The sequence below is a fragment of the Ranitomeya imitator genome, chromosome 8, assembly GCF_032444005.1.
Source record: "Ranitomeya imitator isolate aRanImi1 chromosome 8, aRanImi1.pri, whole genome shotgun sequence".
In the NCBI taxonomy this organism is placed as follows: domain Eukaryota; kingdom Metazoa; phylum Chordata; class Amphibia; order Anura; family Dendrobatidae; genus Ranitomeya; species Ranitomeya imitator.
Genome location: NC_091289.1, coordinates 138,522,644 through 138,594,732, shown reverse-complemented (window position 1 = coordinate 138,594,732; position 72,089 = coordinate 138,522,644). Strand labels below are relative to the sequence as shown.

Genomic DNA, 72,089 nt, shown 5'->3' with positions numbered 1-72,089 from the left:
TTTTCTAGAAAGTTTTCGCCTGCTGAGCGTAACTATGATGTTGGTAATCGTGAATTGTTGGCCATGAAGTGGGCATTCGAGGAGTGGCGTCATTGGCTGGAAGGAGCCAAGCATCGCGTGGTTGTCTTGACAGATCACAAGAATTTGACTTATCTTGAGTCTGCCAAACGGTTGAATCCGAGACAGGCTCGATGGTCGTTATTTTTCTCCCGTTTTGATTTTGTGGTTTCGTACCTACCGGGCTCTAAGAATGTGAAGGCTGATGCCCTGTCAAGGAGTTTTGTGCCTGACTCTCCGGGTGTTCCTGAGCCGGCGGGTATTCTCAAAGAGGGGGTAATTTTGTCTGCCATCTCCCCTGATTTGCGGCGGGTGCTGCAAAAATTTCAGGCTGATAGACCTGACCGTTGCCCAGCGGAGAAACTGTTTGTCCCTGATAGATGGACTAGTAGAGTTATCTCTGAGATTCATTGTTCAGTGTTGGCTGGGCATCCTGGAATCTTTGGTACCAGAGATTTGGTGGCTAGATCCTTCTGGTGGCCGTCTTTGTCGCGGGATGTGCGTTCTTTTGTGCAGTCCTGTGGGACTTGTGCTCGGGCTAAGCCCTGCTGTTCTCGTGCCAGTGGGTTGCTCTTGCCCTTGCCGGTCCCGAAGAGGCCCTGGACGCATATTTCTATGGATTTTATTTCGGATCTCCCCGTCTCTCAAAAGATGTCGGTCATTTGGGTGGTTTGTGATCGCTTTTCTAAGATGGTCCATTTCGTACCTTTGTCTAAATTGCCTTCCTCCTCTGATTTGGTGCCATTGTTTTTCCAGCATGTGGTTCGTTTACATGGTATCCCGGAGAACATCGTTTCTGACTGAGGTTCCCAGTTTGTTTCAAGGTTTTGGCGATCCTTTTGTGCTAGGATGGGCATTGATTTGTCTTTTTCCTCGGCTTTCCATCCTCAGACAAATGGCCAAACTGAACGAACTAATCAAACTTTGGAAACATATCTGAGATGCTTTGTTTCTGCTGATCAGGATGATTGGGTGTCCTTTTTGCCGTTGGCTGAGTTCGCCCTTAATAATCGGGCCAGCTCGGCTACTTTGGTTTCGCCGTTTTTCTGCAATTCTGGTTTCCATCCTCGTTTCTCTTCAGGGCAGGTTGAGTCTTCAGACTGTCCTGGTGTAGATACTGTGGTGGATAGGTTGCAGCAGATTTGGACTCATGTGGTGGACAATTTGACATTGTCCCAGGAGAAGGCTCAATGTTTCGCTAACCGCCGGCGCTGTGTGGGTCCCCGACTTCGTGTTGGGGATTTGGTTTGGTTGTCGTCTCGTTATGTTCCTATGAAGGTTTCCTCTCCTAAGTTTAAGCCTCGTTTCATTGGTCCGTATAAGATTTCTGAGGTTATCAATCCTGTGTCATTTCGTTTGGCCCTTCCTGCTTCTTTTGCCATCCATAATGTGTTCCATAGGTCGTTATTGCGGAGATACGTGGCGCCTGTGGTTCCATCCGTTGATCCTCCTGCCCCGGTGTTGGTTGAGGGGGAGTTGGAGTATGTGGTGGAGAAGATTTTGGATTCTCGTGTTTCAAGACGGAAACTCCAGTACCTGGTCAAGTGGAAGGGTTATGGTCAGGAAGATAATTCCTGGGTTTTTGCCTCTGATGTTCATGCTGCCGATCTGGTTCGTGCCTTTCATTTGGCTCATCCTGGTCGGCCTGGGGGCTCTGGTGAGGGTTCGGTGACCCCTCCTCAAGGGGGGGGTACTGTTGTGAATTCTGTTGTCGGGCTCCCTCCTGTGGTCATGAATGGTACTTCGGCTGGTTCTGTCCATGGACTTCCTCTGGTGGGTGTTTCTGAGTTTCACAGGTGACTAGGTTAATTCGTTAGCTGCTGCTCTATTTAACTCCACTTAGATCTTTGCTCTATGCCACCTGTCAATGTTCCAGTATTGGTCTAGTTCACTCCTGGATCGTTCTTGTGACCTGTCTTCCCATCAGAAGCTAAGTTCCAGCTTGTATTTCTTTGGTTTTCTATTTTTCTGTCCAGCTTGCTATTTAATTTGTTGTCTTGCTTGCTGGAAGCTCTGGGACGCAGAGGGAGCGCCTCCGCACCGTGAGTCGGTGCGGAGGGTCTTTTTGCACCCTCTGCGTGGTCTTTTTATAGGTTTTTGTGCTGACCGCAAAGTAACCTTTCCTATCCTCGGTCTGTTCAGTAAGTCGGGCCTCACTTTGCTAAATCTATTTCATCTCTGTGTTTGTATTTTCATCTTTACTCACAGTCATTATATGTGGGGGGCTGCCTTTTCCTTTGGGGAATTTCTCTGAGGCAAGGTAGGCTTTATTTTTCTATCTTCAGGGCTAGCTAGTTTCTTAGGCTGTGCCGAGTTGCATAGGGAGCGTTAAGGTACCGTCACACATAGCGACGCTGCAGCGATACCGACAACGATCCCGATCGCTGCAGCGTCGCTGTTTGGTCGCTGGAGAGCTGTCACACAGACAGCTCTCCAGCGACCAACGATCCCGAGGTCCCCGGTAACCAGGGTAAACATCGGGTAACTAAGCGCAGGGCCGCGCTTAGTAACCCAATGTTTACCCTGGTTACCATCCTAAAAAGTAAAAAAACAAACGCTACATACTTACCTTCCGCTGTCTGTCCTCGGCGCTCTGCTTCTCTGGTCTGGCTGTGAGCGCCGGGCAGCCAGAAAGCAGAGCGGTGACGTCACCGCTCTGCTTTCCGGCTGACCGACGCTCACAGGCAGAGCAGGAGGAGAGCAGAGCACAGCGCTGGAGGACAGACAGCGGTAGGTAAGTATGTAGTGTTTGTTTTTTTACTTTTAGGATGGAAACCAGGGTAAACATCGGGTTACTAAGCACGGCCCTGCGCTTAGTTACCCGATGTTTACCCTGATTACCAGCGAAGACATCGCTGAATCGGTGTCACACACGCCGATTCAGCGATGTCTACGGGGAGTCCAGCGACGAAATAAAGTTCTGGACTTTCTTCCCCGACCAGCGATCTCCCAGCAGGGGCCTGATCGCTGCTGCCTGTCACACTGGACAATATCGCTAGCCAGGACGCTGCAACGTCACGGATCGCTAGCGATATCGTCTAGTATGACGGTACCTTTAGGCGCAATCCACGGCTATTTCTAGTGTGTTTGATAGGTTTAGGGATTGCGGTCAGCAGAGTTCCCACGCCCCAGAGCTCGTCCTTATTATCAGTAACTATCAGGTCATTCCGTGTGCTCTTAACCACCAGGTCCATTATTGTCCTGACCACCAGGTCATAACAGTATATTGGACAGTCACGTTGTATATTGCACAGTCACGTTGTATATTGCCCAGCTACATCGTATACAGCACAGAGATGTAGTATATAACAGAGCCCACACAGTATGTAACACAGCCCACATCGAATATAGCAATGTGGGCACTATATGCATGGTTAAAAAAGACTTAAAATAAAAAATAAACATATAGTCACCTTCCGAAGACCCCTTGAAGTCCTGTCGCCTGTGTGCGGTGCACATGGCAGCTTCTGGTCCCAGGGCTGGTATGAGCGCAGGACCTGTGATGACGTCGCGGTCACATGACCGTGACGTCATGGCAGGTCCTTTTCGCATAGCATCCTTGGCACCGGAACCTGCGACGTCGGAGAGTGAGAATAACCTTTTTTTATCATTATTATTTGTTACATTAGATCGTTTTACTATTGATGCTGCATACGCAGCATCAATAGTACAAAGTTGGTCACACAGGGTTAATAGCAGCGTTAACGGAGTGCATTACACCGCGGTCCGTTAACTCTGGCATTAACCCTGTGTGAGCGCTCAGCGCTGACTGCAGGGCAGTAATGCAGCGGCCATTTCGCTGCCAGACTATGGCCGTCGCTGATTGGTCATGGCAATGGTCGTGGGCGTTTTGCCACGACCAATCAGCGACTTGAATTTCCATGACAGACAGAGGCCACGACCAATGAATATCTGTGACAGACAGACAGAAAGACAGACAGAAAGACAGACAGACAGACGGAAGTGACCCTTAGACAATTATATAGTAGACATGGTCAGATACATCTACCACACATACTCATTTATGTATATTTGGATAGTGATGTATCATTCCTATGTGACGGAGCATCTATAAAAGAAAAGGAACCTCAAAGACAACATTACAATGGAACCACCTTTATGGTGCACACGTTTGCCACCAAAGACCAAAGAACCCGGTGTCACCTGTCACGGTTCACGGGGAGGATACCTTTATCATCCCCGCCACTCACACTAATATGTCATGAACCAGGGTTGTTTGGTTGCCCAGTTCTTTTCTGAAGGGGATTTATCTATATCCCACTTCCCAGTTCCGGTTTGGAACTTGCAGCTCTCTCGTGCCCCCTTACCCTCAGGTCAGACAGGGTACTGCACCTAGGATAATTAGTTGCCAGAAAGGCTGCCTTACTTTGTACTGGCTAATGGGCACACTGCAGCGAGGGCGATATAACTACTCCTACTCAGGCGGGAACAATAATTATCAACACCATGCATCGCTACAAAGTCTTCCAAACACAGAGGACAAATCCACTGCCACCAGCTCCAATTTCTTTATTAATAATGGGTCCGGAGCCAACTCAAATTAGTAGCGTAATTCACTTCAGAGGAGGTGAAAGTACGTTATAGAGCAAGGAGCAACAAAGCTAGTAATTTTATATACTTTACTCCAAAAAGATAGGCAGTATTTACAAAAGGGTAAAAGGATATTATAAAATGAGACAAGTATTATATGTACAGTACAATTACAAATAAACAGGGATTAACAGAAGAAAACTCAACTTACTGTTCATTCATATCATGGCTGATCATGTGCTGTGGGGGGATGGGCATACATCCAGATGCATTAGAGATCTGTCTCGGAGCTAGACACAGGACAAAAGACTAGTGAAGACTGGTGTCTCACTCACTTATCTCCGTGCCCAAAACCAAGGCACTCCCCCTGTGGATACCTCATTCCGAGGCTGAATACTCCCCTTTCTTAGAGTTATGACAAGCCATTTCTACACATAACTCGCTGTATGAACCTTGGAGAAGAATGACACAATGATCAGGATGTTCACCATGTCAGGGTGGTTTTCTTAAGTATAAGCATGGCGTAGATATATGCCCCGCTTACGGAGAAATCCGTTACTTGCATTCCGTTGGGTTTAGATCCTAGCGATTTCAGTGAGTTATAGATCTTTCGGTGGACATCCGGAATATATGACTTTTATAGCTCTATCCCTGATCAGTGCCATTATCTATAACTTTTCAAGAACAAAAGAGTCCCATGTGGTTGGAAAGTTGCTGTACCAGTTATAGCTGGTATCAGGCGGGAAGGGGGATGAGGGGTTTAGACAGGAGACTGGCTTTTGCAGTGAAAAGCCATAAAAATTCCTCAGTGAGTGTTGCTGGCTGGCCTCACATTACAGCGATTTAGCAGGGGGAGGGAGTAAGAGTGGCTTAGAATTCCAGCCTGTGTTGGCAGGCAGAGGTCACTGCATCTGAGAGCTCAGTATGTGTAATTGAAGTAATCAGAACTTCTTCCTATTTCCTGACACCCCCGTCAACTTTTTACATTATGCTTGGGCTACCCGACAGTTTTGTAATAAGAGAGGGGTCCTGCAAAGGTGATCCATACTAAAGGGCATGGGGTGAAGCAATCAGAGCTGGGCCCCTCATTCCTACATCCCCTTGGCCATCATATTTGATGCTTACATATGCCATTGCCTAAAAGGAAACAACTTCTATTTCAAAATGTGTGAAATCAAATGAAGTGCTATAAAAATAATCAATCCATGTAGCCAAAGTAAATCAATGAGTAAATGTATCCAACTTCCTAAATGACCATTAACATTAAAGGGGATGTCCACAACTTTTATTTTTTTCATTTTAATTATACCAGAATGGTGGTTAGATAAAAAAAAAAGTTACTTACTGTTAAAAATCATTATTGCGCAAAAATATCTAATCAAGACTTAACCAGGTGCGTTATTCTTAAAAGAAAAATGTCATGATATTCTGACGAAAGTATAGTGGTTTATTGAATTATCCACCATCGCAGCAAAAACATAAAAGGTAGATGAAACAATTACAAACAGAGTGTCCATGTGTAAATATCAGCGCTTCTCCTGTTACTCATCTTTCCAGGGTCCTGAATGGTAGAAGTCATCTGTCTGTGTGAAAGTCTGAAGTCATCATGGCATGGAGTAGCTAACAGCTGTTGTTCCTCGTGTCTTGACTCATGTCCATGGAGAATGATGGTAAAGGAAGGGAGGTGACCATCCCACGTGACAAAAAGCCCCCCACCCTCCTTAGAGACGTTATTTATATGGTTTCTACAGATCACATGTCTTCTGTATATGGAGTTAACTTATACTCTGAGCTACATACACAGAAATAGCTTTTCATAGTGTCAGCAAGAAGCAATGTGCTCAGTACAGAATAAAAATAAGGATAATTAATATTTAACAATTCCCCCTTTTGAGGGTGACAGACATTGATTGGAACCCTCAAATTAAAATATTAATAAAATCTACTTTCTTCTTTGGCAAAATGATGTAATAAATAATATTATCTGGTCTTCATCTTGGTTCTTCTTCTTGGTTCTTTCAAACAATCTTTAATATGTCTTTTGTAATAGATGATAGCATGTAGATATGTAGAGACCGTGTGTCATGTGTCAATCAAAGTCCATAAATTCAAATGTTGATAAGAAAACAAAGTTCATAGATGAAATGAAGCTTTAATATCTGTGCAGTGTCACCTTTAGAAACCTGGACTTACATTGGCTCGCCTTGGAAATCATCTGGAATCCTCATATCGTCCGCACTGGTCTTGGAACAGGTGTGACATCTTTGGTCAGCACAGCAAGGGTTACATTGACTCTTCCTTGCCAAACATAGCACCATAACCAGTCCTTAGTGCACAGGACACATGTCAGGGTTGTAGCGTCCTGACAATTACCTGAGTGTTCACCAGCTTTCATGGAAGTCTTATAGGTGATAGGAAACCACTGGAACGTAATAACACCGTTCATCTTTGATACTGTACTCAGTTGTCAGTGATGGATGCTGTAGTTGTGAGTGGTGACATGAATTGCATTTGACACAGTCTATTACTCAGAAATCATAGCATTGTTACCTTGTGGAACTTCTGGATAACTGCTTTTCTTCCTGCAACTTTTTAGAATCAATTGAAAATATGAAAAGTCTTTATTAACGTATCTCCGGTATCTTGATTGAAGTCTTCATTCCCTATTCTATACCAAATCTGGTAATTTTCCTAACTTATAATATCACAGCGTACCATAGCAATCAATAATATCCATATAATTATTAAATTATATTAAAATGGAGTTTATATTTGGAAAAATAAAATAATAATAATAATAATAAATGATAGTATATTATTAACCATATTCTTCATGTGATTGGACATTTTTATGTCATAGGTGTAATTTCTTTTTGAACCCATAGATGTCAGTGTGTCTTTTATGTAACAAGTGCTGATATTTAGTATTAAAACTTTATTAAATTATGTTCAGTAGACCAATAATATGTAAGCATGTATAGCCATGAACCAAAATAAGTATATATATGAATAAATGAATGAATGAGTGAAAGAATTGTTGTATTTAACTCAGAATTGAAATTTTCTTATATAATGAAACCATATGATCACTATATTTGATAAAGCAATATGCTTGTAGACATTACTCTATTAAATATTGATTTTTCCTTGATGAAAAATAAGAATGAAAAATAAAAATTGAAAGAAAAGTGGAAAAAAAAATGAAAAATAAAAATGAGAATAAAAAATAAAAATAAGGCCTTTATATGTTGATGACAAATGCTGAGATTATGTCTCAGTAACACATTCCCTTAATATTTTTGTAGATGTTGTCATAACCTTGGATTACCAAAATATTGAAATTATGCAACTTTGCATAGAATACCCTTCATAAGAGAAAAAATGATATTTATAATATTTATTGTTATTATACCCAATAATACCTTATTAATATTTCTTCTTTATTAAAATGTGTGAAGAAGAGGTATTGATGAAATGTGATGATGTGATTAGGATCAAAAACACATTTCCCCCTTAATATCAAAAAATATTATTTTATGAAAAAATTAATTTGTAAAAAACCCAAGTGAAAAATAATTATTTTTTATAACTGTCATATCAACTTGTGCCATATATTTGTTTGAAGATGTATACTCATCTATGTAAATATAAAAAACACTGAAATATGAAAAAATTATCATTTGGAAAAATTATTCTAAATGTAGGTTTTCTTGATAAACCATATTGATGTGTTATTGTACTTATTAAATAATAATAACTAAAGAAATATATGTTGAATAATAATATTTAAATATATCTTAATATTCTAATAATTTAACTGAATCCTATTATTATTATTTTTTTTTTTAAACACACAGTTGTTGTTTTTTTTTTCTGACATACCATAAATCATGAGGCCTCAGTCAAACTGTGCATACACGTTCCACATTCCACATACCACGCTCTGGTCACTCTTACATCACATCTCATGTCAAATTCACTCAGCAGCTGCTCATATGTTCTCTCACCTGTCACATGTGACTCACATAGACGTTCACAATACATTTCACATACAAAGAATAAAAAACATGTATATTAACCCAAAATATTGTATCCTAATTATCAATCAATGCGCATTGTAATCTATTAAATTTAGTATTCTAATATTCCTTTGAATATTCCCCAAATATTATTTAACAGTATCAGTATGTTTTAAACTATAGAAAGGACTGGACTCATTTACAAGAAACTTGAGTTGAATGTTCTAACGCTATTTCGGTACAGGAATCCATTTGCATGTATAGGCTGAGGGAAATTCCTAAAGTAAAAAAACAAGGCTATATGATATTCCTTAACTCACAGCTGTCACGTCATGCACCATGCAGTGGGAGGAGAAAAAAAAAAAACACGTTTTAGATTATTACAGAAAGAAAATTTACATGTAGTACACACATTTTTAGGTTGTTAGATATATTATTTATTTTGTTAGTGTTAAATATATATATAAAAATCATGCAGTTAATATAGCTTCCTGTGTGAATAAGACATAAATTCATGAAACAGGTATTTTTTGTTCAATCCTCGCTTTGAAAGTAAAATTCTAAAGGAAAATGAAAGATAAAGGTTATTTTCATATTTATTTCAAAACAAAATAATTTAGATATCTTATACATATGTATATACTTAATAAATGTATTTAATTGTAATTCTAAATATTTTTTACTGGAGTATATTTTAATTATTTCGCTATATATATAAAAATACAGTTAATATAATCTCTACTTATACAAATATGCTACAGTATTTACTGTATATTATATTAATATATGTAACTGCAGAATTATATTGAATAAAATAATTACATATTAATAAATAATACATTGTATAACTCATCATATAATATAATTACATATTTAGCCAATTCCTATCCCAAAATGTAACTCTCTGTCGATTATCTGAAATGCTGTATTTAGTAAGGTCAGTTTTAACCCTATGGACTCTTTGAAGAGCTGCTGTGATAATGGAGTGTTCAGCTGAGCTCCCCCTGAGATACTCACCTGCTTCCGTCTGTCAGTTTCCGCCATCTTTAGAGACAGATCTGAGCCTTCAGATTTTAACCCTTTCAAAGGAATTTCTTTAATAGATTCCTGAATCGTTTCATAGGGTTTGTAGCAAATATGTAATTTTCTTCGTACTTCATAGATTTGATTTTGGATCAGATTTGAAGATTTTGATTTTGGCTTTTGATAAGATTGAATTCTGACTGGTTTCAAAAACTTAGTAAAATGTGTTTTCCTTTCAAGATTCTCGTGTTTTCTAGAAAAATCAAGGGATTGGGCACATTCGTATAAAGAATTTTTCTGTGAAGCAATTGCACGAGATACAGGATTTAAGAATTTAAACTTGTTTACAAAACAATTTATCATGGATTGTTGATTCAAATTCGTACAGACCAATTTATAAATCCTTTCAAAAATGGCCATAAAAGTAAACGTACATTCTTCCCGGCCAATCTTCAATTTTAGAAGAATATCAAGATCTGGATAATTTTCTTTTAATCCACAGAAAATCAAAATTCTTAATCTTTCTACATCAGTCATATTTTCATACTCCTCATTCTGCATTTCTAATGAATATCTTCTGATAAAAGTTACTGGCAGCCAAATTTTAAACAAATTATTTTTCTCCTGATTAGTCAAATCAAACTTATCAGCAAAACTTTCAAATATCTCTGAATTTCTGCACACATGGATTTTGTCATCATATGCAGGAATGATTTTGCATAATTTTAGCAGGATTTTCCTAGATTTAAGTTGGAGTTGGGCCTCTGAGTCGTCTATTTTTAGTGGCCCTTGTACATCTGTCCCTCGTAGATCATCTTTGTCAATTGTCATGTCTCCTTCACTTCCTCCATCTTGTTTTTCATCTTGTGTCACAAAGTCAATGTCACTTTGGGTGGTCATCGTCATTACAGATACGTGCGTCACATCTTTCTCACTCTTCTCATTACAGTCAATCTTGGGAACATCATTCGTTTCCTTAGAAATTCTTTCTACACTGTCTTTTTTGGACTTCTCTGTCACAAACTCGTTAAATACATAAACCATATGTAAGATATTTTTCAATTGCTCTTTTTCTTTTTTCCTAAACATTAGCTTAGAATCTAAATTCAAATTCGCGGTTCTGCATTCTGAAAATAAATTAGACCAAAATATTTCTAAGCTAGATCCGTACAAACTTACAAATTCTATCTGACTTGATTTAGCATATGAATTTATCAAATCCATTTGTCTTACCTTGAAATCTCAGCTTGTAATCCCTTTGCTTTTACAACGCTGGGCTCCGGACTTCAGCACGGCTATTTTTAGCACGTCTGTTCTTCAGCACTACCAGTGCTTGCTGTCAATCCGTACGACACCTGTTAGTCTCCGTCATTCGTAGGTTCTTGTGAGATCTTTGTGACTTGAAATTTTGAAGTGGAATTCCTGAATACTTGCACAATCTAGCGGAACTCTTCTGTCTTCCCCCGTGTGCAAGAAGAAGGAAATTCACGCAAAAATAGCACAAAAAATCAAAACTGGCTGGCTTGGCCAAATGTTAAAAATCATTATTGCGCAAAAATATCTAATCAAGACTTAACCAGGTGCGTTATTCTTAAAAGAAAAATGTCATGATATTCTGACGAAAGTATAGTGGTTTATTGAATTATCCACCATCGCAGCAAAAACATAAAAGGTAGATGAAACAATTACAAACAGAGTGTCCATGTGTAAATATCAGCGCTTCTCCTGTTACTCATCTTTCCAGGGTCCTGAATGGTAGAAGTCATCTGTCTGTGTGAAAGTCTGAAGTCATCATGGCATGGAGTAGCTAACAGCTGTTGTTCCTCGTGTCTTGACTCATGTCCATGGAGAATGATGGTAAAGGAAGGGAGGTGACCATCCCACGTGACAAAAAGCCCCCCACCCTCCTTAGAGACGTTATTTATATGGTTTCTACAGATCACATGTCTTCTGTATATGGAGTTAACTTATACTCTGAGCTACATACACAGAAATAGCTTTTCATAGTGTCAGCAAGAAGCAATGTGCTCAGTACAGAATAAAAATAAGGATAATTAATATTTAACACTTACATAGTCAGACTCTTTTTTAGTGGTAGAGACATGTGACAGCTTCGGCCAGTAAGTTATGCTTTGAATATGCTAGTGTTGTAAATTCCCTATCAGTATGTCTTTGGAGTGTGGGAGAAAACAGAAGTAAACATGGGGTTAATATACAAATTCCTGGCAGATGTCCCTGGTGGGATTTGAATCCAGGACCCCAACGCGGTAAGACTACAGTGATAACTGATAACCACTGTGGTATATTTTGATGGTCATCGATATGAAGGAGATGCGACACCTGGCACTATCTTGAAGTTCACAGCTCCGTCAAAACTGTAGTGGCTGAGGCCAAGTCTTACAGATCCATCCTCTATATATGAATAGTGGTGTAGTTGTAGTACCCAGTCATGGCCGCTATGGAATTGATGGAACAGTTGAACTTCCGGTAGCCGTAGGCACTGTTAACACTCCATCAGAAATTGATGGTCTATATCAAGGATGGGTAATCAATAAAACAGTAGTGGCCAACCCTTTTAATATGTATCAATCAGATTTTTAAGCAGAAGTAACAGTTTAGATTAATAGTACACAAGCAGTAACAGGAATCTCAGATGAGTTCCTAACAATTAAGTTACATTTATTCTTTGTACTATTACTGCCAGGGCTGGGTTACCGTACATCAGCAGTTCGATAACGTATAGAATATGGACCCATACTGGTGATGGTGGCCAGGGGTGGATTAAGGGTAGCCAGGGCCCCGGGCTGTTCAGACTCTGTGGGCCACCCGGTCATGTGACGGGGTCATCATATACCTGAACCAGATTATTCCAGAAAAATAGTTGCTGAGTGAAACTCCACTTCTCACCTATCACACATTAACAGTTCCCATCACCAGATCACACATATAGCCGGCAGCTTATGTTTTCGCCAAAAGATTTTTGAAGCCGCCACCATAACACAGTAGACACTTTTGGCCGGGCCCTACGCTACTGTAACCTATTAAATATTTGTTAAAATATGAAATACAATTTAGGTATATTTTTATTTATTTTTCAATTTTTAAAATGACCAATAATATCACATACAAGGAACAAATACAACATCATGACCAGACACCATATTACTACCAGTGACCGAATAATATCACATACAAAGATAAAATACCACCGCACCGTTACCAGACCACATATTACCACCACAAAGTGACCAAATAGCACATACAAGGGACACATACCGCAACACCATGACCAGACCACATATTACCACCACATAGTGACTGAATACTACTATACTGATCAGTAATAAAAAAAACACAATACTATCACCATAAATGCCATTATACACAGGAGATCTGTACTTAGTATGCAGTGTCTGTGTAGAGGTAATACAGTGATCACCAGTGACACTATACACAGGACCTCTGTATATAGTATACAGTGTATAGTGTCAGTGTATAGGTAACACACTGACTCACCAGTGACGTCTCTAGGTGAAGTCCTTCATCTTTCGCCCAGCACAGACCGCCATCACTTCATCCAGCCAGGACTCGTCTCTGCAGGAAATAACACAGTTATCTCGAGCTCCGCTTGCAGAACACATTACTTAATTTTTCCCAACTTCTACATTACACCACATGAAGAAAAAAAGGCGACATAGTGTCACTCGGCACAGTAACAGGACCGCCCCCATTTAAAACAGTATACTCAAAAAATAAAATAAATACATCACTGCAGTAACAAGATCCCTTAATTAGCCCCTATGGTAATAATATCCCCCATCCTGGCCCTCGTGTGTCTCATTGCTGGCCCCAGCCATATGTTCTTGCATCCTGCCCTCATGAGTATCCATCCTGCCCCATATGATCTCTCCATCCTGCCCCATCGGTCTCCATCTCCATCATATCCATCCTGCCCCATTATCCTGCATGAACTGTCTCCAATCCTGCCCCTTGTCTTTCATTCTGCCCCGTGTCTCCAATCATGCCCCGTATCTACATTCTGCCCATGTCTCCAATGCTGCCCCATCTGTTTCCAGTCCTGCTCCCAGTGTGTCCAGCATCTCTGCCCCCAATGTGTCCAGCATCTCTGCCCCCAATGTGTCCAGCATCTCTGCCCCCAATGTGTCCAGCATCTCTGCCCCAATGTGTCCAGCATCTCTGCCCCCAGTGTCCAGCATCTCTGCCCCCAGTGTCCAGCATCTCTGCCCCCAATGTGTCCAGCATCTCTGCCCCCAATGTGTCCAGCATCTCTGCCCCCAATGTGTCCAGCATCTCTGCCCCCAATGTCCAGCATCTCTGCCCCAATGTGTTCAGCATCTCTGCCTCCAATGTGTCCAGCATCTCTGCCCCCAATGTGTCCAGCATCTCTGCCCCCAATGTCCAGCATCTCTAACCCAATGTGTCCAGCATCTCTGCCCCCAATGTCCAGCATCTCTGCCCCCAATGTGTCCAGCATCTCTGCCCCCACTGAGTCCAGCATCTCTGCTCCCAATGTGTCCAACATCTCTGCCCCCAATGTGTCCAGCATCTCTGCCCCAATGTACAGCATCTCTGTTTTTTCGCTATAAAAAACGCTATTAAACCGCGAAAATAACGCTCACATTAAGCATCCTATTTAAAAGAATGCAATCCGCATTTTTTGTGCACATGCTGTGTTGTTTTCCTGAGTGGAATCACATTCCAGAAAAAAATGCAGCATGTTCACTAAATTTGCGGAATGGGGCTATGCCCACCATGTGGGAAGTAAGCAGATCATGTGCGGTTGGTACCCAGGGTGGAGGAGAGGAGACTTTCCTCCACAGACTGGGCACCATATAATTGTTAAAAAAAAAAAGAATTAAAATTAAAAATAGTGATATACTCACCTTCTGATGGCCCCCGGAGTCTTCCCACCTCTCAGCGGTGCACGCGGCGGCTTCCGTTCCCATGGATGCTTTGTGTGAAGGACCTGCGATGATGTCACAGTCACGTGACGTCATCGCAGGTCCTGTACACAAAGCATCCATGGGAACGGAAGCCGCCGCGTGCACCGCTGAGGAGATCGTCTGCCTTCAGAAGGTGAGAATAACCATTTGTTTATTTTTTAATTATTTTTAACATTATATCGTTTTACTATTGATGCTGCATACGCAGTATCAATAGTAAAAAGTTGGTCACACTTGTCAAACACTATGCTTGACAAGTGTGACCAACCTGTCAATCAGTTTTCCAAGCGATGATACAGATCGCTTTGAAAACGTTAGCATTCTGCAAGCTAATTATGCTTGTAAAACGCTAGTGTTTAGCGGAAAATGCATGTCAATTCCGCATGCGATATACCCGCGGCAGGAGTTGCAGAATTGCCGCGGAAATTTCCGCGGCAATTCTGCGACGTGTGCACTTAGCCTAAATATTGCGTTTCATTTTTTTGATATTCTGTATGTGGCACCATGTCCATAATTTCTAGGGACTGGACAACCCATCTTATACATGTATTTCTACCTTCAGCTTTTATGTCAACCTAATATTTTCTTCTAATTCTTCTTCCCTTTTTCATCAACTCCAGTGTTGGGCATATAATTTGTCTTCTGTGTTTCATCTTTCCTCCTCCTGCTCACCAGGTGGTCCTTGAGATGGATTTATCTTTACACAGATCACAATAAGGCTGCCGTCACACTAGCAGTATTTGGTCAGTATTTTACATCAGTATCTGTAAGCCAAAACCAGGAGTGGAACAATTAAAGGAAAAGTATAATAGAAACATCTGCACCACTTCTGCATTTATCACCACTCCTGGTTTCGGCTTACAAATACTGATGTAAAATACTGACCAAATACTGCTAGTGTGACGGCAGCCTTATACTTACAAAGTTTCATTACATAGCACATACATCTAGACATTGTAGACAGGTGACCACTCCCCGAGCTCCATACCTGCATCATTTATAAGACTGTCTCTGTGTTAACGAATAGCAGTGAGAACCTGACCTTGGATATTTGTGAACAGACCAACTCTGTAAAGACAAGGTAAGAATATATATCATCCTTCTCTGACTTTCTTCCTTAATTGAATCTTTCAATGGTATATTCATTACAGAACATTCTATATTCCATGTATATGATATGAGCTAAAAACAATTGACTGACCTAGATATATAGCTGCCACAGGGAACGGATATTTTTTGGGCAGAAACTTGTTGCATTGTACAGACAGTAAACAAATGTTTATTTTTGCTCTGTTATGGCCCCCTAATTCTACTCAGGCTACCTAAGTGTGCCGAGAGCCCATATTAACCTCATTTATTGTTTTCCCATCGCATTTTAATAAATATATCTAAAGTTTTTCATAATAATGTTATCCTCTTCATGCCGCAGTTTTTTTATTTTGTTTTTTATTCCTGCCTTCCAGTAGCTCTACCTTTCTCATTTTTCGGTTAACGTAGGCAATCTTGTTTTTTGTTGGATGAGTTGTAGTTTTTAATGGCACCATTTCATTTACCTTATATGATGTATTGGAAAGCAGAAATATAAATCTAGATAGAGTGGGATTGAGAAAATAAAGCAGTGCATTCTCAACAATTTATGCCAATGATTTCACGATCCTCTCTTACTTATCTTCATGACTGAGTTCTTTCATGGATTACATGTCCTCCCAGATATGCCACATTATTGAAAGTACTGGCTTGAAGTTTATAGTGACTTTGACTTGTTCTTTGTGTCTGGGGTGTTGGAATCAGATATTTCTTTCCTCTTGGCTTGAGGTACAGTTGCAATTAAAGTTATTCAACTCCAATAAAAAAGTTCAAGGAGGGTCTGGCTGACATTTTTTAATAGTATATTACATGCTATGGGTAGTAGACTCTGATAGTACATTGATTCAGAGGACTAATCTGATTGTCATATTTGGGGTCTGGAATGCATTTTTCCCCTGGTATGGGAAAATTAGTACCTGCCAAATGGAGATTTTGCTTTACTATGTATCAACATGTGGTTTAATTCCATGGACTTTTTTTCAACTTTAAAACTATAAAATTAGATGTATTACCAAAATGTAATTTTTTTCTGATGTTTTCAATAAACCAGTGAATCAAGCATAATTTAATAACTTAACAACTAATATAAGTGGTTTCTCCAAATTCTACACAAAATGACACTTTTATTACTGCAGTTTCATAATTACGCAATCCTTTCCTGAAGAGCTTTAGTACTTACTGTAGTAGAGCATCTCTTGTTGATATGACTTGCTGCAAATGTGATGCATAGCCAGACATCACCTTCTCGAGGTAGTCCTGAGAAATCTCTTATTGGCAATGGTGTCCAGTTCAATAATATTTTTGGGTTTGGATGCTGCAGCCACCTTCTGCAACTGCCATCAAAGATTTTCTATGGGATACAAGACATGAGACTGTGATGGCCACTCCAGAATCTTCTACGACTTCTTCTGAAACCACGTCTTAGTGGACTTTGACGTATGCTTTGGATTATTGTCCTGTAGGAAGATTCAATAATGTCCAAACTTCAGCTTCCTCATGTAATGGATTTATTTTCACCTATGATATCCCTATACTTCATTGAACCAATCTTGACCTCCTCATGCTGCCGATTTCTATTTTCCAAGGTTAGGAAAGCAGCCCCAGATTATTACTGAGCCATCGGCAAAACCCCACCTGTAGGCAAGGTGCTCTTTTCATGGTTCACTGATCCATAGACCATAAAATTTCAGTTTTGTCTCATCGCTCCACTGAATAGAATACCAGAACTTTTGTGGCTTATTAATATTGTTTTGAGCATACTAAAACTGTTTTTGGATCTGTAGAAGTGTACATCTTGCTGTTCAGGCAAATACACCTTCAGAGTCTAGAATTCTCATTATTGTGAAAACTAAAATTTCAGTGCCTACTGTCACCAAATCTTCCTGCAGTTCTTTTGCAGATATTTAAGGGTTTGTAACCACCTGACTCCTGGGGAATTTGGTGATAGTTGGTGGTAGCTTCGGCTTTCTGCCATGTCCTATTAGTGTAGCCAGTCCTCCAGTTCTCCTTCTCCGTTAACTTGGAACTTGCAGACTATGCTTCCAACTATATCTCTACAAACATTCAATTCCTTTACCCTGTTATTGTATCGTTTTCCTTGGTGTGCAAGGCAATATTCTCTTCTTTTAACTTTTTGAACCAATCTCTCAACATATTTTAGGCTACTTTCACACTAGCGTCGGAATCTGCCCGTCGCATTGCGTCAGGCCGAGATTCCGACGCTAGCGTTTGATGCGCCGCACAATGGGTGCAGCGGATGCATTTCTCCAGCGCATCCGCTGCCCCATTGTGAGGTGCGGGGAGGTGGGGGCGGAGTTCCGGCCGCGCATGCGCGGTCGGAAAAAGCGGTCCGTCTGCAGCAAAAAATGTTACATTTAACGTTTTTTGCTCCCGGCGGTCCGCCACAACACGGCGCAACCGTCGCACTACGGTTGCTACATGTGGCAATGCTTCGCAATGCGTCGTTAATGTTAATCTATGGGGCAAAAACGCATCCTGCAAACAACTTTGCAGAATGCGTTTTTTGCCATAAACGACGCATTGCGACGTATTGCAAAAAACGCCAGTGTGAAAGTAGCCTAACATGCAAATGTCACAATCAATAAAGCCCTAGCCAGTCTGGGTATTTGATATGTTTTATCTCAAGCATACCTGATACAAGTGATAATAAATTGTTCTTGCTTGATTTTTTTTTCTTTGAATAAACCTAATTTACAATGAAGGTTAAATAATTTTGATTGCAGCTCTATCTTTAGATGTATAATTTGGAATATAGAAGTATATGAAAGGATTCTGTATTTGAGTGACTGTCGATTTTAGAAAATGGTTGAGATAAAGAGTTTCACTGATTCATATTAATTAAATTGTATAACACTGTTCATTAAAAAACATTAAGCATAGTACTCTTTCACTAAATAGGTATCTGCATTAATGCATTATGGGATTATTTTATTGCCGTTTACTTATATGCGTTATTTAGCTGGTGGCCTCATTATATTGCAGGAATAAATAGCTGGAAGTAAAAGGAGAAGTGTCAGCTTTGTGTAAAGTTATGTTTATCAGACAAAGCTCAACCTCTAGTAAAACTGGTTTTATGTAATTGAGTAACCACCCATGTACAGGTCTTTTCATAAACCCGGAATTGCATTAATTTTATTGTTGTGCATTTGAGTTCTTGATCAACATATCCATGGTCAGCGATATACAATTTATGACGCTATCAATATACTTTATACAATTATTCCACCAAAATGTCATTTGTAAATTCTACTCTTTAATTAAAAATGACTCATTTCAAGTCTGACTTCCTAGATATAAAGTGTTACATGGAGAAAATGTTAGCAAGATTGTGAATGTATTATTGACTTAAGCCTCATATTAAAGTATCAATATGATGGGGTAATACTTCTACCACTACTACTACTACTACCTTGCACCAACAACAGCACAGCAGTTGAGCTGCGGAGAACTATTAATGCAGACTTTGTAGAAATCATACAGTTGTGACCCCCACCCCTTTCTTAAGGAAGATCCCTCAACGGATAGACTTTTATATGACGAGAAAGTATATGACCAGTGGTGGTTGTAAACACTCACGTTTTGTTAAATCTTTATGTGCTAAGACACAAGGATTCCTTCTTTCAAAATCTAACATTATTTTGCAGTATCATACTGAGCAGATTGTCCTTCAATAGAGAGGCTGTGATAAATCTGGCCAGTCCTTACTGTCTCCTGATCCAAAGGTCACATCGGGATGTCCACATAAGGTCAGACCTCAATGCATGGACTGTGTGACAACTTCCTAGAAATATATGAAGCTGTCAAGCTCTGGTTGAGAGACCCAAGGCCAGACCGTGCATTGCGGTGCAATCTCAGACCAATTTGCAGACGTCTGAATGCGCACTAAACTTCCAGCCAATTTCATTACAGAACAGAAAGGTGGTAATTCTTAAGTGAATTCAATAACACCAGCAATTCAACATCTCAATCACCAGGGTCTTTGTGAAAAACCTCATCATTATCCTAGATCAATTGATTAATTTACATTTAACTCTATCAGCGCCATTGTCAACCAAAGATGTGTTACGCAACCCTTCTACAAGCCCTAAAGAAATTTTTGGACCAGTAAGAAGGATCTGTCACTTGCTTTCACAGTACAAAGTGTATACAATGTTGAATAGACCATCAGCGACACATCCAATGGTGCAGTTTTTCAGTTGATTGCTGCAGCCAATCAGAAGCTTCAGTGGTCAGGTGACTGAAAACAGGATGTCACTACTGCTTCTGATCTCATCACCCACCGATGTGACTTGTGCTGATTCCACGGGGATTAGAGCAGGTCAGTATATGAGGTAGTTTGCTATTTTAAGAACATCCAACCCATTTCAGATTTTTGTATATGTTGGACAACCTCTTTAATGACCTCTCACAGCAGCATTTTAATTAGACCCATTAAATAACCAATTCTCTAGAGCCTTCTCTCTCTATTAGTAGCTGTATTGCTTGATTATAATAGTCGTTATGTTCTCATAAGTAGAAATGTTGCTCAGATTGTTATTTCTATTCCAGATGAATCCCTTGTTTCAGTGCATGGTGGTCGCCCTTGTCCTGCTCCCTCTCGAAGTTACTGCTTATGCAAATGGTTCAGTTACAGCCGCTTGTGCGGATATGTTGCCTCAGCATGGGTACTCCGCTCAGACCAGCAGTGCCCCCTATACTCTAACCGCATCCAAAACCAGTTACAAGGCTGGAGATGAAATCACAGGTACCTCTTATTAATAAACATATCATCAGGTGGTCAAGATCCATTGAGGACAATTAAATTGCATCATTTCCACCATTTTTTTGTCTATAAAATTGCTAAGTGTGCATCAGTGAAAAAGTTTTCACGGCACCAAGGACAGCACAAAAGATTAACTGTAAATTTTAATGACAGGTGTATTAAATACCCAGATATTCGGTATACAGAAGCAGCATATACCAGAAACACGGACTGCCTATGTGCTGATTAGAGCAACTGTAGTATACAGATAAGAGGATATACGCTAAAGCACCAAGGTAAAATAAAAAATGCTGCAATCAGACCTGAAGGTATAAGTCCAAAGAGTCCAGCTCCAATTTATGAATGAAATATTTCTATGTTAGGAGACGTCCTCAGAGTAAATGTCAGTCGATTACCATGGATTTCTCTGCTTTCTCCAGGGTGGCTCCCAGGAGATTTAAATAGCGAAATAGAGCTATTTGCTTTCACAAATAAATAAAAGTATCATCCATAATATTAAGAACTGTTGGATACAGACCAACCAATCAATGTCCATAATCACCTATTCATAAATTGGAGCTGGACTCTTTGGACTCATACCTTCAAGTCTGATTGCAGCATTTTTTAATTTTACTTTGGCACTTTAGCGCATATCTTATTATCTATATACAGTACAGACCAAAAGTTTGGACACACCTTCTCATTTAAAGATTTTTCTGTATTTTCATGACTATGAAAACTGTAAATTCACACTGAAGGCACCAAAACTATGAATTAACACATGTGGAATTATATACTTAACAAAAAAGTGTGAAACAACTGAAATTATGTCTTATATTCTAGGTTCTTCAAAGTAGCCACCTTTTGCTTTGATGACTGCTTTGCACACTTTTGGCATTCTCTAGATGAGCTCCAAGAGGTAGTCCCCGGAAATGGTCTTCCAACAATCTTGAAGGAGTTCCCAGAGATGTTTAATACTTATTGGCCCTTTTGCCTTCACTCTGCGGTCCAGCTCACCCCAAACCATCTCGATTGGGCTCAGGTCCGGCGTAGCACCCCATCACTCTCCTTTTTGGTCAAATAGCCCTTACACAGCCTGGAGGTGTGTTTGGGGTCATTGTCCTGTTGAAAAATAAATGTTGGTCCAACTAAACGCAAAGTGGATGCCGCTGCAAGATGCTGTGGTAGCCATGCTGGTTCAGTATGCCTTCAATTTTGAATAAATCCCCAACAGTGTCACCAGCAAAGCACCCCCGCACCATCACACCTCCTCCTCCATGCTTCATGGTGGGAACCAGGCATGTAGAGTCCATCCGTTCACCTTTTCTGCGTCGCACAAAGACACGGTGGTTGGAACCAAAGATCTCAAATATGGACTCATCAGACCAAAGCACAGATTTCCACTGGTCTAATGTCCATTCCTTGTGTTCTTTAGCCCAAACAAGTCTCTTCTGCTTGTTGCCTGTCCTTAGCAATGGTTTCCTAGCAGCTATTTTACCATGAAGGCCTGCTGCACAAAGTCTCCTCTTAACAGTTGTTGTAGAGATATGTCTGCTGCTAGAACTCTGTGTGGCATTGACCTGGTCTCTAATCTGAGATGCTGTTAACCTGTGATTTCTGAGGCTGGTGACTCGGATAAACTTATCCTCAGAAGCAGAGGTGACTCTTCGTCTTCCTTTCCTGGGGTGGTCCTCATGTGAGCCAGTTTCTTTGTAGCGCTTGATGGTTTTTGCAACTGCACTTGGGGACACTTTCAAAGTTTTCCCAATTTTTCGGACTGACTGACCTTCATTTCTTAAAGTAATGATGACCACTCGTTTTTCTTTACTTAGCTGCTTTTTTCTTGCCATAATACAAATTCTAACAGTCTATTCAGTAGAACTATCAGCTGTGTATCCACCAGACTTCTGCACAACACAACTGATGGTCCCAACCCCATTTATGAGGCAAGAAATTCCACTTATTAAACCTCACAGGGCACACCTGTGAAATGAAAACCATTCCCGGTGACTACCTCTTGAAGCTCATCAAGAGAATGACAAGAATGTGAAAAGCAGTCATCAAAGCAAAAGGTGGCTACTTTGAAGAACCTAGAATATAAGACTTATTTTCAGTTTTTTCACACTTTTTTGTTAAGTATATAATTCCACATGTTTTAATTCATAGTTTTGATGCCTTCAGTGTGAATTTACAATTTTCATAGTCATGAAAATACAGAAAAATCTTTAAATGAGAAGGTGTGTCTAAACTTTTGGTCTGTACTGTAGTTCAGCAACTGTAAATTTTGCCAGACAGTGGTGTAAATTAGATGTAGATTTTCAGAGTAAATATTGTTGGGACAGTGATGATGTCTTTGAAAGTGTTGCAAAATTAATGGTACCAAATAAGTGTGTAAAATAAATAAATGTACAACTCTTAATGAATTCAGAGCACCACAAGTTAATTATCAAGTCAGCCTCTTGGAGCTTTATAAACTGTATATGACTTCAGGTATTTTATTTAGTTTCACATGGAGTAATTTAAGCCTTTATTTCTTATTATTATTTAACAGTGACGCTGAAAAACACTACACAAGACTATCCTATCGAAGGTTTTCTGATCCAAGCCCGACAACCGAACAGTAACACTCCTCTGGGCTCATTCCAAGTCACTGGTTCAGCTATACAGACCCTAAACTGTACAACTACAGCGGTGAGTCCTTAGAGTACATTCCCATGGAACAGACTGGATTTTGTTTGGAAATTTCAGTGTCTGTGCAACCTACCAATTCATGTGAAAAGGGATTGCAAATATTCATGCAAGTTCTGCAGAAATATCCCCATTAGATCGATCAAACTTTTTAATCCCACAAATTTCTACAGTGAATTGGACGCTTGTGAATTTATCTTTGGCCATTTGTTACAGTATGTGGTAGTTATGAACATAACTACACTACAGACAGGAGCTTTAACCCCTTAACGTCCTATGACGTGCTGTGTTCATCATAGACCGCCTCCCCCTTCGGAGCCCACACCTTTTCCAGCACATCTGATCAGCTGTCATGTACCCATAACAGCCGTGGGTGGAATCGTGATCCACCCGTGGCTGTTAACTAGTTAACTGCGTCTGTCAAACTCTGACAGCAGCATTTAACTGACACAAACTGGATGCGCGTGTTAGCTCCACCAATTGGCACCTGCGTCACATCAGGATCACCGATGGGTTGGCATGACAACCCGTGGTCTGCAGTCACTGCCCGGTGGTCAGCACTCATAGCAGATGAGCAAATGATCACATCTTCTAGTGGAGACTACTGAAGCGAATAAAAAGTAAAAAAAAAAGTAAAAAATACAAAAAATTAAAAATATAAAAGTTAAAATCGCCTCTCTTTTGCCCCATTCAAAATAAAACAATAATAAAAAAACACATATTTGGTATCAACGCGTTCAGAATCGCCCGATCTATTAACATTAAAAAAAAATAATCCAATCGGTAATTCATGAGGGAGAGTGCAGGGAACGGTTAGTACAGGGGTAGCTGTTAGGGCGAGAGTTTTGGGGATAGATTACTGCTAGCCCCATAGGGATTGACAGGGTATTGTCTTCCCCATGATTTGCCTGATGGATCATCTCTGGCCCAGGATTATCCTTTCCTCCCGTACCCAGTCATTGGATTTGTTGAGATTGTTCCTTTTCTCTATTTCTCAGTCTCACAAACTGCATATTTCTTAAATACTAATGTTGGTGATATTAATGTGATAGTTATCATCTATACATGCAGGCAAGGTAATAAGGATTATGTTAATGCATGGTTGATTTTCATTTACATCCATATCAAAGACATTATACCTTGGTTTATATGGATTTCACTATAGCTAGTGCAAGAGAAATCATTTTATCCTAAGGGGGTTATTGTCTCATGTCTAAGGCTGGTTTCACATTTGCGTTTTTTGCCACAGCATTTCTACCGCATATAAACGCATGCATCGTGTTTTCCTATATTTAACATGAAAAACGCATGCGTTTTTTTTGGTTCGCGTTTTGCCGCGTTTGACGACATATGCGTCGTTTAGTTGCTTGCGGCTTGGCGCGGAAATGCAACATGTAGTAATTTCTAGAGGCGTCTATTTGACGCCAGAAAACGAATGCGTTCGATTGCACAAGGTTTGCGTCAAAAAAACGCATTGCTGTCTATATAAACGCATGCGTTTTTTAAGCACATGCGTTTGGTTGCGTTTTTGAACGCATGCGTTTCAATTGAGAAAACCATGTCTAGACACTGATAAGCCACCCCCCACCATCAAGGTGATAAAAGGGAGGGTGTGGACAGTTGCAGGTCACTTCTCACCAGACTCTGAAGCAGACGAGACACAGACAGGCTACATCTTGGAGGATAACAAGACCCTGAACAATGTGAGTATATCCTCGCCAATGCCTTTATTTTCTATTTTCGGTCTCTACATGTCCTAATTTCTGCCATTTTTTTCTTTCTACATGCATCAGAAAGTCTTCTTCGGATTCTTCATCTGGTGAGGAGTTTCGGCCAGGACAGTCGGAAGTGGAGCATGTCAATGAGGTGAGTATTTGCCTCGTCAGATTGGTAAGTATTCACTGTCACATCTACACATGTGACAATTTGATTTTTCCTTTTTTTTAGAGCTCTTCTACTGCGGCAGAGACAGGGCAGGAGCAGCGGAGTCAAGTTCCGGTGGAAAGACGGCAGCAGGTACGTATACAAAGCTGACTGTCCTCAGTGTAATATTCTTGAATCTTCCTTTCTTTCCACTCGTATTTCTTAACTTTTTTCTTCTGGAATCCTTTTGTATGTTGACTTTCCTATTCATGCCATTTCTCAGCATCTTTTTTCTTTCTTTTCCTTATGTAATTGAGCAAACTTTAATGACTTTCTTTAATTTTGAGGTCTCACAACGGGACGATAACCTGATAATGACCTCCTTATCACCCTGGTCCAGGAGCGAGTCCCGTTGTGGGACAGCCGGGATCCACTGCACTCGAACAACACCACAATCCGGTGGTTATGGAATGAGATGGCCCAAGCGATGTGGGATGGCTGGGACAACGCCCCGACATGGGTCCGAACTGCATTTGGTAAGTATTGCACTGCAGTGTGAAGCAGCAGAGACCTTGGCCATGCTCACTCGACTGTGTGTGATGAAAGAAACTCTCAGGAGTTTCTCTCATTACACACAGGTGTGTGAGCACGGCAAAAAGTCAATTTTCTGACCATAATGTTTTTTTTTTAACAGTGGGCAAAGTCAAAACACGTTGGCGTTCGATGAAGGACCGCTTCAACAAGGACCTGCGCCAAGAGAGCCGTGTTCCCAGTGGTTCAGGAGCAAGGATCAGATGCTACAAATACCATCACGTTCTGTCATTTTTAAGACCGGTCCTTGCCCAGAGAACGTAAGTATTTATCACATGCTTTAGGTTGTATTGTATTGCCATAATCTGTATTTTTAACCCCTTACCGGCATCGGACGTACTATACCGTCCGATGCCGGCTCCCCTGCTTTGATGCAGGGCTCCGCGGTGAGCCCGCACCAAAGCCGGGACATGTCAGCTGTTTTGAACAGCTGACATGTGCCCGTAATAGGCGCGGGCAGAATCGCGATCTGCCCGCACCTATTAACTAGTTAAATGCCGCTGTCAAACGCAGACAGCGGCATTTAACTACCGCTTCCGGCCGGGCGGCCGGAAATGACGTTATCGCCGACCCCCGTCACATGTCCGGGGGTCGGCGATGCGTCTCCATTGTAGCCATAGAGGTCCTTGAGACCTCTATGGTTACTGATTGCCCGTCGCTGTGAGCGCCACCCTGTGGTCGGCGCTCACAGCACACGTGCAATTCTGCTACATAGCAGCGATCAGTAGATCGCTGCTATGTAGCAGAGCCGATTGGCTTGTGCCTGCTTCTAGCCTCTCATGGAGGCTATTGAAGCATGGCAAAAGTTAAAAAAAAAAGTTTAAAAAAATGTGAAAAAAATAAAAAAACATAAAAGTTTAAATCACCCCCCTTTCGCCCCAATCAAAATAAATCAATAAAAAAAATATCAAATCTACGCATATTTGGTATCGCCGCGCTCAGAATTGCCCGATCTATCAAATAAAAAAAAGTATTAACCTGATCGCTAAACAGCGTAGCGGGAAAAAAACTCGAAACGCCAGAATTACGTTTTTTTGGTCGCCGCGACATTGCATTAAAATGCAATAACGGGCGATCAAAAGAACGTATCTGCACCGAAATGCTATCATTAAAAACGTCATCTCGGCACGCAAAAAATAAGCCCTCAACCGACCCCAGATCACGAAAAATGGAGACGCTACGAGTATCGGAAAATGGCGCAATTTTTTTTTTTTTTTTTAGCAAAGTTTGGAATTTTTTTTCACCACTTAGATAAAAAATAACCTAGTCATGTTTGGTGTCTATGAACTCGTAATGACCTGGAGAATCATAATGGCAGGTCATTTTTAGCATTTAGTGAACCTAGCAAAAAAGCCAAACAAAAAACCAATGTGGGATTGCACTTTTTTTGCAATTTCACCGCACTTGGAATTTTTTTCCCGTTTTCTAGTACACGACATGCTAAAACCAATGATGTCGTTCAAAAGTACAACTCGTCCCGCAAAAAATAAGCCCTCACATGGCCAAATTGACGGAAAAATAAAAAAGTTATGGCTCTGGGAAGGAGGGGAGCGAAAAACGAACACGGAAAAACGAAAAATCCCCTGGTCATGAAGGGGTTAAATTCAACAGGATTTTGCGTCTGGTAAATTTTTGATAATAATTTTATTTTTCCTTTTTTCACAGCACATACAGCACGACTGTCGGCCCAGGTTCTGGAGCGGTCCTTCATCCGACAGCCACGGACCCGTCCCAGCCATCCAGCAGCACAGCAGCAAGTGGGTCTTCCACACTAACTGGAGACCAGGGAGCTGGTCCATCAGGTCTTCCCCTTTCGCAGTCCTCTTCCACTGCCCCCTTTTTTTTGGGCTCATCCCGGCAGCGGCAGAGGGCTTTGGACAGGTCACTCATGCCCGAGTTTTTGCACTTGAGCTCGGTTTTACACGAAGCAATCAAGGCTTTAGGTGACCGAATGGATGTTTCACATAACCTCTTGAATGCACGTATCCAGGAGGTCACCAAAAGCCTTGATCAAGTGAAAGGCGACCTCCAGAGGCCAGCTCATCATTTTTTTAACCAAGTTGAGCAGGGCATGTCGGAACACCTTACTCCTGATCTCCAGCTGAGTGTCATGCAGGCCTGCAATGCTGCTTACGTGCAGGCTATGCAGCAGAGTCTGTATTTCCAGCAGACAGTGGGGGCATATCAACCTGTGCCTTCACTGTCACGATTGTCCTTAATGCCGACCTCTGCTGCATCCCACTCCACGGCCACCTCAATTCCTTCCACAGCCGGACACCACTACAGCACCACCATGCCGAGTGCAGTTGGACATCCCACCGCCACCACGACATCCGCTGCTCCTGCTTGGACCTCCTCCACTGACACCACGATGCAGCAGGACCCTGGCATGGCCTTCCGTACCGCCACCTCCACGATGCAGCAGGACCCTGGCATGGCCTTCCGTACCGCCACCTCCACGATGCCGCAGGACCCTGGCATGGCCTTCCGTACAATGTTGGGTTGCTCCTTAACCATTATATAATTGTGCAGAACCACACAGGCTTTGACCACCTCGTTGACTGTTTCCACTTTTAGATTTATGGCTGATGCAAGAATGCGCCATTTAGCGACCAGAATGCCAAAGGTACACTCTACTGTTCTTCGGGCCCTGGTCAGTCTGTAGTTAAAGATCCTTCTAGTGTGGTTCAAGTCCCGACTGGAATATGGCTTCAGTAGGTTTTCACACATCTGGAAGGCCTCATCCCCAACCATAACAAATGGCATCAGTGGGCCTTGAGTGTTGGGGAGAGGTTGTGGCGGTGGAAAATTGAAATTGTTGCCATACACACGGCGGCCCATATCCGAGTTCTTGAAAGTCTGGGAATTGTTGCCACGGCCAAAAGCTCCAATGTCCATGGCGATGAAGCGACAGTTCGCACCGGCTATTGCCATGAGCACCACAGAAAAATATTTTTTGTAATTGAAGTACTCCGATCCTGTCCTGGCTGGTTTGATAATGCGAATGTGCTTTCCATCCACCGCTCCTAAACAGTTGGGGAAATCACACACATTTCAGAATTTTTCCGCAATTTCAAGCCCCATGTCCAAGGTGGGTAGGGGTATAAACTCATCCCGGAGTACATTCCACAAAACCCGACAGGTGTCCGCAACTATTTCGGACAGGGTGGATATTCCAAGCCGGTATTGGAAGTGGAGGGATGATAAACTCTCTCCGGTGGCCAGAAATCTGGAAGAAAAACAAACGCAAAAAAAAATTACAATCTATTCTTTTTATGGTGTGGTTACAATAAAAAAAGAAAGGAAAATACCCAAAAAATACATGTCAGAAAACACTAAATTTGGACTGTCATTGGTTTAGATTTTGAACGTACCTTAATGTAACCAGCAGACGTTCCTCGGGTGGAATCGCTCTACGGAGCTGGGTGTCCTGTCGCCGTATGGCTCCTTGGACATGAGAAAGCAAATCCCGGAACGAGTCTTGCGACATTCGTGTGTATTCCTGGAATTTCTCCGGGTTGGCATTAAGCTCGGCATAGAGCATGTGATAGGCTCCACGGCTCTCACGTAGTTTGATAATGGGGTGCCTCCAAAAACGCCTACATTGTCTCCTCCATCTTTCGCAATTTCTGTCTTGCTCCCAAGCAAAAGCACAGGCAAGAAACAGCTTGAAGCTGAAATCCAGGTTGAAACAAAAGCTCTCCATGTGAAGATCCATCATGACACAGGATACAGTAGCAAACTTAAAATTTCAGTAGCCCTAGGGTCTATATATAGAGATCCCATCATACACGCCCTCTGTAGTCCCATTGGCGGTGTCTGGTTATCTTGATTTTTCTCTTATGAAATTTCTCATCATGCGCACCAAAAACGCAAACGCAGGAAAAAACGCATGTGAACGCGTACAAACGCGGCGTTTTTTAACCGCATGCGACAACGCATGTGTCTAAAAAACGCTGCGTTTGTACGCGTTTATATGCGCTTTTTCCACCACTTGCGGATGCGTTTAAAACGCTGCGGATTTAAACGCAAATGTGAAACTAGCCTTATACAATTGATTCCTGATTTATGACTGAAACATAATCTCTCGTCCTTTATTTCATTTAGGGTGACACATTCCTTTTTTGGTACCTTTTAATGTGTATATTAAAAGTCATGTTTTAATTCTCACCTATGCTGTATAATAATTAATCGCTAAGCGAAGTAAAAAAAATCAAAATACCAGAATTACGTTGTTTTGTTCGCTGCAACAGTGCAATAAAATGCAATAACGGGCGATCAAAACATCGTATCTATCCCAAAATAATGTAAAAATAAACGTCAGCTTGGCATGCAAAAAATAAGTCATCACTTAGCTCCAGATCCTGAAAAATGGAGACACTATGAGGTCTCGGAAAATTACGCCATTTTTTTTTTTTTTTTAACTTTGGATTTTTTTTCACCACTTAAATAAAAGACAACCTATACATGTTTGGTATCGACAAACTAGTAATGACCTGGAGAACCATAATGGCAGGTCAGTTTTAGCATTTAGTGAACATGGTAAAAAACAATTGTGGAATTGCACTTTTTTTGGCAATTTCACCGTACTTTGATTTTTTTCCCATCTTTTAGTACACGATATGGTAAAGGCAATGGTGTAGTTGAAAAGTAAATCTCGTCCCACAAAAAACAAGCCCTGGGAAGAAGGGGAGCAAACACTGGAAACACAAAAACGGAAATACTCCTGGTCTTTAAGGGGTTAAGAAAATAATATAATGTACATAGCACCAATGATATAATAAAAGCTGCAGTGAAAAGCACCTTCATGGAGCCGTCCTTGACCACAGTCCACGGTAGAGTGATAATTGCACTTTGCAGTCCCAGATGAATAAATGTGGTATGTTGAGATACAACACTGATAATAATCTGTGGGGGGAGCATGATTTTTTATGAGTCCATGGGAGAGTACATGTGACCCAGGACTCATCGGGCAGACGTCAGGGCATTACAGCAGTAAGTTTATGTGCACACGTTAAGTATTTGGTGCCGAAATTTCTGCACCATTTCTGTATCTCTAAGCAGGAAAAACACAGCGGCAAATATACACGTTTTGCTTAATTTTCTACTTTAGTTTTTGGTGCAGATTTTCCCCCACTCGTTAGCACGAGTGAAATCTGCAGCAAAAAATGCAGAAAGTCTGGGCAGAATGCAGATTTGAATCTGCACAAAATCTGCAAGTCACAAATAAGCAACATGTGCATGAGGCTTCAGGATTTTCGCTCACTTTGCTGGCATCAGGAAACCTTTCAAATTTTGTTCCAAATCTGCACTGAAAACACAGCTAAAATGCAAGGTGCGCACACAGGCTTATAGTACGGCCAAGAGCTGCAGCCGGGCACAGCTCCATCTACAGTTACATAAAATCCAGCTACGAGGGGATCGAGGGCCGAGCCTGCACCAATGATTATCCGGGAGGTGTGGCTAGGACTACATCCGACCCTCTATCGGCACAGCAGATAAATGGATCAATTGTAGTCACAGATCACAGCTATCATTTTTGACCTCATGACTGGACAGTTGATTTCACTTTCTATATGTTACAGAGCGCAGTGAGCCACACATCCGACCAGCCGAAATCTATTGTGGAGGTCACCTGGATTGCCCCAAACGTCACCTTTTCAACAATCCAGTTCAGGTAATGGGTTAAAACAGACATAACAACACTGATGAAAGCACTCGAGTCTTCAGTTGGTATGATCCTTGGATTTTCTTCTTTCTAGGGCAACAGCTGTGAGTAATTTTTCCATTTTTTGGACAAATCTAGTTGGACCAAGTCTTACATATTCCGGCTCTGGACTATCCCACCTAAAGGTAAGTGATTTTATGACTATTTTTCACTAAAGTGTTAAGGACCTACCAAGTGACCAGCACGCCACCTAAAATGTTTTTCGTAACCAGTTAAAATCAGGCCATTTTCCCTCATTGTTTTTTGTGTTTTCTGATTTTGGAAGAACCCTGTCCCTTAGCAAAACTCTGTGCATTAATCACCCACCCAGAGTCCAGTGCTGTTTCGCCACTGCTTCTCCAGGTATCTTGTACCGTGTTGACATCACAGAGCTGAAGACAATAACATAGGCTGGTTTCACATTTGCGGATGGAGGTGCTGCGGAGGGCTGCGTGCGTCCTCCGTGAAGCTCTGCCCATGGCCGCACGTCCTCCGGTCAGCTCCGCCTACATAGGCATGTGGCGTGCCTACCCTAGCTTTACCATTAGGTACGCAGGCTATGCCAATGTAGGCGGATGCCTCCGCATGCGTCATTTTGACGGTGCGGAGACCGTACCAAAATGCAACTCGCTGCGTTTGGTGCAGGTCGTCGCACCGTCAAAATGACGCATGTGGAGGAATCTGCATACATCGGCATGGCCTGCGTACCTATTGGTAAAGATAGGGTACACACGCCGACGTAGGTGGAGCTTTACGGAGGAGGTGCGGTGGTGGGCGGAGCTTTACGGAGGATGTACGCAGCCCTCCGCAGCAAATCCATCCACAAATGTGAAACCAGCCTGAACTCATTGAATCTGCCTGAGATGTTGGCAGGAGATGCTGAACTCACTGATTGGCTGCAGTCAATGACATCGGTACTGCAGACAATAATAGATACTGGGAACAATAGTAGAGACGCTGTGATGAACCTGGTGAGGGTGAGTAGGTCTCAATTTTTGGTTGTTTTTTTAAAGGGAACCTGTCACCTGAATTTGGCGGGACCGGTTTTCGGGCATATGGGCGGAGTTTTTGGGTGTTTGATTCACCCTTTCCTTACCCGCTAGCTGCATGCTGGCCGCAATATTGGATTGAAGTTCATTTATTGTCCTCCGTAGTACACGCCTGCGCAAGGCAATCTTGCCTTGCGCAGGCATGTACTACGGAGGACAGAGAATGAACTTCAACCCAATATTGCGGCCAGCATGCAGCCAGCGGGTAAGGAAAGGGTGAATCAAACACCCCAATACTCCGCCCATATGCCCAAAAACCGGTCCCACCAAAATCAGGTGACAGGTTCCCTTTAAACTGCAGCTGGGGAACAAGGTTTTTCAGAAACTGGAAAGCTCCTTTGAAAGCTAAGTGTCTATATTTTTTAATTGTTCAGTTATTCAAACAATTTCTGCTGCTTTTTTACTCTATACTTGTGGTCTAAATTTGTGTATAATTTTATATTCAGATTTTGTTTAACTTTCTTTCAATATCGGTGGGAAAATGTAAAGAAAAAAAGGAAAAAGTTGCTAGGTTTTACCCTTTTTTTGACCACAAAGGACATTTTTTAAGAAGGGTCCTGCTAGAAACAGCTACTGTATTTAGATTGGCTGTCATCTTTGTTGTTACTTTTCTTTCTTATTTTTTTTACCTGCGGATTTTTTTTTTATGCAGCGCGATCTTGGTCTGCTAAAACCCTGTTCCCTCCCAACATCAGGCGATCACATAATAACTAGGACGGCCATGTAATTACTAGCAAGAAGCACTACTTCCTAAAATGTATGCAAAAGTTCAATTGGTAGGAAGTCTACAAATAGTTAAACTTTGGAGATGAGAAGGATTCTGTAATTTTTTTTTTTATCCAGAAAAATTTGCACTATTGTCCATAAGCTGTGTACAGTATTGCAGTTCAACCCAGGCTTAAAGGGGTTTTCCCAAGAACAAAGTATAATTTAATTAATCTTGAAATAAAAATAAGTTCTACAAATAGATGTATTAAAAAACAATATTCCTGTGCTGAAATAATCTTATAAATGTGCCCCTGCTGTGTACTGTGTAATGGCCGTGTCTGACCGTACAGGGACATGGTCTGATCATATCACAGCTCCTGGGGATTGGAGGAAGAAAAGAGTATACAGAAAGGACAGCACGGGATCACAGCTACTTATTTTTGTGAGTCAAAACATTTTCCTGCTTGTTTTTAAGCAATGTTCTACCTTGAAGAAAGAATCATCTACGATCCCGTGCTGTCCTGTCTGTATACTCTTTTCTCCCTCCCTCCCCTGCCCATGACTTTTGGATATGGGATGGACCCCACTCCTTCTTAAAACCGCCATAACTACTGTAAACCTAGGTACTAAAATAAATACACAAAACACATTATTTTGGTTGTCAAAATGGCCACAGCTTTTATTCAAATCACAGGATTAAATAATCACAGTAGGAGTCAGGTGGAGTGCTAGTACATTGGGATTCACAAGTACTGCGATATCCCCAGCTGTCTGACATACAGCACCAGGACAGACAGCCATAAAGGGGCGGCACGCACTGGCTTGCCATTCAAGCAGAGCCAGTAAACTTTCAGGGCACCAATGACCCTATTATCCTCACTCCTGTGCTTAACCTCTGTGCCCGCCCCTGATTGATGTTACCATTACAACGTCCTTGAGGCTGGCCACCAAAGCCGAGCCTGCTCACCACCATGAGGTTTTACATCCTCTATTAGTTAAAATGAGTCCACCTTAACTTGTCTGCAACTTCCACCTGACTCCTAAACCGCAAAGCCGTGACGGGTTATAAATTCCAAGTCTCATTTGACACCTTTTTTTTTTTTTTTTTTTATAATTGAATCATTTTTGCAAACTTAAAAATTAGGAGTCCCTGCAAAAGCATTAATGGGACTAAACTTGGCAAACCCCCGACTCACAAAGAGTCATCCTACAGCGCTCAGGAGAGGAAAAACCCCCTGTGGAGGAAACCTCCAGGGAACCATGGCTGAAGGATTGCCCTTCCCTTGGGCTTAGAAGGTTACCACAAATAATAACTCTTTATAGCCAATATACAATTGAACCTGGTACAAGATTTACAATGACAAATTCAAAAATACAATAAAGCATTTAACATTATACAAGCAATAATTAAAAAGTTTAAGGACAGAGATTATAAACAGGGCGGGAGGGCGGGTAATGTTTCCTCCTGTCCATCGTGTGAGAGAAAGAGGGAGAGCCAGAGTTGCCTCCCCTATATAAGCCCCACCCTCCTCACAGTAATACACCAGGCACAAACATCTAAACTCCTTCCTCTTAAAGCAACATCACTCTTGTTTAAAATCTACACTGCAATACAAACAAAGGCTGCAGGAGTTCTCAGTCCACCCATCCCCAAGTCATGTCCACCTCCGTCTAGTCTCCGGTGGTTTCTTGACTTTTGGATATGGGATGGACCCCACTCCTTCTTAAAACCACCATAACTACTGTAAACCTAGGTACTAAAATAAATACACAAAACACATTATTTTGGTTGTCAAAATGGCCACAGCTTTTATTCAAATCACAGGATTAAATAATCACAGTAGGAGTCAGGTGGAGTGCTAGTACATTGGGATTCACAAGTACTGCGATATCCCCAGCTGTCTGACATACAGCACCAGGACAGACAGCCATAAAGGGGCGGCACGCACTGGCTTGCCATTCAAGCAGAGCCAGTAAACTTTCAGGGCACCAATGACCCTATTATCCTCACTCCTGTGCTTAACCACTGTGCCCGCCCCTGATTGATGTTACCATTACAACGTCCTTGAGGCTGGCCACCAAAGCCGAGCCTGCTCACCACCATGAGGTTTTACATCCTCTATTAGTTAAAATGAGTCCACCTTAACTTGTCTGCAACTTCCACCTGACTCCTAAACCGCCACCAGCGAGGCCATTTGACACCTTGAATGGACTCGACCCCCATCACCCATGCCTAATAAAGTCATCAACCAGATCTGCATGCTATGGAAAGACTGTGCATATAAGGAACAAAATTCCAGGACTGCAACAGATTAATTTTAACAATGCAACACTACCAAATTATGATCGATAATATGGTAACTACAGCAAAATACCAGCCGCTAAACATCCTGCAATGTGGATCCTATAATAGGGAATGCAGAAACTAAACCATAACAAAGGGGTAGCCACAGTCTGACTATCTGTATAATGGCATCTGTGATGCCTCAAAAACTATTATACTGCATGTATTGTAGCCAGCTCTAATAACTCACTAATTCACCGATTTCAGTTCAAGAAACCACCATTACATACAGTAGCTGGGCTGTGCAGTAACCAATTCTTAAACCCACTTACTATTACTACCCAAAAAGTGATGAGTGTATGTAAAGAGAAAAATACTATAAACAAAGAGTAATTAAAAGCCATACACAATATAATATCGACATTATAACCGATCATTAACTAATTTAAATAATTTCTGCAATATTTGGACATGGTAAATGAAATAAGCCTATAGCAGAAAAGTCTACAAAGACATTATTAATAACCTTGCCACGCCATTGTTAATTGCTTTACAGGCACTTAATAACATATACCATTAACCTTCTCCAACTGGGACAAAGGCATTGGGAATAGGCACATTGCCCTTCGTGTTAATGCACTTGATGTCTTCACCCCGAGCCGCTCCCACTGGCTCAAGGGCATCGGGATGCACTTTATTACTTTTCTCTTAGTCACTCCCACTGACTCCAGGGCACCCATATTAGGTACATTGCTCTTCAGTTTAATGCCCCAGATTACTGCATTGTCCAGACAACAACCTTGAAAGAAATAGGAGTTGGTCAATATAAACAGTCAAAATCTGTGCCTCAGCATTCTCAAGTCACAGGTACTATTCAGGACCTCATCCAACAACCCAGGCATATGACCTGTCCAGGTGCTATTCAGGACGTCAGTCCAACACCCCAGGCATATAACCTGTCCAGGTGCTATTCAGGACATCAGTGCAACATCCCAGGCATATGACCTGTCCAGGTGCTATTCAGGACGTAGTCCAACACCCCAGGCATATGACCTGTCCAGGTGTTATTCAGGACCCCGTCCAACACCCCAGGCATATGACCTGTCCAGGTACTATTCAGGACCTCGTCCAACACCCCAGGCATATAACCTGTCCAGGTACTATTCAGGACCTCGTCCAACACCCCAGGCATATAACCTGTCCAGGTTCTATTCAGGACCTCGTCCAAAACCCAATTTGTATGCATGTAGAATATGATTGCCATGACCACAGGGACTTTACCCTAACAGGGTCTTGTAAGATATAAATGCTTCTGGAGACCAGGGGGCCATACCGTGATGGTCACTCCTCCACACCAGGGGGCCATACCAAAGATGGTTACAGCTCCATTCCAGGGGGTCATACTATGATGTACACCCCTCCATCCAGGGGCCACACCAGAGATGTTTACTCCTCCACACAAGGGGTGATACTATGATGAACACCCCCCCTAAACAAAGGGTCCATACCTGAGATGGTTACCCCTACTGACCAAATTATAATTAGCTTCAAGGACCCACTAAAAAAGAAACAAATAAGTGCTTTTTTTTTTTTTTTAAATACACACCTTTATTAATACAAACATACAATAACCCAACAAAGCATAAATAACCTTAGCTAGCTGGGAGGAGTCCTTGAAGCTCATAAGATCTGGAGATTACCAAGCATAAAGTGAACATAAAATGTACCAACAATTACTCCCAGCCGTTACCCCACTAGCTCGGGAGCACTATAACCACAGGGTTCCAATGTTCACTTGAACTTCCTGAGGATCCGACAAACCTTTGCCGAAACTCCCCTCCACATTTCACCAGATCAGAACCATATTTAATACCAAAAGGAAGAATCCATATCCCAATGGATTGCCCAGACCAATTTGTAACCAACTTCAAGGAACCCCCCAACTGCCCGGCTCCAGGTAATCCACTCAGTCTGTGCTATCCACCATCTTAGGTAATATAAAATTTAGCACTAAGTGGATATACACCATTCCTGCAAATATATGAAGGGGACAATATAAGAATTAAAAACAGCATACAATAAAACATCAAAGCATAAAGAACATTAACATGCTGGGAGGAGTCCTTGAAGCTCATAAGATCTGGTGATTACCAAACAAAAAGTGAACATAAAATGTACCAACAATTACTCCCAGCCGTTACCCCACTAGCTCGGGAGCACCACAACCACAGGGTTCCAATGTTCACTTGAACTTCCTGAGGATTCAACAAACCCTTGCTGAAAATCCCCTATACCATTCACCAGATCAAGAACCAAATTAAATTCCAAAAGGAGGAATCCATATCCCAATGGATCCCCCAGACCAATTTATAACCAACTTCAAGGACCCCCCCCCCCCCTAACTGCACAAGATGTGGGATAAGTGAAGATGAAAACACCATGTAAGTTTACAACCAAGGTATATTACAGGTTGATACTGGAAAATATCCCATCATAAGGTCAGATACATTCGATGATGGGCAATGCTGTTATATGCTGTAACAATAAAGAAGCCGCCTGCTCCTCTACAGCAGTTACAGACAGGCTCTCTAACCACCAGCTGCACATACATCATAAGAAAATATAATATGTAGGTCTAGTATAAGCTGCCTGCAGCCATAAGTGTATGTGCAGAAAACTGCAAGGTCTGTGTCCCCAGTCAGACACACTACCTACATACAATAGATGAGAGACAGGGCTGAAAACTGGGCCCATGATGTGTTCTCCAGAGCAAGGTGCAGCATCACACTAGGAGTGCCCACTCACTGCCCGCCATGTGCTGAGTTATTAGTGCCCACTCACTGCCCGCCATGTGCTGAGTTATTAGTGCCCACTCACTGCCCCCGCCATGTGCTGAGTTATTAGTGCCCACTCACCACCCCATGTGCTGAATTACTCCCCGAATAATTATTGACACCTGATAAAATATATATAGTAAGGCTCCAGGTAATCCACTCAGGCTTCAGGCTTGTGATAAGCTGCCTGCAGCCATAAGTATATACAGAAAAAGGGGTGGATATATCAGGCAGGACAGCATGCAACATAATGAGACTAAAGGCTGCCTTATCTCCAGAAATAAAGCACGGATTTGGAAGTCATGTACAGATTATATGTGCAGCAAGGAAAATAACCTGGAGACCGAGGATCTAACATGTACTCACAGTCTGTATACATAGTAACATAGTAACATAGTTAGTAAGGCCGAAAAAAGACATTTGTCCATCCAGTTCAGCCTATATTCCATCATAATAAATACCCAGATCTACGTCCTTCTACAGAACCTAATAATTGTATGATACAATATTGTTCTGCTCCAGGAAGACATCCAGGCCTCTCTTGAACCCCTCGACTGAGTTCGCCATCACCACCTCCTCAGGCAAGCAATTCCAGATTCTCACTGCCCTAACAGTAAAGAATCCTCTTCTATGTTGGTGGAAAAACCTTCTCTCCTCCAGACGCAAAGAATGCCCCCTTGTGCCCGTCACCTTCCTTGGTATAAACAGATCCTCAGCGAGATATTTGTATTGTCCCCTTATATACTTATACATGGTTATTAGATCGCCCCTCAGTCGTCTTTTTTCTAGACTAAATAATCCTAATTTCGCTAATCTATCTGGGTATTGTAGTTCTCCCATCCCCTTTATTAATTTTGTTGCCCTCCTTTGTACTCTCTCTAGTTCCATTATATCCTTCCTGAGCACCGGTGCCCAAAACTGGACACAGTACTCCATGTGCGGTCTAACTAGGGATTTGTACAGAGGCAGTATAATGCTCTCATCATGTGTATCCAGACCTCTTTTAATGCACCCCATGATCCTGTTTGCCTTGGCAGCTGCTGCCTGGCACTGGCTGCTCCAGGTAAGTTTATCATTAACTAGGATCCCCAAGTCCTTCTCTCTGCTCTATACATGATAAGCATGCTGCGCAGAGATGGAGCCTTTTCTCATATATCACATATAGATAGTGAGAGTAACCTGGTTTTCACCCAGCATCATCAGACTGTACTGTAGCAGAGATGAGGTCACATACAGGTCACCAGACTCCATAAATGGGAAAAGGGGAATCAGCAGACAGCGACATGTAATGCATAGACATAAAGTGCAGCCTCTTACCCTCATATATACATGGTATATATATACCATCCCGTTACTGCTCCCTCTCACCAGTGACTAGTCCCTGTAACTGCCCAGCTCCACGCTACCAATAGCAGACACTGTATGTGCCAATGCTCTGACCCATCACACAGATACACAAAACTCATGAAGACTCTGCATAATACAGCAGAAATAAGACACAACAGCCATGTCTGTAAGCAGGTCACACAGGAGCTGTCTCTGCAGTGTGTGAGGCAACTTGTAACAGACCCATGAGGGAACATGGCAGCTACATGAATCTCTGAGGTAATATTACTCCCAAATAAGATGTAAGAGCTGAGACTACACTAATACATGATGAATGTGGATAGTATATCAGCCATGTCTGCAGGGAAGTACGCATGAGGGAACATGGCAGCTACATGAATTTCTGAGGTAAAATTGATTCCATATATGATGTAGGAGCTGATACTACACTAATACATGATGTGTGAGGTGAATGTACTCCTATCAGCTATAATGTGAGGCGATAACCCCAGTATTATACTCCCTGAAACTGCAGACATGTTTCCTCCAATGTTTCCTCCTGTCCATCCTGTGAGAGAAAGAGGGAGAGCCAGAGTTGCCTCCCCTATATAAGCCCCACCCTCCTCACAGTAATACACCAGGCACAAACATCTAAACTCCTTCCTCTTAAAGCAACATCACTCTTGTTTAAAATCTACACAGCAATACAAACAAAGGCTGCAGGAGTTCTCAGTCCACCCATCCCCAAGTCATGTCCACCTCCGTCTAGTCTCCGGTGGTTTCTGGAGCTGTGGTATGATCGGACCATGTTCCTGTACGGTCAGACACAGACATTACACAGTACACAGCAGGAGCACATTTATAAGATTATCTCAGCACAGGAACATATTTTTTAACCATATCCAAATGTGGAACTTATTATTATTCCAAGATCTATTGATTAAAATGAACTTTGTTAGTGGGAAAACATATTAAAATGAATGCAAAAGTACATCTCTGGCAATTAAAAGTCAATAATTGTTATAAGAATATGACATGCACTAAAACTTGTAACTTTATTTATGCTACAAATGTGGCAGATATTGTTGAATAAATTACCTTCTGTTGTATGATATAGGAAAGATATATATTTTGGTACTGTGTTAACCAGTAGATAGAAAATATTTACATTTGAGAGTCCTCAGTGGTTGATACCTTTTTAATGGCTAACTGAAAAGATGGTAACAAATTGCAAGCTTTCGAGACTACATACGTCTCTTCATCAGGCATAGACTAAAAGAAATTCTGGAGAATCACATATTTATGGACAACACATCACAGAGGAAAAAAAAACATGGATAAGACAGGTGACATGAAGCAGAATTACCATGAGTGATAACCAGTTATGTCCATAAATATTGGACCAATTCTTAGATAAGAAATGTTTTATTGTCCTCTGATTGGGGTCTGGTTTTGTTGTGATGACCCCACATGGTCTGAGGGGCAAATTCCTTAGTTCATGTAAAAATACATAAATCCATGCGACACATTCATTCCTGCACTAAGACTGTCAAAGGTCATCATCAGCTTATATTCCCAGATCCTCCTGTCTCTTTGAGATTTGAAGTTACCTTTTAATACAAGTCATTTCATGTCCATAATGTTATGACCGGGAGAGAAAAATGTATTGCCACAGGTAGATCCATTCTTTTTTTCTCTTATTGTGTGGCAATGAGAGTTCATCCTTGTTCTCAGTTTCTGCCCTGTCTCCCCCACATACAGACCCCCAGTTGCACATTTAGTACAGATAATTAGGTACACCACATTAGAAGTGACGCACCTGAAAGTACCTGGGATCTTGTAGTCCTGATGTGAGTTGGGGATCTTTATCTTGTCCGTTGTCATTATAAACCATGTGGGGTCATCACAACAGAACCAGACCCCAATCAGAGGACAATAAAACATTCCTTATCTAAGAACTGGCCCAATATTTATGAACACAACTGTTTATCACTCATGGTAATTCTGCTTCATGCCACCTGTTTTATCCATGTGTTTAATTTTCCCTCTTTGATGTGTTGTGCATAAATATGTGATTCTCCAGAATTTCTTTTAGTCTTTGCCTGATGAAGAGACCTGTATAGTCTCGAAAGCTTGCAATTTGTTACCATGTTTTCAGTTAGCCATTAAAAGGTATCAACCACTGAGGACTCTCAATTCTAAATATTTTCCTTCTGTTGTATGAGCCATCTATGATCAGGGGAAGACATAGCACTAATGCAACCTGTCTTATCCATGGCATGTCGTGTCCAGTAGGTGAGAATACGTACACTTGTGGAGTCACACCCATAACGGCTCATGACGTAGTCACATTGTCCTCAGCTCTAGGAATTTCATTGCCTTGGAATATAGATGTAGAGTATAAAATGCCTGTAATAGACTTCTACTGAAGCTTCTTACCCGATCCCGCCATATTATATTATTTGATTTTCAGAATTCATTGCCTCGTTGCTTTGTCTTTCAGGCTCCTTTGCGCATTACATACTTATCCATGATATTCGTTATCTTGTTGACATGTTCTTCACAATTCTGAAGCAACTTCCTAAACATCTCAAGATGATCACATCTTTGCCGTAAAACCTTCCAGAAAAGCAGAACCATTATATATCTCAATGCTCTAGATGTAAATACATAGAAGAAATATTCTACCATGTAGTTTATAACGTCTATTACCTCGTTTGGACCAAATGAGAACTTGGGCGACATTTTATACATCTGATTTCTTTTAAGTTTAATTATAACAAAACAATGTATAATAAAATCCTATTTTTTTGTATATTAAATATGGTTGAAAAAAAGAGAAATGTCCATGAAGTTCAACCGAGGGATGGGAAAATGGAAAAATATATCAATTTTTATTAACCAATTGTTAAAATAGTGCTTAAAATGTGCTTTTAATATAGTAAAAAAAATCGAAAGATATTGAAAATTATATTTCATTGTAGTTTACACTTTCTCATGTAAAAAACTATTCAAGCAGAGACACTGAAGGAACTGAAATACAATGTGTATTAGAAAATTGTATGATTTTTCTTAAACAGGGTCAATCCCTATAAATATTGTAAATGATCCCAACTGTTACTGTAAGTATTACTTTATGGTATTTCCCAATGTTGTAAGCCGTGTGTTGAATTGCAGTGATCAGTCTCTGTTTGATGGTGATTAAGATGTCTTGGTAATTCAATATTTGGTCCACACGCCTATGGCCGCGTGCCATATGGCTGGTGTTCGACACCTGATCTCTACGGTGATACCACCACTGTGTATAATGAGGGACACGAGAAATACGAAGCTGTCGGCCACTTCTGATTATTCATTGTTTTTCTTCATATGAACGTCCTCGTTGGTGGTAGTCATAATTTTGGTCTTCTTGAAAAATCAGATAAAGTCCATGTGTATGTAGCATCTGATATTTTCGGGATGTGAAGAATTCCCATAAACACAAATCATAATGTGATCCTTCTTTCAATAAAATGAGATGGCAATTATTACTACCACATTTATATCTAGCCAGTTCATCTTTATGGGTTGTGGAGAAATATTACTAACTGTAGTCTGTGATTTCATAGGTTCCTATTTGACATTATGTAGCGGGCTAGCACATCAGTTGCCAACTATTGACAACTTAGAGCCCCCTGTCGTCATCGAGTCATACAATGCATAGTCTCTTCAAGCCGTTCATCAGATAAAATGGGCCCCCTTATATCTAGAGCACCTGCACAAGTTACACCAATAGTGTGTCTGTCCCTGACTCTACTGATTAGTTTATCGTAATCTTTCACCAGTTTTTTTGCTATGTAATCTGGGAACAGCATGATATAAGAGCTGAGCGCCTGATTCCAGTGATGTGTCACTTACTGGGTTGTGTGGTGTTGTTTCACTAAAATCAGTGTTTTCTCAGCAGGAGATTATCACTAGAGGACTAGGTGTCTCGTGCCTCCTGGTCCAGCCACGCCCCCATCACTGATTAGCAGCTTGTTGTCAATATACAATGCACACATAAAGCGGCCAATCAGTGGTGTGGGCGGGGTTATACACAGATATTCAGAAGAGAAAATAGGGATTTTATCACAACTGCTGCAACTAGTAAACTAAGAGCTACATCGCTGGAATCAGGGTCTCTGCCCCTACATCAGGCTGCTCTCAGATGAGGTAGAAAAATCCTGGCGACAGATTCCCTAGTGCCGTGTAGCCTAATCATCCACAAGGCCCATCGGTGCTAACCGCTCATCATACGAATACTTTTCTTATTTTTTTTTCTTGTTCATCTTGTTACTGATGTAATAACAGATTTTTTTTACTTAATTATTATCAAGTTTCTGTTTATTGTAAGATAGTTATAGTAGTGTCTAATTAGTTGCAAATCAATTTCTAAACATGTATTGGATAATTATTGTTTTTTTTTCACTCTAAGGGTATGTGCACACGATGCAGATTTAGTGCAGTTCTGCAGCGTTTTTTTCTGCAGCAGAAACGCTGCAGAACTGCACTGTGAGTTACAATTCAATGAAAATCAATAGGAAAAAAAAAGCTGTGCACATGGTGCAGAAAAATCCGTGCAGAAACGCTGCAGATTTCAAAGAAGTGCATGTCACTTCTTTTGTGCAGTTCTGCAGCGTTTCTGCACCCATAGGCTCCCATTTTGTGGGTCAAATCCGCATAAAAACTGCAGATGTAAAAACCATCTGCAGATTTTATGCGGATTTGGGTGTCAAAACCGCAGCAGACGGAAGAGACTTCAGTGATGTGGAGGAAGTGTGTGGGCGGAGTGTAGTGAAAATGGATGGGGATCGATGTGAAGCGCATGGTGGAAATGGTATGTAGTGTCTGTGTGTGTGTGTCGGTCTGTGTGTGTGTGTCGGTCTCTGTGTCTGTCTCTCTGTCAGTAGTGACTCATTGTAGTCATTCGTCGGGTGGGACTACTTCTCCCATCGATGATGGGAGAGTTGTCCCATCGTCAGGCGACTGACTACAATGGGTTAAAATCACAAACACACATAAAACATACATTACATACAACATATAACATGTGCCCCCACCCCACCGATCCCCCCCCAAGCCACCGATCTGTCCGGTTCACTGCTCCGGCTCCCCTCCGTCCTGTGCTCCGCTCGCCCCGTGCTCTTGTCCGCTCACCCCCGTGCTCCAATCACCCCCCCGTGCTCTGATCCAACCCCCCTGCGCTCCAATCCACCCCCCGTACTCCGATCCACCTCCCCCCGTGCTCCGATCCACCCCCCCGTGCTCCGATCCACCCCCCCGTGCCCGATCCACCCCCCCCCCGCGCTCCGATCCACCCCCCCATGCTCCGATCCCCCCCGTGCTCCCCCCCACCCCATCATACTTACCGTTCCTCCCGAGGTCCGTCCGTCTTCTCCCTGGGTGCCGCCATCTTCCAAAATGGCGGGCGCATGCGCAGTGCGCCCGCCAAATCTGCCGCCAAATAGTAAATGACCCCCCCCCCTTTGTCACCCCCATAGGTAGGGACAATAAAAAAATAAAGATTTTTTTTTTTCCACTAAGGTTAGAATAGGGTTAGGGTTAGGGTTAGGGCTAGGGTTAGGGCTAGGGTTAGGGCTAGGGTTAGGGCTAGGGCTAGGATTAGGGTTAGGGCTAGGGTTAGGGCTAGGGTTAGGGTTAGGAAATGACATCATGACATGGACAAAAAAATTTTTTTAACTTTATTAATTTAGCTTTAAAAAACGCTTACAAAACTGCATGAAAAAACGCACAAAAAACTGCACCAAAACTGCACTGAAAAAAACGCATAAAAAACGCACAAAAAACGCACCTGCGGATTCTGCCAGGAGATGCAGATTTAGTGCAGAACTGCAGCAGATTTTTCTGCACCAAATCTGCATCGTGTGCACACAGCCTAATTTCATTAAAATCCCGCTTTTTGACACTCAAGGCTACATTAATACCAACCAATAGAATCCGACTGATTTTTTTCTCAGTTGTCATCCTAGTTACGTGTTTTTTTCTCATTTGATTTTTTCCACTGTAGCAGGTAGCAGACTGTCTGATCTTTTCTTATGTCCATTGACTCTTAGCAATGAATCAGTTAAAAAAGGACAAAATCAAGAACTGTGAAGTACAACGTATGTCTTCCTCGTTTTATCCATTCTTCATGGATCCCCATAGACATTAATAGCTGAGCCTGATCCGCAGAGCGGTTGAGAATAGGACACACTCACTGAGCGGAGACCGGACCTGTTTTAAACTGATGTATGCAATGGATTAATGAATCTCTATGGGTTAGTGTGCTGTCCAGGAAAAAAAGGAAACTTATGGCTCTGAATGTAACCTTGGATGGAAAAATAACTACAGGCCAGTCAATGATGTTCCCGGAGATACTTATTATATTGATCATAGGTCAATAGATTTGATGTTATTTTTTATATTTTGCAGAAAATGCAGTATGGGTTTTCTATTTTATATTAGTTACACCTACATGCATTCATCTAGATTCTTATATGTTAAACACTAAAAGGCAAGGATGATTGCCCACTACTACTGTACGTACAGTTATGTACACTGTATTACCATAGAAATGCTCAGAAGTTGAACCCATCCTCCATCTCCTCTTAGCAGAAGCTGCTCATCTGATGACTCCATTGGGCTTCTTCTCGGAAAAGGTTCTTGTTGAAATGTAACCTGTCACCTCAGAAAGTGCTATATGCCTACAGATAAAATGTGGATCTGCAGGTATATAGCGTTACAACGCTGACCGGTTACTTACTGAAGGTGCGGCTACTGGAAGTCGATGAGGTTATTTCCTCCTAGGAGTTGCCGGCTTTCAGTTATGGGGGCGTGAGTGAAGTGGCTTCAGTCACCATTCAGAACACAGATTCGGCTGTAAGCACGCCCTGGCACCTTGATTGACAGTGTGCTCTGCACAGATGCACAGAACTGTTAATCCAAGTGTGGCAGGGCATGCTTACAGCCGAATCTCACTGTGTTCTGAATGGTGACTGCGGCCACTTCGTGTACTCCCCCATAACTGAAAGCCAGCAACTCCTGGGAGGAAATAAGTTCAGTTTCTCCCAGTAGCCGCACCTTCAGTAAATTTCCTTGTAGATTGAACTTATATCTGCAGGTGGATAGCATTTCCATGACCTTGGACTTAGCCTGACACATTTTACAAAAATTATAACAATTTTTTTCACGTGTCTAACATGTTTAGACAGAGGTGTTTTTTTCTGCTTTAAGATGTGTTTGGAGGGACGTCCTCTTCTTTAATCACTGCATTGTCTTGCTGATATATAATTCAGGGCATGGAAACCCGGCTGTATATATCCCACCTGTGGGACACTAAATTATAGATTTGTATACTCTTTATTAACCCTCTAAGGACCTAGGCTGTTTGCATATTAATGATCTTGCCAGTTTTTGTAAATCTTAGTATGTGTGAATATTTCAGGAAACAACTGTCAATCTTTTGCACTTTTGTTGAACTTGTTTTGTGCGTATTAATGAAAAGTCATGAAAAACTATAAAAATAACAAAATAAAAAAGTCTTACTTTTAATTGCATTGTACTAAATATTTGTGCACACGCTATGCAAATCTCGCAAAATTGCATATGTGCTTTTACCATTTGAGCATATTTCAAAGCATATGGAAATTACAGAAATTACGGTAAATACAAAATTGACATTTTTAATCTTCTATGCCAAAAATACATGGTTTAAGAAGTGGAAAAATTTTTAGAAACCCCCGTCAAAGGACCCCAATTTGAAAACTTGCACCCCTTCAGGTATTTATCTAGCGGTGTAAAGCTTATTTTAAATGAAAGGGAACATTACCAGTGTGAGTAATGGAAAGACTGACAGTCTGCTCTTCTGATCTGTATGTCTCACACTGGTAACTTCTCTTTTCATTTAATACAATCTCTGGAGGCTGGTTCTCAGGGAGATCTATGTCCAACCCATAGATCTTACCACCTCATGTACATATTAAAAAAAATGCATTTCTCTGGAATAAGACATCAGATCACAGATATCAAGGTATCATTTTATTCAGCTTCCTATGACCTGCGTGCCCATATAGACAGCTTAGGAGGGTTGATCCTGCTGACAGATTCCCTTTAAGGAGCCTTGTTACTAATAAGATTGTTACTTACAATAGATGGCACTAGAGTTCTAGTCTCTTACTCTCTGAACTGGCAAATTGCATATTTCATTTCATAAATTTCATACAGGAGCTGCCATGATGTGACTATAGGGTTGCTAGGACTGTGAGCCCTAATTTAATCCTTCGAACTAAAGGGGCCCTAGTCTATCCCTGACCCCAGGATTACTCCTCAGCTCCTGCTCAGTACTAATCTGATCCTCTTCCCCACCCAGGGGAGAAGGGGGCAAAAGTGAAAGGGTTAATACAGAAAAGACAGAAAAAAACAGAAGCTCAGTCTTGCAGAACTCACAAAGGAATAAACACCAAGTTGCAAGAGTAAGAAGGCTGTGAGGCAAATAAACCACATGAAGCAACAAAGGAGAAGGAAAAGGTTTTCATGAAAAACCGCAAACAACAATCACAGAGCGACCACTATAAATGCCTGGATACAGTTGTGGTCAAAAGTATTGACACCCCTGCAATTCTGTCAGATAATACTCAGTTTTTTCCTGAAAATGATTGCAATCACAAATTATTTGGTATTATTATCTTCATTTAATTTGTCTTAAATGAAAAAATACAAAAGAGAATGAAGCAAAAAGCAAAACATTGATCATTTCACACAAAACTCCAAAAATGGGCCAGACAAAAGTATTGGCACCCTCAGCCTAATACTTGGTTGCACAACCTTTAGCCAAAATAACTGCGACCAACCGCTTCCGGTAACCATCAATGAGTTTCTTAGGCTACGTTCACATTAGCGTCTTTGACGAACCCAAAACGCATGTCAAACCGCATACACAACGCAGCGTTTTTTGACGCATGCTTTGTCCTAAAATGTTATTATTCTTGACACAAGTGAAGATAAAAAACGCCCAAAAAAGTGTCTAGACACTATAAAGAGAAAGATCACCAATGGGATAGAAGAGGGTGGGTGTAATGGAATTTGTGTATATATACCCTTGCAGAGATGAATTCCTCCCATTTTGCTTGTGTTTCCAGCATCAAGATGGAGCGTCCCATGGAGAGTATCTACATGAATATGGAGTTGGATTTTGCCTTGGCTAGTGCTTATGCTCTTGTCACTGTCTAGACACTTCATCACTTGTCTTTTACTCAAAAGGCGCATGCGTCGAACAACGCGGGTCAATGCAGGCACCTGCGCACCATGCGTTTTACATAGACACTAATGTGTTTTTTTGGCGCATTTACGACGCAAGTGCTTTGCATGCATTGTTTACCGGAAATTTGGCGCAGGAAAAATGCAACATGTAGCGTCGGCCGCGCCCTTTCTGATGTGCCCAAATGACGCACGCATCGTACAACGCTTGACAACGCATACCGACGCATGTCCATGCGCCCCCCCATGTTAAAGATAGGGGTGCATGACGCATGCGTCGCTATCCGTCGACGACGCTGCGCCCAAAGACGCTAATGTGAACGTAGCCTTACAATGCTCTGCTGGAATTTTAGACCATTCTTCTTTGGCAAACTGCTCCAGATCCCTGATATTTGAAAGGTGCCTTCTCCAAACTGCCAATTTTAGATATCTCCACAGGTGTTCTATGGGATTCAGGTCTGGACTCACTGCTGGCCACCTTAGAAGTCTCCAGTGCTTTCTCTCAAACCATTTTCTAGTGCTTTTTGAAGTGTGTTTTGGGTCATTGTCCTGCTGGAAGACCCATGACCTCTGAGGGAGACCCAGCTTTCTCACACTGGGCCCTACATTATGCTGCAAAATTTGTTGCTAGTCTTCAGACTTCATAATGCCATGCACACAGTCAAGCAGTCCAGTGCCAGAGGCAGCAAAGCAACCCCAAAACATCAGGGAACCTCCGCCATGTTTGACTGTAGGGACCGTGTTCTTTTCTTTGAATGCCTCTTTTTTTCTCCTGTAAACTCTATGTTGATGCCTTTGCCCAAAAAGCTCTACTTTTGTCTCATCTGACCAGAGAACATTCTTCCAAAACGTTTTAGGCTTTTTCAGGTAAGTTTTGGCAAACTCCAGCCTGGCTATTTTATGTCTCGGGGTAAGAAGTGGGGTCTTCCTGGGTCTCCTACCATACAGTCCCTTTTCATTCAGACACCGATGGATAGTACGGGTTTACACTGTTGTACCCTCAGACTGCAGGGCAGCTTGAACTTATTTGGATGGTAGTCGAGGTTCTTTATCCAACATCCGCACAATCTTGCGTTGAAATCTCTTATCAATTTTTCTTTTCCGTCCACATCTAGGGAGGTTATCTACAGTGCCATGGGCTTTAAACATCTTGATGACACTGCGCACTGTAGACACAGGGACATTCAGCTCTTTGTAGATGGACTTGTAGCCTTGAGATTGCTCATGCTTCCTCACAATTTGGTTTCTCAAGACCTCAGACAGTTCTTTGGTCTTCGTTCTTTTCTTCATGCTCAATGTGGTACACGCAAGGACACAGGACAGAGGTTGAGTCAACTTTAATCCATGTCAACTGGCTGCAAGTGTGATTTAGTTATTGCCAACACCTGTTAGGTGCCACAGGTAAGTTACAGGTGCTGTTAATTACACAAATTAGAGAAGCATCACATGATTTTTCGAACAGTGCCAATACTTTTATCCGCCCCCTTTTTTATGTTTGATATGGAATTATATCCAATTTGGCTTTAGAACAATTCTTTTTGTGTTTTTTCATTTAAGACAAATTAAATGAAGATAATAATAACAAAGAATTTGTGTTTGCAATCATTTTTTTTTAACATTTCGACCCTGCCAGTGTCTTATTCATAATGTTGCTGTGAAGAAAAATAAATATTTCATAATTAACAGGTTATGTATACCCATATATACATATATAGACTATATACCTTCTCATGCTCTTTGTGGATACAAGTACCATATATACTCGAGTATAAGCCGACCCGAGTATAAGCCGACCCCCTAATTTTGCCACAAAAAACTGGGAAAACTTATTGACTCGAGTATAAGCCTAGGGTGGAAAATGCAGCAGCTAAAGGTGAATTTCAAAAATAAAAATAGATGCTCCATACCTACTACTCATCTGTCTCCACACCCTCCATGCACATGATAACTGCACTTGATACTTGACTATTGCACTTAAACACACGGGCTGATGACCGGATCATGCAGCTTTATATGAAAATCCCTATTTATTATAATTGCCAGACCTTAAATAACAAGCACTTTTCACCTATTGTGTCCCCCCATTTCCTTGTAGATTGTAAGCTTGCGAGCATTGACCTCACCCCTAATGTCACTGTTTAAATTGTCTTAACTTGTACTGAATTTATTGTCTGTACATGTCACTGCTTATTGTAAAGTGCTGCGGAATTTGTTGGCGCTATATAAATAAAAATTATTATTATTATTATTATACCGTTCATTATGGCCCCATAGATGCTCCATATAAAGCTGTGCCACATACAGTGGGGCAAAAAAGTATTTAGTCAGTCAGCAATAGTGCAAGTTCCACCACTTAAAAAGATGAGAGGCGTGTGTAATTTACATCATAGGTAGACCTCAACTATGGGAGACAAACTGAGAAAAAAAAAATCCAGAAAATCACATTGTCTGTTTTTTTATCATTTTTTTTTGCATATTATGGTGGAAAATAAGTATTTGGTCAGAAACAAACAATCAAGATTTCTGGCTCTCACAGACCTGTAACTTCTTCTTTAAGAGTCTCCTCTTTCCTCCACTCATTACCTGTAGTAATGGCACCTGTTTAAACTTGTTATCAGTATAAAAAGACACCTGTGCACACCCTCAAACAGTCTGACTCCAAACTCCACTATGGTGAAGACCAAAGAGCTGTCAAAGGACACCAGAAACAAAATTGTAGCCCTGCACCAGGCTGGGAAGACTGAATCTGCAATAGCCAACCAGCTTGGAGTGAAGAAATCAACAGTGTGAGCAATAATTAGAAAATGGAAGACATACAAGACCACTGATAATCTCCCTCGATCTGGGGCTCCACGCAAAATCCCACCCCGTGGGGTCAGAATGATCACAAGAACGGTGAGCAAAAATCCCAGAACCACGCGGGGGGACCTAGTGAATGAACTGCAGAGAGCTGGGACCAATGTAACAAGGCCTACCATAAGTAACACACTACGCCACCATGGACTCAGATCCTGCAGTGCCAGACGTGTCCCACTGCTTAAGCCGGTAAATGTCCGGGCCCGTCTGAAGTTTGCTAGAGAGCATTTGGATGATCCAGAGGAGTTTTGGGAGAATGTCCTATGGTCTGATGAAACCAAACTGGAACTGTTTGGTAGAAACACAACTTGTTGTGTTTGGAGGAAAAAGAATACTGAGTTGCATCCATCAAACACCATACCTACTGTAAAGCATGGTGGTGGAAACATCATGCTTTGGGGCTGTTTCTCTGCAAAGGTGCCAGGACGACTGATCCGGGTACATGAAAGAATGAATGGGGCCATGTATCGTGAGATTTTAAGTGCAAACCTCCTTCCATCAGCAAGGGCATTGAAGATGAAACGTGGCTGGGTCTTTAAACATGATAATGATCCAAAGCACACCGCCAGGGCAACGAAGGAGTGGCTTCGTAAGAAGCATTTCAAGGTCCTGAAGTGGCCTAGCCAGTCTCCAGATCTCAACCCTATAGAAAACCTTTGGAGGGAGTTAAAAGTCCGTGTTGCCAAGCGAAAAGCCAAAAACATCACTGCTCTAGAGGAGATCTGCATGGAGGAATGGGCCAACATACCAACAACAGTGTGTGGCAACCTTGTGAAGACTTACAGAAAACGTTTGACCTCTGTCATTGCCAACAAAGGATATATTACAAAGTATTGAGATGAAATTTTGTTTCTGACCAAATACTTATTTTCCACCATAATATGCAAATAAAATGTTAAAAAAACAGACAATGTAATTTTCTGGATTTTTTTTTCTCAGTTTGTCTCCCATAGTTGAGGTCTACCTATGATGTAAATTGCAGACGCCTCTCATCTTTTTAAGTGGTGGAACTTGCACTATTGCTGACTGACTAAATACTTTTTTGCCCCACTGTATAATGCTCTGCACCGTTCATTATGGCCCCATAGATGCTCCACATAAAGCTGTGCCATATATAATGCATATATAATGCTCTGCACCGTTCAGTATGGCCCCATAGATACTCCACATAAAGCTGTGCCATATAGAATGCTCTGCACCGTTCAGTATTGCCCCATAGATGCTCCACATAAAGCTGTGCAATATATAATGCTCTGCACCGTTCAGTATTGCCCCATAGATGCTCCACATAAAGCTGCCCCATATATAATGCTCTGCACCGTTCAGTATGGCCCCATAGATGCTCCATATAAAGCTGTGCCCCACATATAATGCTCTGCACCGTTCATTATGGCCCCATAGATGCTCCACATAAATCTGTGCAATATACAATGCTGCTGCTGCTGCAATAAAAAAAAAAAACCGACATACTCACCTCTCTTGCTTGCAGCTCCTCAGCGTCCCGTCTCGGCGTCTCTCCACACTGAATGTTCAGGCAGAGGGCGGCACGTTCACTAGTATATCATCGCGCCCTCTGACCTGCACAGTCAGTGCAGAGGACGGGAAGACGGAGCGGCGCCTGGTGGGTGGAACGTGGACAGGTAACTATGAGATACTTACCTGCTCCCGGCGTCCCTGGCTCCTTCCCCCGGACAGCTGGTCTCCGGGTGCCGCAGCCTCTTCCTCTGTCAGCGGTCACCATTACCGCTCATTAGAGAAATGAATATGCGGCTCCACCCCTATAGGAGTGGAGTCCATATTCATAACTTTAATGAGCAGTACCATGTGACCGCTGAACAGGGGAAGAGCTGCGGCACCGAAGACCATGGGACAGGCAGGGGGAGTGCCAGGAGCGCCGGGACTAGGTGAGTATGCGACACGCGGTCTCCCCCTCACCCGCCGACCGTGACTCGAGTATAAGCCGAGAGGGGCACTTTCAGCCCAAAAATTTGGGCTGAAAATCTCGGCTTATACTCGAGTATATACGGTACATTCTTCAGCATCCAGAAGGACATACATCTTATATTTAAGAATCTGGTAAGTACCTCGACACTTGGTAGATTATACAATTGTGGCCAAAAGTATTGACACCCCTCCAATTCTGTCAGATAATACTCAGTTTCTTCCTGAAAATGATTGCAAACACAAATTCTTTGTTATTATTATCTGGCCACAACTGTAGGTATACTTTTAAAGAACGGGACAGAAATGGCACAAGAATTGCAAATTAAAGCAAAAAGATAAAAAAGAGGTAAAAGGGACAGAAAAATATATAGATGGGTGGAACTTAGGTAATCCTAAGCTTCTCAGTCAAGGATTTAGTCATCCCCAAAGAGGAAGAAGTTTTCATGCAATGCTAAACTTAATACTGTATGTCAAGACAGAACGAAGTTGAGTAGAAGCTCAAGTTTGATTTTATTAGAAGGTCGAAGGTCGTGATTCTAATAGGTAATGGACTGTTCATAAGCTAATAATAAAGAATTTGATAATAAAGCTTAAGCTGTTAACATCTTAGGCTGGTTTCAAATTTGCGGTTGTGTCCGCAGCGCTTGTGCCGCAATTTTCTGCATGCATCGTGTATTCCTATCTTTAATATTAGGGACGCAGGTGCCTGCGATAGGTTGCTTTTCTCTGCGTTTGACGACGCATGCGTTTCGTCGTCTGTGGCTTGGCGTGGTAAACACTGCATGTAGTAATTTCAGATGCGTCAATTTGCCGCCTAGAAACGTATGCGGTTGTTAGCACAAGGAATGCGGCAAAAAATCTCATTACGGTCTATGTGAATGCATGCGTTCGCAAGCACATGCGTTTGCTTGCGTTGTACCACAGGAAAACATGTCTAGACACTGATAAGCCACCCCCACATACAAACTGATAAAAGGAGGGAGTGGGCATTGGCAGGTCACTACACAGCAGACTGGGAAGCAGACCAGACACAGGAAAGCACCTTGGAGGAAACCACACTCTGAACAATTTGAGTATATCAAATCCAATGTCTGTATTTTCTATTTTCTATCTCTGTCCTAATTTCTGTCATTTTTTTCTTTCTGCATGCATCAGAATGTCATCTTCTTTTGAGCAGGAGCAACGGCCTGGGCCTGCAAAAGGTGGAAATGTCAGTGAAGTGAGTACTCATCTCTTCAGATTGGTAAGTATTCACTGTCACATCTACACGTGACAATTTTTTTTTCCTTTTTTTAAAGCAGTTCTTCCACTGTGGCAGAGGCTGAGCATGAGCAGGGTGGAGACACTCGGGTGGCAAGGCGGCAGCGTGTAAGTATACCTGGCTGACTGTTTATTGTATCCTTACTTTACTATTCTTGAATGTTCATTTCTTTACTTTCCTTTCTTTACTTTTTTCTTCTTGACTCCTTTTTTTAAAACTTTGAATATTCATGCCAATTTCCTGTCTCTGTTTTCTTTCTTTTCCTTATGTTAATGTCTCCAACATTAATGTCTTTATTTATTTTTTAGGTTCCAGAACGGGATGAGGACCTCATTGAAAATGACCTCCTAATCTCCCTGGTCCATGAGCAATTCCCTTTGTGGGACACCCGGGTTCCGCAGCACTCGGACAACGTGACGATCCGGTGGCTATGGAATGAGGTGGCCAAAGCGATGTGGGATGGCTGGGACAACCCCCCCGACTTGGGACCGAAATGCATTTTGCAAGTATTGCAATGCGGTGTGCTGCAGCAGAGACCTTGGCCGGGATCACACAATTGTGTGTGATGAGAGAAACTCTCAGGAGTTTCTCTCATCACACACAGTTGTGTGATCACGATCAAAAGTGCATTGTCTAACCATTATTTATATTTTTCAACAGTGCTCAAAGTCAAAACACGTTGGTGTTCGATGAAGGATCGCTTCAACAAGGACCTTCATCAAGAGAGCCGGGTTCCTAGTGGTTCTGGAGCAAGGATCTGCAAATACAAATATCACCGCATCCTTGCATTTTTGAGACCGGTCCTTGCCCAGAGAACGTAAGTATTTTTTGTGGTGTAATGGGTTGTGTTAGATTGCCTAATCTGCAGGTACGGACTGGGGCTGAAATTCAGTCCTGGCATTTGAAATCACACAGGCCCATGTCCCCGTCCCTGAGCACCAGATGGGATATATTACTAATATTACCCTGGATGGAGGAAATGAAGATTTTCTAAAAGATCAATATGTCTAATGATACCCGTGGCCTGCTGGGGTTAGTGACAGAGTCAGCGACTTTGTGCTCCATCACAACTCTTAACAGTATGGGTGTCTTGAGAACACCGATTCTGTTAACAACGTAGCAGACACGGTGCCCCATCACCAGACAGGTCCTTCTGGCGTTTGCCAGAATTGCCAGATGGCCAGTCTGGCCCTGCCTGCATCCAAGTTCGCTGCTGCATCTTCACACTTGTTCACACTTGCTACAACTCCTTAGGAGATAACGTGTCCCAGTCTGGCTAGTCTTCACTTTGACCCCCAGGTCTGGCTACCCTATACTAGATAATGCTTGCTGTAGGCGCCCCATTTTCCTGCCATAAAGGTGAACTTCTGCAACTTGTTACTTGGCTACTTCAGAACTTGTTACCTGAATATGGATTCCTCTCTTCTCCACACACAACACCTTTAAGCAATGCTGGTCTCCTAACAACAGTTCTTTCTCTTTTCAGTACTTCCCAACAACTACCGTAACTAACAAAGACGAACCGAGTTTCTATACCCAATTAACTCCTACCAACATGGCCCGACCAGACAGTTAACTCTGTCTGAAGGCTAATTAATTGTTACAGGTCACAGAATTGATGAAACATACAATATTCCTCTCCTTTACATTTCAACTACCTATGGCTCCACTGGGGGGTCCGTAAGTTTCCCACTTCTTGGTAATTCATACTGAAGACATAGCTGCACAAACGCTATGTGAGCAGGGCCTACCATGTAATGGCTCAGTGCAGAGTCACCAGCGCCTTTAATGCTCTCAGCCACATATGGCGCACAGTGACTGTATCACCGCACCTAGTAATATACCATGGATCCACTGCTGGAATTAAATCTGTGTTTCCATGTCACTGCATTCACATAGATCATCATGGCCCCTTCAATCTTACAGTACCTCCTGCAGTAATAAATTAACCACCATTGATACATTTTAAAAGGACAGCTTCATGCAAAACGCAAAAAAAAAAAAAAGGTTACCGCATAAGATGTATGGGTGTTTTAGCCAAAATAACAATCAAAGCAAGATAGTCAAAGCATAATTAGGTGCTAGCAAACAATTCTTGGGCACCTTCAAGGAAATTGTATATATAATCTAATGACATTATACCCAGGTTAATCCATTATAAATGCCATAATAATAACCTGTATACTTCTGCCTTGGCTTTATGAATGCTCATAGCTGGTAGGGGGCGCTGTTGTACAAACCGTTCCAACAAATGCTTAGTCATTATTGGTATCATTGTCTCATATATGTACTGTACATAGTTATGGGAACCAGGGGAAGACACACTAAGAAGCCCTTGCGCATTATTCTGAAGTCCAGGTGGCTTGTATAAACATGGTAAACATCCACACTGACAATGCAAACCACTAATAATACAAGGTGCTTAGTCACATAAGGATGTCTACAGTCATCTGAGAACTGTAAGTTATTTGATTCTTTGTCAGCAATGAAATAGAAGTGGAATCTTTCAAGAAATACAAGTTTAACAGCCATGATGGGCTAGGACCTCCATTAATGAACCTGAACGTGTAAGATTATTGGCTCAACTTCATGGAAAAGCACAACCACAGTGATTGTTTATTTGTGGTTTCATAATAATTTGCAATATACTGTATTATACCAAAATAATAACTTTTGCCTTGTTATGTGCCCTGATGTATGTGTGAATAATTCATTCATGGGTAACTGTATTTCTGTGGATAGCAAGATGGGAATCATAAAAGATGCAAATTCTGAAAACAGCTGAGACCTCTGCATTCTAGCACCTAAGGTGAGTTATATTAAAGTTCCAGTTTTTGAATGGGGGGAATGCACCTTAAAATATATAGGGGATCTTGATGGATCTAGAATATTGACATAAAATTGTGTTATTCTGATTAAAGAGTTTTTTTCAGGATTCCTTAAAGTGAGTAAAGAGTAAAGACTGGAATGAAATAAAATAAGTATAAGGGCAGGTGCAGAAAAGAGATCCGACTAAACACCTGATAGCACTCAGACCAACGTGATTCCATGAGACCGTGCACATATTCAATACTTTCCTTGGACATTGTCCCTGCTTGCCAGACATGCGCGGTCTGACTTGGCTGCCGCAGGTCGAGTGTTTGGAGCACACGGCAGAGCACATAAAGCGCTGATCCCATCAGCTGTTCTTCTTTCACGTGACCAAATTTCAGCCTATTTAAGACATGGGGGGCATTTTAGTACACCAGACCCCGCCCTGAGGAAGTGACATCCATTTACGCGAAACGTACGTTGTGGTAGCATGCTGGTGTAGCATTTTGTTAGCAACAATGAGTTAATATTCATGATAAGTTAGAGCATTTCTTCCATATAGCTATAACAAGGTGAATCTATGTAAAGATGCAGATATGGTTTGGGCTCATAGTTATTTGACCACTAAGTCTATTATTTAGGACTTTTTAGCTTTTCAAATTCTAATTAATGTACCTGTCATTTACACCTAACCTTATTACAGTAAACTGCATGTACTGTGTAGTTGCTAATAATGTAGTCATCTCATATGTACTGAATTACTCTGTAAAATCAATAACAATAATTTGAGCTATAAAAACTCATTTTTTGTTCAAGGTTAGTGTGGAGTTAGCAATTACTTCCATTTAAATATTTAAGGTTCTTTAGACTTAACCAGTTATTTGAAAAATGTACCCAGTGGACATATTCTGTTTGAAAAATTGCTACATGCCTGAGTTGGATCTAATAGTCTGCCATGCAAGTCAATGAGTCTGTGGAAACATCGGACTGCACTCAGATGACATATGAGTGCAGTTTGATTTCCAAAGCCTCACAAAATAGAGAAGACGGAGACATTTTTTTCTCCATCTACTCCTCATCCGAGAGAATTGGATCACACTCTGATCTGAGTTTGACGAGAGAGTGATTTGCATGGTCGGCTGAGAGAATCTACAGTATAGCCATCTGCAACTGCGCTTAGTCATCCACTTTTCTGCTGCTCCCTGTCAGTGTGGGACATCCCATCCATCATTCATTCTTGCTACCCCTCTGTTGACCCATGTGAGTGTCTGTTGTGATTTTAGTATGTATGGTACTCAACAATTCTCTACTCTGTCTAATTTTTAAAAAAAATCAGGAAAACTCCTTTAATATTGATCCACAATTTACTGGTACTCTAGTAAGTGTAGGGTATGAAGAGTAATATTTGCAATAGCCACCTAATTTATCTATTACCCTAAAGGAATAAGTCTAGTCACAGTGCATTTTATTATATTAGTACGGCGAAACACTTAGTTGTAAGTCGAGAACATTTTTCACAAAGTCTTTGCATAATGTCAGGCACCCGAGAGTCTATTTCATTCCGGTATAGTATTTATATGTAAATAATAATAAGAACAATTATCATGTATTTACTGTATTTTATTTTTTAACAATTAGTTTTTTGGGGGTCACATAGGCAGAATATTTATTTAGTGGCTGCAGTGGTTCAATATTTTCACACTGAGCCCATTGAATAAATATTTGGCCGCTAATTCCCACTGTACCCCCTAAATACATATTCAGTCATTGGATTTCCTGAATACATATTTAACCACTCTGCCCCCTGAGTATATATTTGACCACTGTGCCCCCTGAATGCATATATCTTGCTTCTGTGCCCCCCAAATAAAAATCTGTCAGCCGTGTTCCCTGAATAAATATCTGGCTACTGTGCCTGCTGAATAAATCGGCACTGTGACCACTGAATGAATATGTAGCTACGGTGCGTTCTTTCTTACATCTGCTACACTGGCCTCTTCTGACGGAGCCCCATCTGCCCATGGCTATTTGCCCTGGCTGTATTCAATTGTACATGTATGAGCCATGTACCAGCCATGGAGGTATGGTTGAATTCTTGTCTCAACATTTGGGCAATTTCTATGATGCAGGCAACAGGTTAAGTGGAAGGATTGTCTGGCACATCACTCTTTCTAACCTAGCAGTCAGAAAATTGTTAGAAAAAAAAATTTGTCTACTGTAACTGTAAAGAACTCTTTCCCACATTGATGTCTGAATCGTTATTCTTTTATGTTGGCAGCGGATTAAGCGCTGTACTGTCCAGTAGGTGTGAGCAAATATTTCAATATTCAATTCAGATTACGATCGCCGAATATGCAATATTCGCCGAATTATTGGTCAAATATTCGCTGTACATAGCTGAACGCCATTGGAGTCAATGGGAGGAAAAAACAAACGCAAACACGATACCTTCAAATGTTCCCAAAAGCTGGCAAAACACATCAACTTAGGAACAGACACCAGGGAAGTGGCCTCAATTCACCCACCTTCAAATTAAGACGAGGTGGGTGAGGCATCAGTGTAGGCCTGCTGTACTGGGAGCCCTGATACTACATGCAACAACTCAACCTGTTTTTATGCTTAGCCACAATCAGGTGGCACAAACATCAGTTTCATAGACTACTACTGACAGAAAAATGTAAAGATAGTAACACGGGCAGTTGACTCAAAGGAAGTGGAAGTCTGCCGGTCTCGGAGGCTTACTGCTACAGGCAACACACATGAAGGAGACCCAACCAGGAGTCTTCAAATGTAAAATAATTAGGGGCATTCACCACCAAAGTGGCATCAATTTCACCACAGTAGAAAGAGTATAATGGGGAGCGACATCTTTTCCACAACAGCCAACCCAGCAGATGGACACCCACCCAGGAGTGTACACATTTCTAAAAAATATTTGGAGACTCCATTAAAGTGGCATCAATTTCACCACAGTAGAAATAGTATAATGGGGAGCAACATCTCTTCCACTACAGCCAAAAATTTTGATTTTTTTACTCTGCACCAGCTCTGCACACAGCTGGATTTCAGCCGCACTAAATGACAAGATGAAATATGGCATGCTGAATCACGTTAGTCACAGAAAAAAGAATTGTGTGAGTGTGGATGAGGCCTATATGGCAAAGAAGATATGCTTCAAACAATTTCAAACTGAGATCTACCCTACTATATCACACTAGTAACAGAAGAATTGTTCTTTTCGTGTGGATGAGGCCTGTATAGCATAGACTATATGCTCCAAACAATTTCAAACTGAAACCTCCCCTACTGTATGACATTAGTAACAGAAGAAAGAATTGTTTGAGTGTGGATGAGGCCTGTATGACAAAGAAGACATACTCCAAACAATTTCTAACTGAGATCTCTCCTACTGTATCACATTAGTAATAGAATACATTTGTTTTTAGTGTGAATGAGGCCTGTATAACCTAGAAGATATGCTCCAAACAATTTAAAACTCTGATCTGGCCTGCTGTATCACGTTTGTCACAGAATTTTTTTTTTCTTAGTGTGCAACAGCTCTATATGTAAAACAATTTCACTGCCACTGAATGACAAGATGGGATATGGTGGGCTGAATCACATTTAGCTATAGATTTTTTTTTTTTTTTTTACTGTGCAACAGCTGTATAGAAAGATGAATTTGACTGCCACTAAATGAGAGGGTGAGATATGGCATGCTGAATCATGTTAGCAACTGTCAAAAATATTTTTTTCTACTGGGCAACAGCTCTGCAAACAGAACAATTTAACCGCCACAAAATGACAAGGAGGGATATGGCTGGCTGTATCATGTTTAGCAACATTTTTTACTGTGCAGCAGTTGTGCAAAAAGTTGAATTTCACCACCTCTAAATGAAAGGGTGAGATATGGTGTGTTTAGTCACTTTAGCAACTGCCAAAAATATTTTTTTTACTGTGCAACAGGTCAAATCATAGAACAATTTCACTGCCACTAAATAATACGGTGGGATATGGTGTGCTTTATCACGTTTGTAACCGCAAAAAAGTATTTTTTTTACTTTGCATGAACTCTGCACAAAGCTGAATTTCACCGCCACTAAATGACAAGGTGATATATGGAGTGCTGAATCACGTTAGCAACTGCAATTTGTTTTAAAATAAAAAACCTTTTTTTTACTGTGAAACAGCTATGCAGAAAGATAAATTTCACTGCAATTAAATTACAAGGTGGAATATGGCAGGCTAAATCACATTTAACTACAGAATTTTTTTTTTTTTTACTGTGCAACGATGTACAGAAAGATGAATTTAACTGACACTAAATGATAGGGTGAGATATGATATGCTGAATCACGTTATCCGCCCAAAAAAATTCTTTACTGCCCAACTTCTCAAATAACAGAACAATGTCACCACCACTAAATGATTAGCTATCTAAACTATCTGAATTAGAAACAACCACCTAGCTAAAAAGCTAAAATCTATCAGCACCCAGAACCAGCGTCAGGAGCAGCGTCTCTGTGCTATTATACTGACAATTGTTGGACATTGTGGATGTTTCCTGCACCCTGATTGGCTAACCGCAATGTTCACACATAAAGTTAGAAAACATTTTTTTACAAGCACGCTCCTTCCCTGAGCTCTCCCCACCCCCTACCCTCATCAAACCCGTACCCCACGCTCATGATACACCACAACTATCCTAGCCAAAGTGCTCCAAATACTTTAGTGGTGATGCAAATATTTTCCCGCACTTCTTAACTAATCTTACCGCTTTTTCCGATTTTATACAAATTTGCTTGGTTCCGATCACAAATCCGAATGTGCCATATTTGTGCCGAATTTATGTTTGGCAATCGTTTTTCGAACATCTATATATATATATAATCATCTAAGGGGCATTTCCGTCTGTCTGTCTGTCTTTCTGTCTGTCTGTCACGGAAATCCCGCGTCGCTGATCAGCGACAGGCACAGTCCGGCCGCGAATTCGCACCTTCCTACTCTGTCAGTGCTTCCTCCAGTCAGCGCTCACACAGGGTTAATGGCTGCGTTACACTGCATTATGCCGCAGTGTAACGCAGTCCGTTAACGCTGCTATTAACCTTGTGTGACCAACTTTTTACTATTGATGCTACCTATGCAGCATAAATAGTAAAAAGATCAAATGTTAAAAAAAAAAAAAAAAAATCATTATATACTCACCGTCCGGCACCTTTCCCGTTCCTCGTGACGCTCCAGGCCATGCATTGCGGTCTCGCGAGATGATGACGTAGCGGTCTCGCGAGACCGCTAAGTCATCTGGGTAATTTCGCAATGCATCGCTGGGAACAGAAGCTGACGGCCGCATCACGCACATAGGGACAGCTTCGCTGGATGCCGGAGGGTGAGTATATAACTATTTTTTATTTTCATTCTTTTTTTTAACAGGGATATGGTGCCCACAGTGCTATATAGTACTTGGGCTGTGTTATATACTGCAAGGCTGCTATATACTACATGGGCAGTGTTATATACTGTGTGGCCTGTATTATATACTGCGTGGGCAGTGTTATATACTAGGTGGGCAATTTTATATACTACGTGGGCAAGTTTATATACTATGTGAGCAATGTTAAATACTACGTGGGCTGTGTTATATACTGCGTGGATGCTATATATTACGTGGGCTGTGTTATATACTATGTGCGCTGTGTTATATACTATGTGGGCTGTGTTATATACTACGTGGGTTGTGTTATATACTATGTGGCTGGGCAATATACTATGTGGCAGTGTTATATACTACGTGGGCAGTGTTATATACTACGTGGGCTGTGTTATATACTACGTTGGCAGTTTTATATACTATGTGAGCTGTGTTATATACTGCATGGATGCTTTATATTACGTGGGCTGTGTTATATACCACGTGGCAGTGTTATATACTATGTGGGCAGTGTTATATACTACGTGGGCTGTGAAATATACTACGTGGGCAGTGTTATATACTACGTGTGCAGTGTTATATACTACGTGGCAGTGTTATATACTACGTGGGCTGTGTAATATACTATGTGGGCTGTGTTATATACTATGTGGCAGTAAATGTATATAGAATATGGAGGGCACAATGGAGAACTACATACAAGAAATGGGATCAATCCCGCAGCATACAGGAACAATGATTAATGCACAAAGAGAAAGAATACGCTGCTAGGGAGATCACCATATAGATAAGAAATATAACTTTATTAGCAAAGTCCACACAAACAGTATAGTTAAAAACATTTAAAAAACATGAATGAAAACAGTTCTCTGAAAGATGGTAACGCCCCCCTATTACTCAACACCTGGTCCACCTGCCAATGTAACCAATGTTGGAATTAAACGAGCACAAAATGCCCAAACAGTATACATTAATCAACTATAAACCAGCAGTTGAGGACATGAGGTAATCCTTGCCTGGAGCGATGATAAAGAGCCTGGCTAGCCTGGTGGTACACATGTATGCTACCTGATCAAATAACTGTGACCATAACCACATGTAAACATAGGACACAATAGGATCACACATCTGAGGCCACTATGTAAGAAAAAAAGTCATAAAGCACGATCAGTACCATAATCAGACAAGTGCAGGAAAAAAGGGGAAATGGAAAATACATACACAAGGTGATACAAAGACTGCAGGCTGCCAAATAATCCTGTGGAGCAGGAGCCGAGGTGTAGACCAGGAAAAAGGAAGGGGGGTCCGAGGCCCAACGCGTATCGCCACACACGGGTAGCTTTGTCAGGGGCAGAGAAGGAAATCATTCGTGATAAAACTGTGTTTCAGTGAGAAATCAGAAGGCCAGATTTCCACTTGAAAATCGTTAGGCCTAATATTGGGGTGCAGCCGTGAGGCCCAATTTGCTAATCCAAATCATTTGGAATAAAATGGTGTTACAGTGAGCAATCATAAGACCACATTTCCTCTTAAAAATTGTTAGGTATAACAATGTTGTTCAGGCACACTAAGAAAATAAATAGTGATTGTTCATTCAGTGATATGTGACTGACAACTGTGGGCTTAAGGTTGTGAAACAGCAGGTTACAAGAGGGGAAGGTACATACAATGTGTGTGGGGAAAAAGCAAGGTTGTGGTGGAAGGGGGAATAGGTTTGGTGTTCGACGTGTCCGTGGGTTAGGTTTTAATGTTAATGAAAGCTCAACTGAACAAACACCATCTCCTCTGTTATGATCAGGTGACCTTGGAGCAGCATGAAAACTTTCCCTGGAGTAGGTGGTAACTATACAGACCGCAAACCCTGATCTTAACACCGCGACTAGAAGTAGCCGTGGGGTGTGCCTAACAAAACCTAGACACCTCGACACAGCCGGAGGACTAAATACCCCTATAGATGGAAATAGGAATACTATCTTGCCTCAGAGCAGAACCCCAAAGAATAGGCAGCCCCCCACAAATAATTACTGTGAGTAGTAGAGGAAAAGACACACGCAGGCCGGAAACAGGATTTAGCAAATGAGGCCACACTAGCTAAATAGGAAAGAATAGGACAGGATACTAAGCGGTCAGTATTAAAAATCCTTCCAAAAAATCCACAGCAGAAAATACAAAAACTCCACCATCTAACTAAAGATGTGGAGTGTACAGTCATGGCCAAAAGTTTTGAGAATGACACCCAAATTATATTTTCTCATGATCTGCTGCCCTCTGGTTTTTATTAGTGTTTGTCTGATGTCTATATCACATACAGAAATATAATTGCAATCATATTATGAGTACCAATAGGTTATATTGACAGTTAGAATGAGTTAATGCAGCAAGTCAATATTTGCAGTGTTGACCCTTCTTCTTCAAGACCTCTGCAATTCTCCCTGGCATGCTCTCAATCAGATTCTGGACCAAATCCTGACTGATAGCAGTCCATTCTTGCATAATGAATGCTTGCATTTTGCCAGAATTTGTTGGTTTTTGTTTGTCCACCCGTCTCTTGATGATTGACCACAAGTGCTCAATGAGATTAAGATCTGGGGAGTTTCCAGGCCATGGACCCAAAATCTCTATGTTTTGTTCCATGAGCCATTTAGTTATCACCTTTGCTTTATGGCAAGGTGCTCCATCATGCTGGAAAAGGCATTGTTGGGTGCCAAACTGCTCTTGGACGGTTGGGAGAAGTTGCTCTTGGAGAACATTCTGTTACCATTCTTTATTCATGGCTATGTTTTTAGGCAAGACTGTGAGTGAGCCAATTCCCTTGGCTGAGAAGCAACCCCACACATGAATGGTTTCAGGATGCTTTACAGTTGGCATGAGACAAGACTGGTGGTAGCGCTCACCTCTTCTTCTCCGAATAAGCTGTTTTCCAGATGTCCCAAACAATCGAAAAGGGGATTCATCAGAGAAAATGACTTTGCCCCAGTCCTCAGCAGTCCACTCCCTGTACCTTTTGCAGAATATCAGTCGGTCCCTGATGTTTTTTCTGGAGAGAAGTGGCTTCTTTGCTGCCCTCCTTGAAACCAGGCCTTGCTCAAAGAGTCTCCGCCTCACAGTGCGTGCAGAAGCACTCACACCAGCCTGCTGCCATTCCTGAGCAAGCTCGGCACTGCTGGTAGTCCGATCCCCGCAGCTGAAACAGTTTTAAGATACGGTCCTGGCGCTTGCTGGTCTTTCTTGGGGGCCCTGGAGCCTTTTTGACAACAATGGAAGCTCTCTCCTTGAAGTTCTTGATGATGCGATAGATTGTTGACTAAGGTGCAATCTTTGTAGCTGCGATACTCTTCCCTGTTAGGCCATTTTTGTGCAGTGCAATGATGGCTGCACGTGTTTCTTTAGAGATAACCATGGTTAACTGAAGAGAAACAATGATACCAAGCACCAGCCTCCTTTTAAAGTGTCCAGTGATGTCATTCTTACTTAATCATGACTGATTGATCGCCAGCCCTGTCCTCATCAACACCCACACCTGTGTTAATGGATCAATCACTAAAACGATGTTAGCTGCTCCTTTTAAGGCAGGACTGCAATGATGTTGAAATGTATTTTGGGGGTTAGAGTTCATTTTCTGGGCAAATATTGACTTTGCAAGTACAGTAATTGCTGTTAAGCTGATCACTCTGACATTCAGGAGTATATGCAAATTGCCATTAGAAAAAATGAAGCAGTAGACTTTGGAAAAATTAATATTTGTCTCATTCTCAAAATTTTTGGCCATGACTGTATATCTGCAACTCCAGAGAATCCAACAAGACTGAGAAATCACTGACACAGTCTAAGCTGGACAAGAGAAAAACAAATGAATAGCACAGAATACAAGCACACCGCAGGAAAAGAAACAGACACTTATCTTTTGCTGAATTGGCAGCTAAGCAGGAGAGCCAGAAAGTGATCCAACACTTCACAAGAAACATTGACAACTGGCAAGGACTAATGAGTCCTGCAAACCTAAATACCCCAGTCAGATTTGCAATCAGCAGATACACCTGTCCAGAACTGCAGGCCAGGTTCAACTGCATTACCACCTACAGCCACCGGAGGGAGCCCAAAAGCAGAATTCACAACAGTACCCCCCCTTGAGGAGGGGTCACCGAACCCTCACCAGAGCCACCAGGCCGATCAGAATGAGCCAGATGAAAGGCACAAACCAAATCAGCGGCATGGACATCAGAGGCAAAAACCCAAGAATTATCCTCCTGGCCATAACCCTTCCATTTGACAAGGTACTGAAGCTTCCGCCTCGAAAAACGGGAATCCAAAATCTTCTCAACAACATATTCCAACTCCCCATCAACCAACACCGGGGCTGGAGGATCAACAGAGGGAACAACGGGCTCCACATATTTCCGCAATAAAGATCTATGGAAGACATTATGGATAGCAAAAGAGGCCGGAAGCGCCAATCGAAAAGACACCAGATTAATAATCTCAGAAATCTTATAAGGACCAATAAACCGAGGCTTAAAGGGACACTGTCACCTGAATTTGGAGGAAACAATCTTCAGCCATGGAGGCGGGGTTTGGGGGTTTTTAATTCACCCTTTCCTTACCCGCTGGCTGCATGCTGGCTGCAATATTGGATTGAAGTTCATTCTCTGCCTCCGTAGTACATGTCTGCACAAGGCAATCTTGCCTTGCGCAGGCGTGTACTATGGAGGACAGAGAATGAACTTCAATCCAGTATTGCAGCCAGCATGCAGCCAGCGGGTAAGGAAAGGGTGAATCAAAAACCCCAAAACCCCGCCTCCATGGCTGAAGATTGTTCCCTCCAAATTCAGGTGACAGTGTCCCTTTAAACTTAGGGGAAGTAACCTTCATAGGAACATGACGGGAAGACAACCAGACCAGATCCCCAACCCGAAGCCAGGAACCAACACACCGACGACGGTTAGCAAAACGTTGAGCCTCCTCCTGAGACAACACCAAATTGTCCACCACATGAGCCCAAATCTGCTGCAACCTGTCAACCACAGAATCCACACCAGGACAGTCAGAAGGCTCAACCTGCCCAGAAGAAAAACGAGGATGAAAACCAAAATTACAAAAGAAAGGCGAAACCAAAGTAGCCGAACTAGCCCGATTATTAAAGGGAACCTGTCACCCCGAAAATCGCGGGTGAGGTAAGCCCACCGGCATCAGGGGCATATCTGCAGCATTCTGTAATGCTGTAGATAAGCCCCCGATGTTACCTTAAAAAGGAGAAAAAGACGTTATATTATACTCACCCAGGGGCGGTCCCGCTGCTGGTTAGGTGGGATTGGCGTCTCCGGTCCGCTGCGGCGCCTCCCATCTTCTTTCCATGACGTCCTCTTCTGATCTTCAGCCACGGCTCCGGCGCAGGCGTACTTTGCTCTGCCCTCGAGGGCAGAGGATAGTACTGCAGTGCGCAGGCGCCGGAAAGGTCAGAGGCTCGGCGCCTGCGCACTGCAGTACTTTGTTTGCCCTCAACAGGGCAGAGCAAAGTACGCCTGCGCCGGAGCCGTGGCTGAAGATCAGAAGAGGACGTCTTGTAAAGAAGATGGGAGGCGCCACAGCAGACCGGAGACGCCCATCTGACCTGACCAGCAGCGGGACCGCCCCTGGGTGAGTATAATATAACGTCTTTTTCTCCTTTTTCAGGTAACATCGGGGGCTTATCTACAGCATTACAGAATGCTGCACATAAGCCCCTGATGTCGGTGGGCTTACCTCACCCGTGATTTTCGGGGTGACAGGTTCCCTTTAAGGGCAAACTCGGCCAATGGCAAGAAGGCCACCCAATCATCCTGATCAGCAGACACAAAGCATCTCAAATAAGTATCCAAAGTCTGATTAGTTCGCTCGGTCTGGCCATTTGTCTGAGGATGAAATGCAGAAGAAAAAGACAAATCAATGCCCAGCTTAGCACAAAAGGCCCGCCAAAACCTAGAAACAAACTGGGAACCTCTATCGGACACAATATTTTCCGGAATACCATGCAAACGAACCACATGCTGAAAAAACAACGGAACCAAATCAGAAGAGGAAGGCAATTTAGGCAAAGGCACCAAATGAACCATCTTAGAGAACTGGTCACAAACAACCCAGATAACAGACATCTTCTGGGAGACCGGAAGATCAGAAATAAAATCCATCGAAATATGCGTCCAGGGCCTCTCAGGGACTGGCAATGGCAAAAGCAACCCACTAGCACGGGAACAACAAAGCTTGGCCCGCGCACAAGTCCCACTGGACTGCACAAAAGAACGCACATCAAGCGACAAAGAAAGCCACCAAAAGGACCTACCAACCAAGTCTCTGGTACCAATAATGCCAGGATGACCAGCCAACATTGAACAGTGAACCTCAGAAATCACTCTACTAGTCCATCTGTCAGGAACAAACAGTTTCCCCACAGGACAGCGGTCAGGTTTGTCAGCCTGAAACTCCTGAAGAACCCGTCGTAAATCAGGGGAAATGGCAGAAAGGACCACCCCTTCTTTCAGAATACCGACCGGTTCTAAGACCTCAGGAGAATCAGGCAAAAAACTTCTAGAGAGGGCATCAGCCTTAATATTCTTAGAACCCGGAAGGTACGAGACCACAAAATCAAAACGGGAAAAAAATAAGGCCCATCGAGCCTGTCTAGGATTCAGCCGTTTGGCAGACTTGAGGTAAATCAGATTCTTATGATCGGTCAAGACCACAATACGGTGCTTAGCTCCCTCAAGCCAATGTCGCCACTCCTCAAACGCCCACTTCATAGCCAACAACTCCCGATTGCCGACATCATAATTGCATTCAGCAGGCGAAAACTTACGGGAAAAGAAGGCACATGGTTTCATTAAGGAACCAATAGGATCCCTTTGAGACAAAACGGCCCCTGCCCCAATCTCAAAAGCGTCAACCTCAACCTGAAACGGAAGGGAAACTGTCATGATAAGGTAATTCAGTACCACAATGGACATTGAGGTCAGAGCACATACAGTGACCTGACAATAACCCAAAAACATAGAACGAACTCTGAGACGTGGAAACTCTGCTGACCGCAATCCCTAATCCTCACCAACACACTAAAGGCAGCCGTGGATTGCGCCTAACGCTCCCTATGCAATTCGACACAGCCTGAGAAACTAGCTAGCCTGAAGATAGAAAATAAGCCTACCTTGCCTCAGAGGAATACCCCAAAGGAAAAGGCAGCCCCCACATATAATGACTGTGAGTAAAGATGAAAAGACAAACGTAGAGATGAAATAGATTTAGCAAAGTGAGGCCCGACTTTCTGAACAGAGCGAGGATAGGAAAGGTAACTTTGCGGTCAACACAAAACCCTACAAAAACCACGCAAAGGGGGCAAAAAGACCCTCCGTACCGAACTAACGGAACTTAGCTATGCAGAGCAGCAGGCCACAGGAACGATCCAGGAGGAAACAGGTCCAATACTAGAACATTGACTGGAGGCCAGGATCAAAGCACAAGGTGGAGTTAAATAGAGCAGCACCTAATGACTTCACCACAACACCTGAGGAAGGAAACTCAGAAGCCGCAGTACCACTTTCCTCCACCAACGGAAGCTCACAGAGAGAATCAGCCGAAGTACCACTTGTGACCACAGGAGGGAGCTCTGCCACAGAATTCACAACAGTACCCCCCCTTGAGGAGGGGTCACCGAACCCTCACCAGAGCCCCCAGGACGACCAGGATGAGCCATATGGAAGGCACGAACAAGATCGGGAGCATGGACATCAGAGGCAAAGACCCAGGAATTATCTTCCTGAGCATAACCCTTCCACTTAACCAGATACTGGAGTTTGCGTCTTGAAACACGAGAATCCAAAATCTTCTCCACAATATACTCCAACTCCCCCTCCACCAAAACCGGGGCAGGAGGATCAACAGATGGAACCATAGGTGCCACGTATCTCCGCAACAATGACCTATGGAATACGTTATGTATGGAAAAAGAATCTGGAAGGGTCAGACGAAAAGACACAGGATTAAGAACCTCAGAAATCCTATACGGACCAATGAAACGAGGTTTAAACTTAGGAGAGGAAACCTTCATAGGAATATGACGAGAAGATAACCAAACCAAATCCCCAACACGAAGTCGGGGACCCACACAGCGTCTGCGATTAGCGAAACGTTGAGCCTTCTCCTGGGACAAGGTCAAATTGTCCACTACATGAGTCCAAATCTGCTGCAACCTGTCCACCACAGTATCCACACCAGGACAGTCCGAAGACTCAACCTGCCCTGAAGAGAAACGAGGATGGAACCCAGAGTTGCAGAAAAAAGGCGAAACCAAGGTAGCCGAGCTGGCCCGATTATTAAGGGCGAACTCAGCCAAAGGCAAAAAGGACACCCAGTCATCCTGATCAGCAGAAACAAAGCATCTCAGATATGTTTCCAAGGTCTGATTGGTTCGTACGGTCTGGCCATTAGTCTGAGGATGGAAAGCCGAGGAAAAAGACAAGTCAATGCCCATCCTACCACAAAAGGCTCGCCAAAACCTCGAAACAAACTGGGAACCTCTGTCAGAAATTATATTCTCTGGAATGCCATGTAAATGAACCACATGCTGGAAGAACAATGGCACCAAATCAGAGGAGGAAGGTAATTTAGACAAGGGTACCAAATGGACCATCTTAGAGAAGCGATCACAGACCACCCAAATGACTGACATCTTTTGAGAGACGGGAAGATCTGAAATAAAATCCATAGAGATATGTGTCCAAGACCTCTTCGGGATCGGCAAGGGCAAAAGCAACCCACTGGCACGAGAACAGCAGGGCTTAGCCCGAGCACAAATCCCACAGGACTGCACAAAAGTACGCACATCCCGCGACAGAGATGGCCACCAAAAGGATCTAGCCACCAAATCTCTGGTACTAAAGATTCCAGGATGACCAGCCAACACCAAACAATGAACCTCAGAGATAACTTTATTCGTCCACCTATCAGGGACAAACAGTTTCTCCGCTGGGCAACGATC

General features: G+C 42.1%; 1 protein-coding gene across 1 annotated transcript; it reads left to right on the top strand.

Moving 5' to 3' along the window:
• The first annotated feature begins 15,577 nt into the window (after positions 1 to 15,577).
• LOC138647992 (putative ferric-chelate reductase 1) lies at positions 15,578 to 44,876 on the top strand. Its single transcript, XM_069737427.1, has 6 exons — positions 15,578 to 15,695; positions 20,270 to 20,465; positions 23,014 to 23,153; positions 31,190 to 31,281; positions 31,367 to 31,457; positions 42,016 to 44,876. Exons 2-6 carry the CDS (start codon positions 20,270 to 20,272, stop codon positions 42,082 to 42,084), a joined length of 588 nt encoding a protein of 195 aa, XP_069593528.1. The 5' UTR covers positions 15,578 to 15,695; the 3' UTR covers positions 42,085 to 44,876.
• Positions 44,877 to 72,089: the final 27,213 nt, after the last annotated feature.

Excerpts from the sequence above, each read along its gene's own strand:
- LOC138647992 (XM_069737427.1), top strand. The coding sequence starts at position 20,270 with ATGAATCCCTTGTTTCAGTGCATGGTGGTCGCCCTTGTCCTGCTCCCT. Across the intron at positions 23,154-31,189 it reads TAAACTGTACAACTACAGCG|AGCGCAGTGAGCCACACATC; the intron begins GTGAGTCCTTAG and ends TATATGTTACAG. Across the intron at positions 31,458-42,015 it reads CTGGACTATCCCACCTAAAG|GCTCCTTTGCGCATTACATA; the intron begins GTAAGTGATTTT and ends TTTGTCTTTCAG.